This window comes from Triticum aestivum, chromosome 2B, assembly GCF_018294505.1.
Source record: "Triticum aestivum cultivar Chinese Spring chromosome 2B, IWGSC CS RefSeq v2.1, whole genome shotgun sequence".
NCBI classification, from domain to species: Eukaryota; Viridiplantae; Streptophyta; class Magnoliopsida; order Poales; family Poaceae; genus Triticum; species Triticum aestivum.
The window spans coordinates 160,059,246-160,131,334 of NC_057798.1; positions in this window are offsets into that span (position 1 = coordinate 160,059,246).

A 72,089-nucleotide genomic window follows, 5' to 3' on the forward strand; every position below is an offset into this window, starting at 1 on the left:
CCACATAGTATTGATACTCAATATTATCTAGTCACTATGTGGTATGTCAAGCTCATTTGAAATTCAGTTTCTCAAAGTATCCATTAGTTATCTCTTTTAGGTGGTTATTTGCCTCTGTTGTATGCCTGCCGTGGTATCCAGAAAGTTGCACCAGAGAAGTTCTGGATACCCCGTGCGCACGGGGTCTTTTGACCCCCGTGCGCATGGGGTGTTGCGTAACTCTCTGGGTACCCCGTGCGCACGGGGTCTTTTGACCCACGTGTGCACGGGGTACTGCGTAACTCCTTGGATACCCCGTGTGCACGGGGTCTTTTGACCCCCGTGCGCACGGGGTGTTTGTTGATTATGATCTTGTGCTTCTTCGGATTCTACCACCGAGTGTTAATTCCAAATACCAATTGGTATTTCTTCTTGTGGTAGAATTTTATGATCATGTTCTTCTCGGCTTGTGCTTCAACTTGCCTTATCTCACTGCTTGTACTATCTATTATCTACTTGAGTGAGATAAGCATTTGAGCATGTGTGTAGTGTATATCCTTTATGCTCTTTGTTTTTTTGTTAGTTCATATGTTGTACTTTGTGTGCGGTCCTGTGTGGATTCGTCACTTTGATATAATTTGGACAACTTGAATGATGTATGTCATTATTGGAGTATTCATCTTTTAAGTGTTCTTTTGCCCAAATTATATCTCTTTGGATCTTGGTAGGCATGTGCATGCATATTTATTTATATACTTCTTCATGCCTTGCTTGCTCTCTTGATCCTCTATATAGGGTAAACTCCATAATATCATTAATGGTTAAAGGTGTGCATGAAATTCAAGTTCATATCCTTTTGCACATACTTATTGTGGAGTTTGCCCTATGTATTGTGGTTGTGCTTACTACTTCGGACCCAATAAGTTTGGGGACCAAATTGTAACTTAATGTGTTTTAGGTACATTGGAGAAGCATTGGATGATTGGCTTATTCATGAGGAAGGTGGAGACATCATGGAAAATTATTAGAGCCAAGCTTGATTGATTCTTTGATTCGGGGGAGAAAATAAATGAAAACCCGGTTTGGTCCTTCCATGCGGAGCAATTTGTTTCAAGTGTTGTAGGTGATGAGGCTCCTTCCCAAGCTACAAGTACAATGGGGATTGGTCATATTCTTCCACAAGAAACACCCCTTGTCCATGTAGAAGAAGAAGGAGTAAGAGCCCCTCTTGTGGATCGACCATAAGGGAAGTCATCACCCCCAACACAAGAGCAAGATGTTATGGGAGATCATATACCTATCCAAGAACAAGATCAAGTCCCTCATGTTCGTGTACTAGATCAAGGGCCTCTTGAACCAATGCTTTCTCTCTTGGTAACAAGTACTTACTTCATGAATTTATTCAAGTTAGAGTCAACATTGTGTGTGTTGCATCATGGCATGATTAGTACTTGTTGAGTGAGTGCTTGTATGTTTTGCACATATGTTTGCACTCATGAGTTGGTGGATATATTTTGGACCCATGCTTAGCATGATTATCATATTGGATATCTCCATTATCCCTTGTCCAAAATATGTTCTTTGGATCCTTTGAATGTTTGATTCTATTGTCATATCATTTTGGTGCATTCTATGGATGCTCAATATAGTGTGAATTTCTTCGTTTGTTCATAACTGGATATGTGCATTTGATTCCACTCATAATATGAGAAATGCACAAATTAAGGAGGAACTCATACTATATTGGCCGTCTAGATTTTTCTTCCATTTTGGCACTTGTTGCCAATGGGGGAGAAGTTTAGAGGGTTTACGTGAAGTGGGTTGGTTCCTGTCATTCATGCTTATCTACTTTTGTTGTGCTTGCTCATTGCATGGATGTGTATATAGAGGAAACTCCACCAAGTTATTTCCTTTGCATATATTGTGGGGGAGTTTGCTCTATATATTGTGGTTCTACTAGCATCAAATTCTTGTGTAGTATTTTGACACTAGTACAACTGGTTTGATAACATCAACTATCTTTGTGATGTTTGAGGCTATCAAAACCACCTCAAGTATACAATTTATTCTCGGATAGATTGCATACTTGTCTTAAATTCATTATATAAACCCTCTTCTTGAGATTGTCATCAATTACCAAAATGGGGGAGATTGAAAGGGCATGTAGCCCCTAAGTGTGGTTTTGGTAATTAAATGACAATCTCTATGGACTAATGTTTTCAGTGAGATATATTTGAAGGTTTTGTCCATAGATAGTGCCTCAAGGATATTGGACGGAATCAAGGATGAAGTCCATATATATTAAGATAGTGCCTCAAGGATATTGGACGGAATCAAGGATGAAGTCCATATATATATGAAGATAGTGCCTCAAGGATATTGGACGGAATCAAGGATGAAGTCCATATATATGAAGATATATTTGCCCTATGCTTTGGTATTAAATGACAATTCCTATGGAGCATCAAGTGCATTGAATCTTATATGAAGATATGTTCCATAGTGATGCTTGAAGTGCATTGGGTTGTTTTGTGAAGTCTGCCATCAAAGCATCCGAAGAAGTCCTCGTGGTATCCTTCTCTGGATACCCCGTGCACACGGGCTTGTACCTTGCGCACGGGGTCAAGTGTCAACTCTCTGGATACCCCGTGCTCACGAGGCCTAGGTGTTGGCTCTCGAGATCCCATATCCAGTGAGGTTTCAAGTTGGTTTTCGAGTACTTCTATTGAAGCCATCAAGATTGGTTTCAATGCCTAATCTAATTATGTTCATGATGGAGTGCATTGGAGGATCTCAAAGATTGATATATTTGGGATCCTGAGGATCAAGGCTTGAGAGAGTAATCAAAGATAAGAATTCAAGTTATGGTTTCAAGACAAGATCAGGGTGAGCTCATGTGTTGGGTTTAGGTTGATCAAGTCTTGAAGCAAACAACTAGAGTGAAGAATTCATTGTGCCTCTCAAGATATTATGATGGAGGGATTTTAAGGATCAAGGGCTTGAGAGAATAATCAAAGAGAAGAATTCAAATTATGGTCTCAAGACAAGATCATGGTGAGCTCATGTGTTGGGTTTCGGTTGATCGAGTCTTGAAGCAAGCAACTAGAGTGACGAATTCATTATGCCTCTCAAGAGATTGTGATGGACTTTTTAGAAGGGCAAGTGGTGACCAAGATGATATTCATAGTGGAACTTGATATGGTCATGGAAGAGTCTTTGGTGATATAGTCTTTAAGCAATGAAGGGAAATGAAGAGTTCATTGTGGCTTTCAATAAACCAAGATGGAGCTTCGAGTAAAGATGTTGGTTGACCAAGATGAAGCTCAAAGATTATATCTAAGTGGTCAACTCTCAAAGCACAAACATTGTACCACGTGAGATCAAGTGATCTAGTGGTATGGTAAGTAATTGTGAATTGTGCTTTGTTACCTAACCCATGCTATGTGTATGGTATGTCTATGTGGGTTAGGTGTTTCTCATGGGCTTGCATCAAAAGGAAAGATCTCAAGTAGCCTATGTGTGGATGACATCAAGTGGTGATGGTCATCGGGTTCGAGGAGTCCAAGTGCAAGATGAGAAGCCGGAGGTTATATGCTTCGAAGCTTGCGGTCCACATCATGATAATGCTCATGTGAAGATGGGCTTAAGTTAAGGCTTCCCTCATTGTAATATGAGGAATCAATTCAAGCATCTTCACCAAGTGGTTGTGGACAAGAAAGGGATTCCAACTTGAGACAAGAATTGGAGTCATCACCAAGATCAAGTTGAATATGCAAGGCAAAGGTATACCTTAGCTAGGTTTTCCTAGTTTTGCAGGTCTCATGGTGCTTGGAGGGAGACCGGATTATAGGTTTGATAGCCGTACTATCAAGAGGGACTCTCGGGCAAGTAGCTTGATCATGTCGCATGTAGAGAGCTCAAACCTTTGCATTACTTGCATCATTATTTATTGTTGATATTGGGTGGTTATCTATTTGAGGACCTTGGGCTTTTCCATAGCTTCAAAACGATCCCAAGATCATCGAATTCGGAGTCCGTATGCCAAAGTTATCACTGTTTAAGTGGGCTGCTGCAGGCTGTTCTGGGTACCCCGTGGACACGGGGTTTTTGACCCCCGTGGGCACGGGGCCCCATGCACATGGGCCTGTACCGTGCGCACGGGACCCCGTGGGCACGGGGTCTAAACCCCCGTGGGCACGGGGTGTCCAGGAAGTGCCCGTTGGAGCCCCAACGGCTAGTTTTGGAAGTTGGCTATAAAAGAGCCCTTCCTCCCCACCGGTTTGGGGTTTGTTCATTCACATTCTAAACATCATTTTGAGCCTCTTCTAAGTGAAGGGGGGGTTCATGGATGGATCTTGGAGTCATTTGTTGATTTCCTCCATTGCATCCCCTCTCTTCAATCTCCCACTTTCTTGAGTTGCATCTTGTGAGATTGAGAGAGTGAGTTGAGCATTTGTTGCTTGACCTTGCATTGCATTTGTTGCATTGGTTTGAGCTCCCCGCATTGATTTGTTCGTGTGAGAGCCCGTGAGTTTATTACTCTTGGAGGCTTCGCCTCCTAGACGGTTTGGTGATATATTGAGAAGATTGTGAAGAGGCCTATGTGGCCAAGGTTCTCCCGGAAGCTTCCTTTTGTGGTGTGCTCCGAGGAAGGGTGTTCAAGTGGCCTAGGTGGTCAAGTTCCTCCGGAAGCTTCCGTGGTTGTGGTGTGCTCCGGAGAGGTTTGTAAAGGTGTGGTGGTCGCCTTCAAGACCAACCCCGAGTGAATCGAGGCTCATCCGTTGGGGGTGACTCGAAAGGGAGAATACGGTGAGTCACTTGGTGACGCCCCGGAGCTTCGGCTACGGCACCGCTCTAATGGAGATTAGCACTCTCACGAGTGTGAACTTCGGGATAAATCCGCGTCCCCGACTCACTTGTGGTTATCTCATACCCACACCCTTTACTTTCCGCAATTCATACTTGCCCATATTGATATATCTTGTGATAGTTGAATTGCTCAGTTGTTCCTTCATTTCCATATCTTGTGATATAGTTTGTGCTTGCTAGTTTGCTTAATTGCCTATCTTGTTTAGCATAGGTTGTTGGTGCACTTAGTTGAGCCTAGCATTTTTGGGATTTGTGCTTGAAAAGTATCCGTTAGTTTAATTCCGCATTAGGATAAAGCCAAATCCGTAAAAGTTTTAAAACTCCTATTCACCCCCCCCCTCTAGTCGTCATCTAGATCATTTCAAGCTTCTTCCACAGCGCGACATGGGCCTCGATGCCCGAAAACAGCTCGCAAAGGGCTACGAAGCCCGCAATATGCAATATGGAGGCAGGCGTGAGGTTGTGCAACTGGAGGCCATAGAACTCCAGGAGCCCCCGGAGAAACGGATGAATTGGAAATCTGAGCCCTCTTATCAAATAAGGGAAAAGGCATACCCGCTCTCCTTTGGAGGGATTGGGGACGCTCTCCGCTTGCTCTCCGCCATTATAGGTGGCAAGCCCGGCTCGAACCGGGACCATGTAGGCTGGGGGGAGAAGCCCCTTGGCTTGGAGCGCCACTAGCTCGCTGTGCGGGACGGAACACCTCTCCCAATATCCACGCTGAGGGCTGGGGGCGAGAGGAGGAGCTGCATTGACCGGCCATGATGGAATGGATCTCTGTCGAATGCGCTTCGATGAATGCTCGCAGAGGGAAGATGGTGTGATTCGGATCTAAATCCCCGTCTCTTTTATAGGCGGCCCATTTGCGCAGCTAGGGGGTAAATGAAAAAACACCCTGGCTTTTCACATTCGTTTGACACATGGAAGATGGCCATTATTGGGGGCAGAAGCCAAGGAGCGCAACATTCACCAGAAGCCGGACACTATTCAACAGGTATATGGGATTTGGAGAAGAACCCGCCTTGCAATGCTCAAGACAAATCTGCGCGCTGGAATCATCGTCATTGAAGCCTGGTTCGGGGGCTACTCAGGGAGTCCCGGATTAGGGGGTGTTCGGATAGCCGGACTATAACCTTTGGCCGGACTCCTGGACTATGAAGATACAAGATTGAAGACTTCGTCCCGTGTCCGGACGGGACTTTCCTTGGCGTGGAAGGCAAGCTTGGCGATACGGATATGTAGATCTCCTCCCATTGTAACCGACTCTATTTAACCCTAGCCCTCTCCGTGTCTATATAAACCGGAGGGTTTTAGTCCGTAGGACGAACAACAATCATAGCAGAGGCTAGCTTCTAGGGTTTAGCCTCTCTGATCTCGTGGTAGATCTACTCTTGTACTACCCATATCATCAATATTAATCAAGCAGGAGTAGGGTTTTACCTCCATCGAGAGGGCCCGAACCTGGGTAAAAACATCGTGTCCCTTGTCTCCTGTTACCATCTGCCTAGACGCACAGTTTGGGACCCCCTACCCGAGATCCGCCGGTTTTGACACCGACACCCCCCTTTCCAGCTTTAGCAGTAAGCTGGACAGACAAAGCGGCAATATTTCACTGAGCCTGAATCCCCTTCTCCCCCGTCTGCTTGTTTAGAGAAAACCCCCTCTCCACGATTGCATAGGGTTTTCTCAGGGAGAACCAGGTACGAATTCTTCATCCATCCCCGATAAATCCAAGTCCCTTGGTCGCAGGTAATCCTAGGATGGCAGCCGCCGTCGTTGATGCATTTTTATTCCAACTGAATCTAGTGTGTTTCATTTGCAGTACCCAAAGTGCGAGGACCCTACAGGTTTCTGCGCCCTTGGCGAGACGCCACACTTGTTCCTTCTCATCCTAACACGGGATTTTAAAATGCGCATAGTATGTTCCTAGATCCTCTTTTCTATCCGGGAGGGTTGGGTTTTTTTGAACATGCTGTCAACTAATTTGGAAATTTGGATTGCTATATTTGGATAAAAGGTACTACTAGTACGATGGTCAACACTGACATGGAGGAAGTTATTTCTAGTTTTGGATGGGGAATACATTGTGTTCTCATATTATTTTTCCTACAGTGCATTATTTGCTCTACCAGAACACATGTACTCAAGATGCTTGGCCTTGCCATAACTGAATACACTAGTTTAATGGTCACAGTGAAGACAAGCCATGGATATAAGTTTCAAGTTGGGTTCATGAACCAAGAAGATTGCTGCTTTTTTATGGCTGAACTTGGATAAACTTTCCCAAGTGTTACGGACTGAAAGTTGGCGCACGAATGTTGATGGAAATAGCAGAACCTGGTCTCATCTTCATTGCGATCTTCCACCCCGACGTCGGTCCAATTGTTCATCCATGTTAGTTTTGTATCTGGTTCTTTGCTTGTTGCCTCGATTACTTCTTAATCCACCTATTCTGTCTAACTAATCAGAATTTAACTTTAGAAGTAGCAACGAATCTCTCACGAAGATGCTACTTCTAACTAATATTTTCTTATAATTGGTGGCACGCATAGGTTTTTTCAGAGTTAAGCAGGCTGCTCGTTTGTTATTCTTTAATAACTCGGCTGTTACTGATGGCACTGAAGTTGACTAGGACGACATCCACAAGTTCCTACACGTTATTGATCATCTTGAGGTCCTTGTGGGGCGTTTCAATGGTGGAAGGCCACGTGGGATATGTGTGCCACTGCTGCACTCGTTGAACATGTCCAACTATGTCGAGAAACTTATGGTACGAGTTGTTTTCTGTTATATATGTTGTTCATAAACTATTGCTTATACACAGTTTTACAGCTGCGATCTTCTTGAAATAGAAACTGCCCAGTTCTATTGTTCCTATACAAATGCCTGACCATGGTCGGGTCAGACTTGCGCTTGGTCACAACATGATGTTTATGTCGACCTACTCCATTCCCCTTGGAGGTGAAAAGATACTTATTCATGGGTGGTCTCAAATAATGAAGGCTCGTCCATCTTGGAGAATAGGACAGAAGATAGTGTTCATGCTTTTCCATGGCTCTAAAGAAAATATCCTGTTTATTGACCACATTGCGAGATGAAGCCACTTTCAGAAGGTTGTGGATGCGTGGGGTGGCGCCTGGGCCTTGTCCTGGGGCTTGGTGGCCTCACCCTTTGTTAACTGTAGGAAAAGTAGCACTGTTCGAGGCGTGCTTTGTACGGTTGAACCCGTATAAGTACTCATACTGCTTTCAGCTTTGGTTGTTAAGTGCCCCTGCTGGTTTCAGTTAAGGTTGTTAAGTACTCCTGCTGCTTTTACAGTCTGTCGTGTTTCTTCAGTCCTGTCTTCCTCCAGCCGCCAAAACCAAACTAGCGCCGGCGGGGCCGCCTGCTTCCGCCTCCCACGGCTGGCTGCGCCTCAGTGCACGCATCGTCGCCCCACCGTCTCCTAAATCGTTAACGCCGACGTCCTCCGTGCGCTTTGGTGCGCTCGCCGCGGCGCCGCCCTCTCGCGTTGTCAACATGGTCAACAAACAACAGGAATCGGCAGAAGTACATGGAGAGGATGACAGTAGGGGCCCACCATGTCAGCGTATGGAAAAAATAAAAATGCTTCCTCCTAGTGTTTTCCTGACATCTGGGACCCACGACATTGTGAGCGTATATAGTCAATAGATAAGAGAACAATACAAGATCGGCTGACACCTGGGACGTAGCTACTCGAGCAGTATTTTTTTGTTATTGTTGAGACGGAGCAGGGTTTGAACTGGGTTGTGGCCCATCTAGCCCAGGCTTATATTTTATGTTCACCATGTGACCAGCCCAGCTATTTTTTCTTTGTGAAAATGAGCCCAGTTTATTTTTCTGAAGAATACCCAATCCAGGCCTACTTATTTTTCTACGCCTGATGGGCTGCAACTCTTTCAAGACGCTTGCAAATCTTGAAAGTAATATGCAATGGGTTGTAAATATAAAAATAGATGACAAATTGGCAATTACTCTATAATTTCTGAATTTTTTCACATTTTCAGATTCCTATTTCACTGGGCATTAACCTAATTTAAATATATCTTCAAAGTACTTTAAATCTGGCTTGACATTTCGGTATTAAAAATAGTTTGGAACCCACAGAAATATGCGAAATTGGCCCTGGCCAACCAAAAAAATGACTGCAATAAATTGCATAAGAAGTCTCAATGAGCTATATATAAATTATTAAAAAGAAGAGGGAGTGGTCTGACTTGTGGGCATGTTAAGTTGACGCGTATGCTAGATTTTTTTAGTTATTATATACGTCAACAAATGATTCTAGTAGACGTAACCGTTGGATGTCAATCCAACGACCGTCGTGTTTCTTCAATCTCTGATCTTCTTGCTCCAGCCGCCAAAGCAGCGCCGGCGGGACCGCCTGCTCCCGCCTCTCATGGCCGGTTATGCTGCCGCGCAGGCCTCACCGCCCCCTACTACTCCCACCGCTGGCCAGGGCATCCCTCTACTCACCCACACCACCTGTTATTCTGCGGCTACGGTAGCCTTACACCGCAGCCGAACCAGTGAACCCTCGTACTCCTCTCCGCGCGGGCTTCCACTGCCGCGTCTTCCCCGGCTCCGTGTCGTCCCCTTCCTATGCCTCGCCGTCGTCCACCGCCATGGTGCTCTCGGTGCAGCGTGGTTAATGTGGTCAACGGCCGACTTCCATCAGAAGAGTACTATACATGGAGAGGCTGACAGCTGGGTCCACGACAGCCGCAAGGAAGTGCCTCCTTATTACGCGGAAAATAATTATTCCTCCACCTGACAGCAGGGACCCACCAGACGGGCCACCAGTATTTCACGAAAAAAATGTTTCCCCCTGACTACTGGGACCTGATACGTCCATTTTGCATCATGCTTTTATATCAATATTAATAGCATTATGGGCTGTTATTACACATTATATCTCATTACTTATGGCTATTCTCTCTTATTTTACAAGGTTTACCATGAAGAGGGGGAATGCCAGCAGCTGGAATTCTGGCTGGAAAAAGGAGCAAACAACTCCGAAAGTCCTGAAACTCCATGAAACAACTTTTTGGGATTTATAAGAATTTCTAAGTGAAAGAAATAGGTCAGGGGGCCCACACCCTGTCCAGAAGACATGGGGGCGCCCCCCCCCTATAGGGCGTGCCCCTATCCCCAGGGCCCCCCTGGTGGTCCTCCGGCGTCCATCTTATGCTATATCATCACTTTTACCCTGGAAAAAATCATGGGCAAGCTTACGGGACGAAACTCCGCCGCCACGAGGCGGAACCTTGGCGGAACCAATCTAGGGCTCTGGTAGAGCTGTTCTGCCGGGGACACTTCCCTCCGGGAGGGGGAAATCATCACCAACGATCCTCTCATCGGGAGGGGTCAATCTCCATCAACATCATCACCAACACCATCTCCTCTCAAAACCCTAGTTCATCTATTGTATCCAATCTTGTATCAAAACCACAAATTGGTACCTGTGGGTTGCTAGTAGCGTTGATTACTCCTTGTAGTTGATACTTATTGGTTTACTTGGTGGAAGATCGTATGTTCAGATCCTTTATGCATATTATTACTCCTCTGATTATGAACATGAATATGCTTTGTGAGTAGTTATGTTTGTTCCTGAGGACATGGGTGAAGTCTTGCTATTAGTAGTCATGTGAATTTAGCATTCGTTCGATATTTTGATGAGATGTATGTTGTCTTCTCCTCTAGTGGTGTCATGTGAACGTCGACTACATGACACTTCACCATTATTGGGCCTAGAGGAGGGCATAGGGAAGTAATAAGTAGATGATGGGTTGCTAGAGTGACAGAAGCTTAAACCCTAGTTTATGCATTGCTTCGTTAGGGGCTGATTTGGATCTACATGTTTCATGCTATGGTTAGGTTTACCTTAATACTTTTGTTGTACTTGCGGATGCTTGCAATAGGGGTTAATCATGAGTGGGATGCTTGTCCAAGTAAGGGCAGTACCCAAGTACCGGTCCACCCACATATCAAATTATCAAAGTACCAAACGCGAATCATATGAACGTGATGAAAACTAGATTGACGATAATTCCCAATGTGTCATCGGGAGCTCCTTTCTCATTATTAGAAATTGTCTAGGCTTATCCTTTGCTACATTAAGGATTGGGACACCTTGCTGCACTTTACTTATTTTATTTACTTATTACTCCTTACTATTTATCTTATCACAAAACTATCTATCACCTACAATTTCAGTGCTTATAGAGAAAACCTTACTGAAAACCGCTTATCATTTCCTTCTGTTCCTCGTTGGGTTTGACACTCTTACTTATCGAAAGGACTACGATTGATCCCCTACACTTGTGGGTCATCAAGACTCTTTTCTGGCGCCGTTGCCGGGGAGTATAGCGCTTTTGGTGAGTGGAACTTGGTAAGGAAACATTTATGTAGTGTGCTGAAATTTTCTGTTACTTGTCACTATGGAAACTAATCCTTTGAGGGGCTTGTTTGGGATATCTTCACCCCAACCAAAAGAGCAAATAGTTGCTCCTCAACCTACTGAACTTTATGAAAATATTCACTTTGAGATTCTTTCAGGTATGATAGAGAAACTGCTAGCTAATCCATTTGCAGGAGATGGAACATTGCATCCCGATTTACACCTTATCTTTGTGGATGAAGTTTGTGGATTATTTAAGCTTGCAGGTATTCCCGATGATGTTGTCAAAAGGAAGGTCTTCCCTTTATCTTTGAAGGGAGATGCATCGACATGGTATAGGCTATGTGATGATACGAGATCTTGGAATTATAAGCGATTGAAGTTGGAATTTCACCAGAAGTTCTATCCTATGCATCTTGTTCATCGTGATCATAATTACATATATAATTTCTGGCCTCGCAAAGGAGAAAGCGTCGCTCAAGCTTGGGGGAGGCTTAAGTCAATGTTATATTCATGCCCCAATCGTGAGCTCTCTCGGGAAATGATCATTCAGAATTTTGATGCTCAACTTTCTCTTGATAATCGCAACCTGCTCGATACTTCCTGTGCTGGTTCTTATATGTTGAAGACTATTGATTTCAAATGGGACTTATTGGAAAGAATTAAGCGTAACTCTGAAGATTGGGGTTCCGACGATGGTAAGGAGTCAGGTATGACACCTAAGTTCGATTGTGTTAAATCTTTTATGGATACCGATGCTTTTCGTGGATTTAGCGCTAAGTATGGACTTGACTCTGAGATAGTAGCTACTTTTTGTGAATCTTTTGCTACTCACGTTGATCTCACTAAAGAGAAGTGGTTTAAATATAATCCTCCTGCCGAAGTGAAAGTAGTTGCCCCTATTACAGTCGAAGAAAATACTATTACCTATAGTGATCCTATTGTTCCTACTGCTTATGTTGAAAGACCTCCTTTTCCCGTTAGGATAAAGGATCATGCTAAAGCTTTGACTATTGTTTGTAAGAGTAATATTAGGACTTATACACCTCCTGAGAAAATTAATGTTGAACCTAGTATTGCTATGGTTAAAGATCTCTTGGATGAGGACTTAGATGTGCATGTTATTTCTTTCTGTGGTGAGACTGCTAATCTTGCTAGGCCAGATACTAAGACACGTAGACCTGTCGTAGGCACGTCTGTTATTTCTGTTAAAATAGGAGATCATTGTTATCATGGTGTATGTGATATGGGCGCTAGTGCTAGCGCTATCCATTATGATTTATATAAAGAAATTATGCACGACATTGCACCTGTTGAATTAGAAGACATTGATGTTACTATTAAGCTTGCTAATAGGGATACCATTAAACCTGTTGGGATTGTTAGAGATGTTGAAGTTTTGTGTGGGAAGGTTAAATACCCTGCTGATTTTCTTGTTCTTGCTTCCCCACAAGATGCCTTTTGTCCAATTATTTTTGGTAGACCCTTCTTGAATACTGCTAGTGCTAAGATTAATTGTGAAAATAATATTGTCACTGTTGGCATAGATGGTATGTCTCATGAGTTTAATTTTGCTAAGTTTAGTAGACAACCTCATGAAAGGGAACCACCTAGTAAGGATGAGATTATTGGTCTTGCTTCCATTGTTGTTCCTCCAACTGATCCGTTAGAACAATATTTACTAGACCATGAAAACGATATGTTTATGAAGGAAAGGGAAGAAATAGATGAAGTGTTCCTTAAACAGGAACCTATGTTGAAACATAACCTTCCCGTTGAAATTCTTGGGGATCCCCCTCCACCCAAGGGTGATCCCGTGTTTGAACTCAAACCATTACCTGATAATCTTAAGTATGCTTATCTGGTGAAAAAGAAATATATCTTGTTATTATTAGTGCTAACCTTTCAGAGAAAGAAGAAGAAAGATTATTGAAAACTCTGAAGAAGCACCGAGCAACTATTGGATATACTCTGGATGATCTTAAGGGCATTAGTCCCACATTATGTCAACACAAGATTTCAGTGCAGAAAGATGCCAAACCAGTTAGGGATCCTCAAAGACGATTAAATCCCAAGATGAAGGAAGTCGTAAGAAAGGAGATACTAAAGCTCCTTAAGGCAGGTATTATTTATCCCGTTACTGATAGTGAATGGGTAAGCCCTGTCCGTTGTGTCCCTAAAAAGGGAGGTATTACCGTCGTTCCTAATGATAACGATGAATTGATCCCGCAAAGAATTATTACATGTTATAGGATGGTAATTGATTTCCGTAAGTTAAATAAAGCTACTAAGAAAGATCATTACCCTTTACCTTTTATTGATCAAATGCTAGAAAGGCTATCCAAACACACACATTTTTGCTTTCTAGATGGTTATTCTGGTTTCTCTCAGATACCTGTGTCAGCGAAGGATCAATCTAAAACTACTTTTACTTGCCCTTTTGGTACTTTTGCTTATAGACGTATGCCTTTTGGTTTAAGTAATGCTCCTGCTACCTTTCAAAGATGCATGATGGCTATATTCTCTGATTTTTGTGAAAATATTTGTGAGGTATTCATGGATGACTTCTCCGTCTATGGATCCTCTTTTGATGATTGCTTGAGCAACCTTGATCGAGTTTTGCAGAGATGTGAAGACACCAGTCTCATCCTGAATTGGGAAAAGTGTCACTTTATGGTTAATGAAGGCATTGTCTTGGGGCACAAGATCTCCGAGAGAGGTATTGAAGGGGATAAAGCCAAAGTTGATGCTATTGAAAAGATGCCATGTCCCAAGGACATAAAAGGTATAAGAAGTTTCCTTGGTCATGCCGACTTTTATAGGAGGTTCATTAAGGACTTTTCTAAAATCTCTAGGCCTCTGACTGATTTATTGCAAAAAGATATTCCTTTTGTCTTTGGTGATGATTGTGTAGAAGCGTTTGAAGTACTTAAGAAAGCTTTGATCACTGCACCTATTGTTCAGCCACCTGATTGGAATTTACCTTTTGAAATTATGTGCGATGCTAGTGATTATGCTGTAGGTGCTGTTTTAGGGAAAAGAGTTGATAAGAAATTGAATGTTATCCAATATGCTAGTAAGACTCTTGATACTGCCCAGAGACATTATGCTACTACTGAAAAAGAGTTCTTAGCAGTTGTTTTTGCATGTGATAAGTTCAGACCTTATATTGTTGATTCCAAAGTTACTATTCACACTGATCATGCTGCTATTAAATATCTTATGGAAAAGAAAGATGCTAAGCCTAGACTCATTAGATGGGTTATCTTTCTCCAAGAATTTGACTTGCATATTATTGATAGAAAGGGAGCTGAGAACCCCGTTGCAGATAACTTGTCTAGGTTAGAGAAGAGTTCTTGATGACCCACTAACTATTAATGATAGCTTTCCTGATGAACAATTAGCGGTCGTCAATGCTTCTCGTACTGATCCTTGGTATGTTGATTATGCTAATTACATTGTTGCTAAATATTTAGCGGCTAGTTTCACATACCAGCAAAAGAAAAAGTTCTTTTATGATTTAAGACATTACTTCTGGGATGATCCACATCTTTATAAAGAAGGAGTAGATGGTGTTATTAGACGTTGTGTGCCTGAGCATGAACAGGAACAGAGCCTACGCAAGTGTCAGTCTGAATCATATGGAGGACACCACGCTGGAGATAGAACTGCACACAAGGTACTACAATCTGGTTTTTATTGGCCTACTCTCTTCAAAGATGCTCGTAAGTTTGTCTTATCTTGTGATGAATGTCAAAGAATAGGTAACATTAGTAGATGTCAAGAAATGCCTATGAATTATTCTCTTGTTATTGAACCGTTTGATGTTTGGGGCTTTGACTATATGGGACCTTTTCCTGCCTCTAATGGTTATACACATATTTTAGTTGCTGTTGATTACGTTACTAAGTGGGTAGAAGCTATTCCAACTAGTAGTGCTGATCATAACACTTCTATTAAAATTCTTAAAGAAGTTATTTTTTCGAGGTTTGGAGTCCCTAGATATCTTATGACTGATGGTGGTTCACATTTCATTCATGGTGCTTTCCGTAAGATGCTCGCTAAGTATGATGTCAATCATAGAATAGCATCTCCTTATCATCCGCATCTAGTGGTCAAGTAGAGTTGAGCAATAGAGAGCTCAAATTAATTTTGCAAAAGACTGTGAATAGATCTAGAAAGAATTGGTCCAAAAAACTTGATGATGCATTATGGGCCTATAGAACTGCATACAAAAATCCTATGGGTATGTCTCCTTATAAGATGGTTTATGGAAAAGCGTGTCATTTACCTCTTGAACTTGAACATAAAGCATATTGGGCTATTAAAGAGCTCAATTATGACTTCAAACTTGCCGGTGAGAATAGGTTATTTGATATTAGCTCACTTGATGAATGGAGAACCCAAGCCTATGAGAATGCCAAGCTTTTCAAAGAAAAAGTCAAATGCTCGCCTGATAAGAGGATACAAAAGTGTGAGTTTAACGTAGGAGATTATGTGCTATTATTCAACTCTCGTTTAAGATTTTTTGCAGGAAAACTTCTCTCAAAATGGGAAGGTCCCTACGTTATCGAGGAGGTCTACCGTTCTGGTGCCATAAAAATCAACAACTTCGAAGGCACAAATCTGAGGGTTGTAAGCGGTCAAAGAATTAAACATTATATTTTAGGTAATCCTATCAATGTTGAAACTAATATTATTGAAACCGTAACCCCTGAGGAATACATAAGGGACACTTTCCAGAATGTTCCAGACTCCGAAAAGGCATAGGTATGTGGTATGGTAAGTAAACCGACTCCAAAACAACTCCAATGGCAATTTTTATCGGTTTCGAATATTTAAGAATTTTAGGAAGAAAGAAGTAGTACGAAAGGGACACGAGGCTCCCACGAGAGTGGAGCCCCCCCCCCCTAGGGCGTGCCCCCTGTCTCGTGAGCACCTCGTGTGCTTCCCGGACTCCGTTTTCTTGTATGTTACGTATTTTGGTCGGTAAAAATTCATTATATATACTCCCAAAGGTTTTGACCACCGTATCACACAAATTTCCTCTGTTTTCGTTTTGAGCTGTTCCTATTGCAGAATTAAGCAAGATGTCTTCTCAGGAGTCAGTGGGGAGAGCCGGGTGTCTCAACCAACGCCAGGTCCAAGAGCGAATAGCGATGCCTACCACTTTGGACCATCAACGGAGGATGAGATGGAGGCTGATTTGAAAAGGATAGATGCCATGGAAGAAGATCAAGAAGTCACCTCTCGTCTCCGACCAGAATTCATGATAGGGGAACTGCCGAGCGTGGCTGTTCCAACTTCAGTCATCCCTGCCAATTCTAAATTTCTTTCTTATGAAAATATGAAAAAGAGCTTCACTTGTTCTCCAGAAGCTATGCAACATCCTTGGGTAAAAGGAGCTTTGGCTATTACAGGTAAGCCCCATAAAGAAATTATGGATCTCAAACAACAAGTCAATAAGCTCGAGGAGGAGAACCACATCCTGAAGGGCATCATTGCCAAGAAGATCATAACACCAACCGTGAAGAAGGAGAAATAATCACATGGGTATGGGCACTCCCCTTGGCAACTTCCAAGCTTGGGGGAGGTGCCCCGGTATCGTATCACCATCACGCTCCTATCTTTACCGCTTTATTTAGTTCGATCCTTTTAGTAGTATCTTGATCTAGTAGATTGAAGTTTTGATATCAAGTAGTTTGAGTTTTGCTTTGTGATCTCTTTTTGTATTCGAGTCTGCGAGCTATCTATAATAAAGATTAGTGTTGAGTCAAGGGCTTTGCTATGTGTTATGATCTTGAGAAAGTAGAAAGAATGAAAGAATTCATATTGATCTAATGGATAGTGATAACTTCACATATAGAAAGTATGAGGCATAAAGATTGTTGAGAGTTGATAAACGTAGTTTTGGTCATCGTTGCAATTAATAGGAAGTGATAAGGAAAGAGGGGTCCACATATAAATATACTATCTTGGACATCTTTTATGATTGTGAGCACTCATTAAGTATGACATGCTAAAAGAGTTGACGTTGGACAAGGAAGACAACGTAGTGGTTTATGTTTTCTCACATCTTAGTTAAAGTATATTGTCATTAACCTTCCAAACATGTTGAGCTTGCCTTTCCCCCTCATGCTAGCCAAATTCCTAGCACCAAGTAGAGATACTACTTGTGCTTCCAAATACCCTTAAACCCAGTCTTGCCATGAGAGTCCACCATATCTACCTATGGATTGAGTAAGATCCTTCAAGTAAGTTGTCATCGGTGCAAGCAATAAAAATTGATCTTTAATTATGTATGACTTATTAGTGCGGAGAAAATAAGCTTTGTATGAACTTGTTGTGGAAGTAATAAAAGTGACGGACTGCATGATAAAGGTCCACACACAAGGGGCAATATAAACTGACGTTCTTTTGCATTAAGATTTTATGCATCAACCCTAAACGCGCATGACAACCTCTGCTTCCCTCTACGAAGGGCCTATCTTTTACTTTAAGTTTTTACTTTATGCTTGAGTCAAGGTGATCCTCACCTTTCCCTTTTTCATTTTATCCTTTGGCAAGCTCCTCGTGTTTGAAAGATCGTGATATATATATCCAATTGGATGTTCGTTAGCATGGGCTATTATTGTTGACATCACCTAAAGGTGAATACGTTGGGAGGCAACACAATAAGCCCCTATCTTTCTCAGTGTCCGGCTGAAACTCTATAACCACAAGTATTGCGTGAGTGTTAGCAATTGTAGAAGACTATGAGATAGTTGAGTATGTGAGCTTGCTGAAAAGCTCTTTTATTGACTCTTTCTGATGTTATGATAAATTGCAATTGCTTCAATGACTGACATTATAGTTTGTTAGTTCCCAATGAAGCTTTTGAACCATACTTGACATTGTGAATTGCTTGTTACTTGATCATAGGAAATCATATGACAAAATCTATATATGTTGTTGTTATTAGAATGATCATGATGCCCTCATGTCCGTATTTTATTTTTATCGACACCTCTATCTCTAAACATGTGGACATATTTTTAGATTTTCGCTTCCGCTTGAGGACAAGCGAGGTCCAAGCTTGGGGGAGTTGATACGTCCATTTTGCATCATGCTTTTATATCAATATTTATAGCATTGTGGGCTGTTATTACACATTATATCTCATTACATATGGCTACTCTCTCTTATTTTACAAGGTTTATTATGAAGAGGGGGAATGCCGGCAGCTAGAATTCTGGCTGGAAAAGGAGCAAACGTTGGAAACCTATTCTGCATAGCTCCAAAAGTCCTGAAACTCCATGAAATAACTTTTTGGGATTTATAAGAATTTCTGCATGAAAGAAATAGGCCAGGGGGCCCACACCCTGTCCAGGAGACAGGGGGCGCGCCCCCCTATAGGGCGCACCCCCTATCTCCTGGGCCCCCTGGTGGGCCTCCGGCGTCCATCTTCTGCTATATCATCACTTCTACCCTGGAAAAAATCGTGGGCAAGCTTACGGGACGAAACTCCGCCGCCACGAGGCGGAACCTTGGCGGACCCAATCTAGGGCTCTGGCAGAGTTGTTCTGCCGGGGACACTTCCCTCCGGGAGGGGGAAATCATCACCAACGTCATCACCAACGATCCTCTCATCGGGAGGGGGTCAATCTCCATCAACATATTCACCAGCACCATCTCCTCTCAAACCCCTAGTTCATCTCTTGTATCCAATCTTGTATCAAAACCACAAATTGGTACCTGTGGGTTGCTAGTAGTGTTGATTACTCCTTGTAGTTGATACTTATTGGTTTACTTGGTGGAAGATCGTATGTTCAGATCCTTTATGCATATTATTACTCCTCTGATTATGAACATGAATATGCTTTGTGAGTAGTTACGTTTGTTCCTGAGGACATGGGTGAAGTCTTGCTATTAGTAGTCATGTGAATTTGGTATTCGTTCGATATTTTGATGAGATGTTTGTTGTCTTCTCCTCTAGTGGTGTCATGTGAACATCGACTACATGACACTTCACCATTATTGGTCCTAGAGGAGGGCATAGGTAATTAATAAGTAGATGATGGGTTGCTAGAGTGATAGAAGCTTAAACCCTAGTTTATGCGTTGCTTCGTTAGGGGCTGATTTGGATGCACATGTTTCATGCTATGGTTAGGTTTACCTTAATATTTTTGTTGTAGTTGCGGATGCTTGCAATAGGGGTTAATCATAAGTGGGATGCTTGTCCAAGTAAGGGCAGTACCCAAGTACCGGTCCACCCACATATCAAATTATCAAAGTACCAAACACGAATCATATGAACGTGATGAAAACTAGCTTGACGATAATTCCCAATGTGTCCTCGGGAGCTCCTTTCTCATTATTAGAAACTTTCCAGGCTTATCCTTTGCTATATAAAGGATTGGGTCACCTTTCTGCACTTTACTTATTTTATTTACTTATTACTCGTTACTATTTATCTTATCACAAAACTATCTATCACCTACAATTTCAGTGCTTGCAGAGAAAACCTTACTGAAAACCGCTTATCATTTCCTTTTGCTCCTCGTTGGGTTCGACACTCTTACTTATCAAAAAATGTTCTACACTTGTGGGTCATCAGGACCCACCGGACGGGCCACCGTATTTCGCTAAAAAAATGTTCCCCTCGCTGTCAGCTCGGACCCACCGGAAGTTCCTCCTTATTACGCACAAAAAAAATGAATACCCCCTGCTAGCTGGGACCTACCTTGGTGGGAGGCTGACTTGTAGGCCTACTAAGTTGACTGGGACGGAGGCCTTTGTCAACTTTATTCAATGTGAACGATTCTAGCTCCAGTGACCGTACGATGTCCATCCAACGGCCGTAGTGCTTCTTCAACCTCTGTTCTTCTTGCTCCAGCCGCCCAAAGCAGTGTCGGTCGTGCCGCATGCTCCTGCCTCTCGTGGCCGGTTGTGATGCCGTGGAGGCCTCACCTCCCCCTACTACTCCCACCGTTGGCCAGGCCATCCCTCTACTCACCCACACCCCGTGTTATTCTGTGGTGACGGCAGCCTCACACCGCAGCCGAACCAGTGAACCCTCATACTCCTCTATGCGTGGGCATCCACTGTCGCGTCTTCCCCGGCTTCACGTTGTCCCCTTCCTAGGCCTCGCCGCCGTCCATCGCCCTGGTGCTCTCGGCGCGGCGTGGTCAACATGGTCAAGGAACGACTTCCATTAGACGTGGACTGTAGGTAGAGAGGCTGACAGCTGGGTCCACGGCCGCAACAAGGATGTGCCTCCTTATTACGCGGAAAATAATGATTCCTCCACCTGACAGCAGGGGCCCACCAGACGGGCCACCGCATTTCGCGAAAAAAACGTTTCCCCCGTGACTGCTGGGACCCACCAGCTACATCTTCGCACGCAAGGAAGTGCGTCCGGACAAAAAAACGATTCGCCCCCTGACTGCTGGGACCCACTAGCTACATATTCGCACGCAAGGAAGTGCCTGACACTTGGGACCCACCTGGTCGAAGTGTACGCAGCGTTGTCATTCTGGTCGCGAACATGTACATACATATATACTGGTCGATGTAGAGGCGCTTACGTGTCGTAGTAGAGGCGCGCACATGTCGTAGTAGAGGCGCGCACATGTCGTAGTAGAGGCGTGCACGTAGCATGTACACGTACGTACAACGGCCAGGGTGGAAGAAAGAAAATACGGCCACGTACATACATATGGGCGGGGTCTCGAACGCCTACTCGCGCATACGTACGGCCAGGGCTCATGTACATGGCTGGGTCGGAACGGTGAAACAGCGTCGTCGTCGTGTTCATGGGGAGCAACCGGCTGGGTCGGAACGAAATGCGTCGTCGTGTTCATCAGGAGGGCTTGGACGGAACAGGCGATGGAAATGAGGCCTGGCGTACCACAGAACGGAGGAAACGGCCTTGTGTTCGACCGACCATGTTCGAAACGGGATCCTGTTCATCGGGAGGGGTCTGGCGTACCGCAAAGTAGAGGAAACGGACTTGTGTTGGACCTCCTATGGTCGAAACTGGGTCCTGTTGATCGGGAGGGGTGTGGCATACCGCAAAACGGAGGAAACAGACTTGTGTTGGAGCGCTACGGTCGAAACCAGGGTCCTGTTCATTGGGAGGGGTGTGGCGTACCGCAAAACGGGACTCCACAGGATAATGTTCATCTCCACCGTCGACCTCCTCCAGCCTCCACGGGCTACTGTTCATCCACCGTCGACCTCCTTCGGCCTCCACCTGCGACTGTTCATCCAAGGGCTCCTTTTCATCCAACCTCCACCGTGCGCTACTCCACCGGCTACTGTTCAACCACCCCTCTCCATGGGCTCCTGTTCGACCAACCCTCCACGGGCTATTGTTCATCCACCCCTCTACCGTCTACTGTTCATCCAGCCCTCCACGTGGTCGTCCTGTTCATCCAGGCCTCCATGGGGTCCTGTTCATCCATCCCCAACCGGCTCGATCGATCGGGGTCCTGTTCATCCAGAGGCAACGCCATGGGGTCCTGTTCATCCACCCCCACCGCTCACTGTTCATCCAAACCCCCCCTCCCCACAATGCTCACTGTTCATCCAGAGGCAGCATCGATCGGCTTCAGTTAGCAGCAGTAGCAAAGGAATCGCTCGATCAGGTTCAGTTAACAGCCATCGATCGATCGCTCGGGTTCAGTAATGCGTAGCCTGCAGTGCTATCGCTCGAGTTCAGTTAGAGCCCAACGCCTTGCTCGGGTTCAGTTAGAGCCAACGTCTCGCACACACGCGCGTACGTGTACGAGAGAAATGCGCATCACTCGGCCCCCGACCACCCACCGTAACCGGGAACTCGCCGAAATTTTCCTCGCCCTCGCTTCTACCATGGTTTTTTCCGTCATGGACGGCCCAAAGAATGTCATGCAGCTGCGTCTCCGGTCCGCCCAGGACAAAAAGCCCATTTTTGTCATGATTTTTTGTCATAGAAGTAGGAGCCCACCACATCTATGATGATACCGGGTTTTGTCGCAATTATCGTCATAGAAGTGTCATAAGTATGACCATTTTTTTGTTCGGCCCAAAATGTCACGGATGTGTCTTTTTTTGTAGTGATAGCCTCTATGATATTTATGTTCATGGTGTTCATATGCTACTCATGCTAGTATCCAATGTTACTTATGCATAATGCATGTTCATGACCGTTGTTGCTTTCTAGCTGACCGCTTCTCAACCTATTTGCTAGCCTTTGCCTGTACTAAGTGGGAATTCTGCTTATGCATCAAAAACCTGAAACCCAAGTTATTCCAGATGAGTCCACCATACCTACCTACGTGCGGTATTGCCCTACCGTCCTAAGTAAATTTGCATGTGCCACCTCTAAAAACTTCAAATAAATGTCCTTTTTGTGTGCCTGGATTATTCATAGAGTGACAGGAGGTAGTTGGTAACTTCCATGCTTAGCGGATTATTCTCAGGATGGGTGTTTATTCACTCACCATTGCATGAGAAAGGGGCGGTAACAGGGATTCCCGGTCCCAAATTGCAAAAAGAACTTATCAATAATCAAACAAAAACTCCTATGGAGCAATAACCTTTACTTTATCGCTTGGGAACCGCTACTAATGTGTTTAGCATGGAGGATTTTTATAACTGATGGTCGCGAAGTAAACAAGAAGGGTGCATGTCTCAAAATTTCATTTACCTCTGTTTTAAAAACTGGAGCTCTGGCACCTCTGCAAATCACTGCTTCCCTCTATGAAGGGACTATCTATTTACTTTCATGTTGTGTCATCACCTTCTCAAATAAGCGCCAGAACCAAAGAGCACTGCTGTCATGCTAATGCATTATGTGTAGCTAATGTTGGGTGCATCATGACTGGATCTTTTCTACCATGAATTACAATGTTTAGTCGTTGCTTGAACTTTGGAGGTGCTCTGCATTTATGTTTTGCAGCCTCTGAAAGGGCTAGCGAGATACCACTATTGTCATATTGTATCATGGTTGTTTTGATAGTGTGTTGCTGTTTGAGATGTCTTATTATTGCTCACTAGTTGATTATGTCACTGATATGAGTTAATATAATTTTTAAGAGTTATTGTCGACATGGTTAGTTATAATCTTTGTTGAAAACCTGGGTACTGTTTAAGCTTATTTATGGAAACAAGAGCAAAAGAGTTCGTAAAAGTTTTTGTTTTTCACTTTCAGTTTATCAACTGAATTGCTTGAGGACAAGCAAAGGTTTAAGCTAGGGGGAGTTGATATGTCTCCGTCGTATCTACTTTTCCTAACACTTTTCCTCTTGTTTTGGACTCTAATTTGCCTGATTTGAATGAAACTAACCCGGACTGACGCTGTTTTCAGCAGAACTACCATGGTGTTGTTTTTGTGCAGAAATAAAAGTTCTCGGAATGGAACAAAGCTTTGCAAGGATTTTTTATACAATAAAAGAGAATTTCTAGAGCCAAGAACCACCGGAGGGGGAACTTGGGTGGGCACAACCCACCAGGGCACGCCACCCCCTCCAGGCACGCCCAGGTGGGTTGTCCCCACCTGGTGGCCCCGCAGACCCTAAAACCGACGCTATAAAATCCTATTTTTCAGAAAAAAAAGAGGGAGAAAGAATTATCGTGTTCCATGAGACGGAGCCGCCGTCGTCTCCTGTTCTTCATCGGGAGGCCAGATCTGGAGTCTGTTTCGGGCTCCGGAGAGGGGGATCTTCGATCTTCGTCATCACCATCCCTTCTCCATTGCCAATTCCATGATGCTCCCCTCCGGGCATGAGTATTTCCTTTGTAGGCTCGCTGGTTGGTGAGGAGTTGGATGAGATTCATCAGGTAATCGAGTTAGTTTTGTTAGGGTCTGATCCCTAGTATCCATTATGTTCTGAGCTTGATGTTGCTATAATTTTGCCATGCTTAATGCTTGTCACTTTGGGCCCGGGTGCCATGATTTCAGATCTGAACCATTTATATTATCACCATTATATCCATGTTCTGGATCCAATCTTGCAAGTTATAGTCACCTACTATGTGTTATGATCCGGCAACCCCGGAGTGACATAGTTGGGACCACTCCCGGTGATGACCGTAGTTTGAGGGTTCATGTATTCACCATGTGTTAATGTTTTGTTCCGGTTCTCTATTAAAAGGAGGCCTTAATATCCCTTAGTTTCCAATAGGACCCCGCTGCCACAGGAGGGTAGGACAAAAGATGTCATCCAAGTTCTTTCCATAAGCATGTATGCCTATTTATGGAATACATGCCTACATTATATTTATGACCTGGAGCTAGTGTCGTATCGCCCTAGGTTATGATTGTCTCATGATGAATATCATCCAAACATTCATCGATCCAATGCCCACGATTTTCCTACATATTGTTCTTGCTAAGTTACTACTGTTGTTGTCACTATTGCACTTGCTACAAAATCACTGCCATCACTATTATCGTTACTATTGTTGCTACCACTATTATCAAAACTATCATATTACTTTGCTACTGATCACTTTGCTGCAGATAATTAATCTCCAGGTGTGGTTGAATTGACAACTCAGCTGCTAATACTTGAAAATATTCTTTGGCTCCCCTTGTGTCGAATCTATAAATTTGGTTTGAATACTCTACCCTCGAAAACTGTTGCGATCCCCTATACTTGTGGGTTATCAATGTGCTTTAGAAAAAAATGTTAAAGTTTTGATAATGCTAGTCCTACAACGAATCTACAAATATTTTATTTAACTTTCCAAACTAGTTCTCTCTCCCCACTGAATTCAACTGGGTAGGCCTCTTCATCCCCCTATTACCAATCATAATCCTCCACATTAGCTTGCCTTGATCTTGAACTTTTTGTAAAGCAAGGAATGTTAAAACTTTTGTTATAGAGCTCCCATATCTTGTTAGTTTTATATATTGGCTATGGAAATATTTTTTACAAAGTAGCTTATAAATATTCAAATGCCATTTGTGATTTTACTACGTGTGCCCTTGCCATTGCATTAGTTGCATCGGTTTCAGTTCTCCACGGTGATACGTGAAAGTTACAAGTTGAGAAGCTTATTACTATTGGGTGCTTCACTACAAAAAGAAGACACATCCATGACATTTTGGGCCGAACGAAAATTTTTCTATCATACTTATGACACTTCTATGATGATAATTGTGACAAAACCCGGTATCATCATAGATGTGGTGGGCTCCTACTTCTATGACAAAATATCATGACAGAAATGGGCTTTTCCTCCTAGGCGGGACGGAGACGCAGCTGAATGACATTCTTTGGGCTGTCCATGACGGAAAAAACCATGGTAGAAGCAAGGGCGAGGAAAATTTCGGGGAGTTCCCGGTTACGGTGGGTGGTCAGGGGCCGAGTGATGTGCGTTTCTCTCGTACACGTACGCGCATGTGTGCGAGGCGTTGGGCTCTAACTGAACTTGAGTGAGGCATTGGACTCTAACTGACCCGAGCGATTGCACTAGCTACGTTACTGAACCCGAGTGATTCCTTCACTACTGCTGCTAACTGAAGCCGATCGAAACCTGCTGCCTCCTTCCCTTGATGAACACTAAGCGTTGTTGGGGGGGGGTTGGATGAACAATTCCGGGTGGGGGTGGATGAACAGTACCCCGGGGTGTTGCCTCTGGATGAACAGGACCCTGATCGAGCCGGTTGGGGCTGGATGAATGATGTCTACTACACAACCTTCTTCTTGTAGACGTTGTTGGGCCTGCAAGTGCACATGTTTGTAGGACAGTAGCAAATTTCCCTCAAGTGGATGACCTAAGGTTTATCAATCCGTAGGAGGCGTAGGATGAAGATGGTCTCTCTCAAACAACCCTGCAACCAAATAACAAAAAGTCTCTTGTGTCCCCAACACACCCAATACAATGGTAAATTGTATAGGTGCACTAGTTCGGCGAAGAGATTATGATACAAGTGCAATATGGATGGTAGATAAAGGTTTTTGTAATCTGAAATTATAAAACCAGCAAGGTAGCAAGCGATAAAAGTGAGCATAAATGGTATTGCAATGATAGGAAACAAGGCAAAGGGTTCATACTTTCACTAGTGCAAGTTCTCTCAACAATAATAACATAGATAGATCATATAACAATCCCTCAACATGCAACAAAGAGTCACTCCAAAGCCACTAATAGCGGAGAACAAACAAAGAGATTATGGTAGGGTACGAAACCACCTCAAAGTTATTCTTTCGAACCGATCTATTAAAGAGTTCGTACTAGAATAACACCTTAAAACACAAATCAACCAAAACCCTAATGTCACCTAGATACTCCATTGTCACCTCAAGTATCCGTGGGCATGATTATACGATATGCATCACACAATCTCAGATTCATCCAACCAACACAAAGTACTTCAAAGAGTGCCCCAAAGTTTCTACCGGAGAGTCAAGAAAACGTGTGCCAACCCCTATGCATAGGTTCATGGGCGGAACCCGCAAGTTGGTCACCAAAACATACATCAAGTGTCACGTGATATCCCATTGTCACCACAGATAAACACGGCAAGACATACATCAAGTGTTCTCAAATCAAAGACTCAATCCGATAAGATAACTTCAAGAGGGAAACTCAATTCATCACAAGAGAGTAGAGGGGGGGGGAGAAACATCATAAGATCCAACTATAATAGTAAAGCTCGCGATACATCAAGATCGTGCCATAGAGAGAACACGAGAGAGAGAGAGAGATCAAACACATAGGTACTGGTACATACCCTCAGCCTCGAGGGTGAACTACTCCCTCCTCGTCATGGATAGCGTCGGGATGATGAAGATGGCCACCGGTGATGGGTTCCCCCTCCGGCAGGGTGCCGGAACGGGCTCCCGAGAGGTTTTTGGTGGCTACAGAGGCTTGCAGCGGCGGAACTCCCGATCTATCTTCATATTCGATGTTTTTAGGGTATGTAGGCTTATATAGGCGAAAGAAGTTGGTCGGGAGGTGCTTGAGGGGCCCACGAGACAGGGGGCGCGCCCAGTAGGGGGGGCTATCTACTGGCCTCCTCGAGGATCTTCTGACATAAAATCCAAGTCTCCAGGATGATATTCTTCCCAAAAATAACGCTGCCGAAGGTTTCATTCCATTTGGACTTCGTTTGATATTCCTTTTCTTCGAAATACTGAAATAGGCAATAAAACAGCAATATGGGCTGGGCCTCCGGTTAATAGGTTAGTCCCAAAAGTAATATAAAAGTGTATAATAAAGCCCATAATCATTCAAAACAGATAATAAAATATCATGAATGCTTCATAAATTATAGATACGTTGGAGACGTATCAGCATCCCCAAGATTAATTCCTGGTCGTCCTCGAGTAGGTAAATGATAAAGAAAGAATTTATGAAGTGTGAATGCTAGAGGTGCACAAGTTTGATCAATGATAATTTCAATCACCTTTACTAGCATCATTATATGTCATAACAGTAGTTCATCTCATAGAACTTTTCATAATCAAGTAATAAGCTATTCACATGTTAGAGCATAGACCATAAACTTTCTTGAAAACTAGCAAACTTCATTCTTAGTCATCAAACAATTGCAATTCATCCTATTTTCAGGAAGGGTCTATGTCAGAGCTTTGATTTAGAAAACTTCACATACTCAACTATCATATAGTCTTCCAAAATTGCTAACACTCACGCAATACTTGTGGTTATGAAGTTTTAATCAGACACAGAGAAAGATAGGGGCTTATAATGTTGCCTCCAAACGTATTCACCTGTGGGTGATGTCAACAATAATAGTTCATGCTAACGTACATCCAATTGGATATATATATATCAGGATCACCCCAACACAAAGTGCTTGCCAAAGGATAAAATAAAAAAGGGAAAGGTGAAGATCACCTTGACTCTTGCATAAAGTAAAAGACATAAAGTAAAAGATAGGCCCTTCGCAGAGGGAAGCAGAGGTTGTCATGCGCTTTTAGGGTTGGATACACAAAATCTTAATGCGAAAGAATGTCACTTTGTATTGCCCCTTGTATATGGACCTTTATTATGCAGTCCGTCGCTTTTATTGCTTCCATAACAAGATCGTACAAAGCTTATTTTCTCCACACTAATAAGTCATGCATATTTAGAGAGCAATTTTTATTGCTTGCACCGATGACAACTTACTTGAAGGATCTTACTCAATCCATAGGTAGGTATGGTGGACTCTCATGGCAAAACTGGGTTTAAGGATATTTGGAAGCACAAGTAGTATCACTACTTGGTGCTAGGAATTTGGCTAGCATGAGGGGAAAGGCAAGCTTAACATGTTTGAATGATCCATGACAATATACTTTAACTGAGATGTGAGAAAACATAACCCATTACGTCGTCTTCCTTGTCCAACATCAACTCTTTAGCATGTCATACTTAATGAGTGCTCACAATTATAAAAGATGTCTATGATAATATATTTATATGTGAAATCTCCCTTCCTTCAATATTCTTTCATGAATTGTTCAAATGACCAATACAATGCTTGCTAACCTTCAATAAATTTACAACCTTTACTTCTTAGATGTGAAGTCATTACTCCCCATGGGATAAGCAAACGAGACATAGATAATTTCAGATTTATGACAATCAACTCATTCAACCATTTACTCATAGTATATAAGTGAAGCACACGAGTAAATGAAAAACTACTCCAAAAAGATATAAGTGAAGATCAATGAGTAGCTAAATAATTATGTAACTATGTGAAGACTCTCTCTCATTAAAGAATTTCAGATCTTGGTATTGTATTCAAACAGCAAGCAAAGCAAAACAAAATGACATTGCAAGGATAGCACAACTCAAGTGAAGAAGCAAAAACTTAGGCTCAACCGATACTAACTGATAGTTGTTGAAGAAGAAAGGTGGGATGCCTACCGGGGCATCCCCAAGCTTAGATGCTTGAGACTTCTTGAAATATTATCTTGGGGTGCCTTGGGCATCCCCAAGCTTGAACTTTTGTGTCTCCTTAATTCCTTTTATATCTCGGTTTCTCTTTTTATCAAAAGCTTCATCCACACCAAACTCAACAAGAACCCGTGAGATAGGTTAGTATAAACCAATGCAAAACCTTATCATTTTCTACTGTAACAAATCACTAAAATTATTATTCAACATTTCATACTAAATGCCTCTGCATATTTAACACCACTATCCTCAAATATAATCATTAAACAAACAAACATATGCAAACAATGCAACCATAACAGCAATCTGCCAAAACAGTACAGTCTGTAAAGAGTGCAAGAGTATCAATACTTCCCTAACTCCAAAAATTATGATAGAAAATTCCAACTGTATTAAATTTATCAGAGCTCAATATACAAAAAGATTCAACATTATACCATTCTCTAACTTTTCTAGGGAATTTTTGCAACAGCGGTAAACTTTCTGTTTTCAAACAGCAACATGTATACTAGCAAAATAAGCATGGTAAAGGCTATCCTTGACCTTTTTTTATTGAAACTAAAGATGCAAAACATTATTATAAATAACAACAAGCAAATACTAACAAAATAAAATGATTCTCCAAGCAAAACACATATCATGTGGTGAATAAAAATATAGCTCCAAGTAAGGTTTACCGATGAATGAAGACGAAAGAGGGGATGCCTTCCGGGGAATCCCCAAGCTTAGGCTCTTGGTTGTCCTTGAATATTACCTTGGGGTGCCTTGGTCATCCCCAATATTAGGCTCTTTCCACTCCTTATTCCATAGTCCATCGAATCTCTACCCAAAACTTGAAAACTTCAACCACACAAAACTCAAACAAAACTTGTAAGCTCCGTTAGTATAAGAAAATAAAACCACCACTTAGGTACTGTAATGAACTCATTCTTTATTCATATTGGAGTTAAACCTACTATATTCCAACTTGTCTATGGTTCATACCCTTACATACTAGCCAAAGATTCATCAAAATAAGCAAACAACACAATGAAAACAGAATCTGTCAAAAACAGAACAGTCTGTAGTAATCTGTATCAAACGTATAATTCTGTAACTCTATAAATTCTGAAATAAATTGGTGAACTTGATGAATTTGTCTATTGATCATATGCAAAAAGAATCAACCTAAAATCACTCTTCATTAAAAAGTGGAAGCTAATCTCGTGAGCGCAAAAGTTTCTGTTTGTTTTTTACAGCAAGATCAAATAAACTTCACCCAAGTCTTCCCAAAGGATCTACTTGGCACTTTATTGAAACAAAAGCTATAAAACAAGATTACTATAGTAGCATAATCATGTGGACACACAAAAACAGTAAGGATAAATATTGGGTTGTCTCCCAACAAGCGCTTTTCTTTAATGTCTTTCTAGCTAGGCATGCCGATGGCAATGATGCTAAAATAAAAGGTAAGAATTGAAACATAACGGGAGCATCATGAAGCATATGACTAGCACATTTAAGTCTAACCCACTTCCTATGCATAGAGATTTTTTGATCAAACAACTTATGGGAACGATAATCAACTAGCATAGGAAGGCAAAGCAAGCATAGCTTCAAAAATTTAAGCACATAGAGAGGAAACTTGATAATATTGCAATTCCTACAAGCATATGTTCCTCCCTCATAATAATTTTCAGTAGCATCATGAATGAATACAACAATATAACCAACACCTAAAGTATTCTTTTCATGATCTACAAGCATAGAAAATTTACTACTCTCCACATAAGCAAAATTCTTCTTATCAATAATAGTGGGAGCAAACTCAACAAAATAATTATCACGTGAGGCATAATCCAATTGAAAACAAAAATCATGATGACAAGTTTCATGGTTATCATTATTCTTAATAGCATACAAGTCATCACAATAATCATCATAGATAGCAACTTTGTTCTCATAATCAATTGGAACCTCTTCCAAAATAGTGGAATCATCACTAAATAAAGTTGACACTCTTCCAAATCCACTTTCATGTTCATCACAATAATATTCAACATCCTCCAAAATAGTGGGATCACTACTTCCTAAAGTTGACACTCTTCCAAACCCACTTTTATCAATATAATCATCATAAATAGGAGGCATGCTTTCATCATAATAAATTTGCTCATCAAAACTTGGGGGACAAAAAATATCATATTCATCAAACATAGCTTCCCCAAGCTTGTTGCTTTGCATATCATTAGCATCATGGATATTCAAAGAATTCATACTAACAACATTGCAATCATGCTCATCATTCAAAGATTTAGTGTCAAACATTCTATAGATTTCTTCTTCTAGCACTTGAGCACAATTTTCCTTTTCATCATACTCACGAAAGATATTAAAAAGATGAAGCGTATGAGACAAACTCAATTCCATTTTTTTGGTAGTTTTCTTTTATAAACTAAACTAGTGATAAAACAAGAAACAAAAAGATTCGATTGCAAGATCTAAAGATATACCTTCAAGCACCCACCTCCCCGGCAACGGCGCCAGAAAAGAGCTTAGTTGACGGGGTGTGAGTGTCGCTTACCTAGCCTCCCCGGCAATGGCGCCAGAAAAGAGCTTGATGTCTACTACACAACCTTCTTCTTGTAGACGTTGTTGGGCCTGCAAGTGCACAGGTTTGTAGGACAGTAGCAAATTTCCCTTAAGTGGATGACCTAAGGTTTATCAATCCGTAGGAGGTGTAGGATGAAGATGGTCTCTCTCAAACAACCCTGCAACCAAATAACAAAAAGTCTCTTGTGTCCCCAACACACCCAATACAATGGTAAATTGTATAGGTGCACTAGTTTGGCGAAGAGATTATGATACAAGTGCAATATGGATGGTAGATAAAGGTTTTTGTAATCTGAAATTATAAAAACAGCAAGGTATCAAGCGATAAAAGTGAGCATAAACGGTATTGCAATGATAGGAAACAAGGCAAAGGGTTCATACTTTCACTAGTGCAAGTTCTCTCAACAATAATAACATAGATAGATCATATAACAATCCCTCAACATGCAACAAAGAGTCACTCCAAAGCCACTAATAGCGGAGAACAAACGAAGAGATTATGGTAGGGTACGAAACCACCTCAAAGTTATTCTTTCGAACCGATCTATTAAAGAGTTCGTACTAGAATAACACCTTAAAACACAAATCAACCAAAACCCTAATGTCACCTAGATACTCCATTGTCACCTCAAGTATCCGTGGGCATGATTATATGATATGCATCACACAATCTCAGATTCATCCAACCAACACGAAGTACATCAAAGAGTGCCCCAAAGTTTCTATCAGAGAGTCAAGAAAACATGTGCCAACCCCTATGCATAGGTTCATGAACGGAACCCGCAAGTTGGTCACCAAAACATATATCAAGTGGCACGTGATATCCCATTGTCACCACAGATAAACACAGCAAGACATACATCAAGTGTTCTCAAATCAAAGACTCAATCCGATAAGATAACTTCAAGAAGGGAAACTCAATTCATCACAAGAGATTAGAGGGGGGAGAAACATCATAAGATCCAACTATAATAGCAAAGCTCGTGATACGTCAAGATCGTGCCATAGAGAGAACACGAGAGAGAGAGAGAGAGAGAGAGAGAGAGAGATCAAACACATAGCTACTGGTACATACCCTCAGCCTCGAGGGTGAACTACTCCCTCCTCGTCATGGATAGCACTGGGATGATGAATATAGCCACCGGTGATGGGTTCCCCCTCCGGCAGGGTGCTGGAACGGGCTCCCGAGAGGTTTTTGGTGGCTACAGAGGCCTGCGGCGGCGGAACTCCCGATGTATCTTCATATTCGATGTTTTTAGGGTACGTAGGCTTATATAGGCAAAAGAAGTCGGCCGGGAGGTGCTCGAGGGACCCATGAGACAGGGGGGCGCGCCCAGTAGGGGGCACCCCCTATCTCCTGGCCTCCTCGAGGATCTTCTGACATAAACTCCAAGTCTCTAGGAAGATATTCTTCCCAAAAATAACGCTGCCGAAGGTTTCATTCCGTTTGGACTCCGTTTGATATTCCTTTTCTTCGAAATACTGAAACAGGCAATAAAACATCAATATGGGTTGGGCCTCCGGTTAATAGGTTAGTCCCAAAAGTAATATAAAAGTGTATAATAAAGCCCATAATCATTCAAAACAGATAATAAAATAGCATGAATGCTTCATAAATTATAGATACGTTGGAGACGTATCAATGAACAGGACCCCATGGAGGGATGGATGAACAGGACCCCGTGGAGGGCTGGTTAAATAGTAGCCGGTGGAGGGCTGGATGAACAGTAGCCCGTGGAGGGGTGGTTGAACAGGACTCTGTGGAGAGGGCTGGTTGAACAATAGTCGGTGGAGTAGCACGCTGTGGAGGCTAGATGAACAGGAGCCCGTGGATGAACAGTCGCAGGTGGAGGTTGGAGGAGGTCGGTGGTGGATGAACAGTAGCCCGTGGAGGCTGGAGGAGGTCGACGGTGGAGATGAACAGTATCCCGTGGAGTCCCATTTTGCGGTATGCCACACCCCTCCCGATGAACAGGACCCCCGTTTCGACTGTAGAGCTCCAACACAAGTCCGTTTCCTCTGTTTTGTGGTACGCCACACCCCTCCAGATCAAAAGGACCCCGTTTCGACCGTAGGAGATCCAACAAAAGTCTGTTTCCTCTGTTTTGCGATACGCCAGACCCCTCCCGATGAACAGGATCCCGTTTCGAACGTGGCCGGTCGAACACAAGGTTGTTTCCTCCGTTCTGCGGTACGCCAGGCCTTGTTTCCATCGGCTATTCCGTTCGAGCCCTCTCGATGAACACGGCGACGCATTCCGTTCCAACCCAGCCTGTTGGCTCACCATGAACACGACGACGACGCAGTTTCTCCATTCCGACCCAGCCATGTACACGAGCCATGGCCATACATATGCGTGAGTAGGCGTTTGAGACCCCGCTCATATGTATGTACTTGGTCGTATTTACTTTCTTGCACCCTGGCCGTTGTATGTACGTGTATATGCCACGTGCGTGCCTGTACTACGACACGTGCACGCCTCTATTACGACACATGCGCGCCTCTACATCGACCAGTATGTACGTACACGTTTGCAACCAGAATGACAATGCCACGTACGCTTCGACCAGGTGGGTCCCGACTGTCAGGCACTTCCTTGCATGCAAAGATATAGCTGGTGGGTCCCAGCAGTCAGGGGTGAATCGTTTTTTTTTTGCCCAGACGCACTTCCTTGCGTGTGAAGATGTAGCCGGTGGGTCCCAGCAGTCAGGGGGAAACGTTTTTTTCCGTGAAATACGGTGGCCCGTCCGGTGGGTCCCTACTGTGAAGTGGATGAATAATTATTTTGCACGTAATAAGGAGGCACTTCCTTGCGGCCGTCGTGGACCCAGCTGTCAGCCTCTCCACGTAAATACTTTTTCGATGGAAGTCGTTCCTTGACCACGTTGACTAGCTGCACCGAGAGCACCAGGGCGGTGGACAACGGCGAGGCGTGGGAAGGGGACGACGCGGAGCCGGCGAAGACGCGGAAGTGGAAGCACGCGCGGAGAGGAGTACGAGGGTTCACTGGTTCGGCTACGGTGTGAGGTTGTCATCACCGCAGAATAACAAGGGTTGTGGGTGAGTAGAGGGATGGCCGGGCCAGCGATTGGAGTAGTAGGGGGCGCTGATGCCTCCACGACATCACAGCCAGCCACGGGAGGTAGGAGCACGCAGCACGACCGGCACTGGTTTGGGCGGCTGGAGTAAGAAGACCAGAGGTTGAAGAAGCACTATGGTTGTTGGATGAACATCATACGGTAACTAGAGCTAGAATCGTTCATATTGACTAAGTTGAAAAAGCCCTCCGTCCCTGTCAACTTGGTAGGCCCACAAGTCAGCCTCCCACTATGTTGGGTTCCAGCTAGCAGGGGTATTCATTTTTTTGTGCGTAATAAGGAGGCACTTCCTTGCGTGCGAAGATAGCTGGTGGGTCCGACCTGTCAACGGAGGGCACGTTTTTTTTGCGAAATACAGAGGCCCTTCTGATGGGTCCCAGATGTTAGGTGGAGGAATCATTATTTTGCACGTAATAAGGAGGCATTTCCTTGTGTGCGGCCGTGGACCGAGCTATCAGCCTCTCCATGTGCAGTCCACGTCCGATGGATGTGCTCGTTGACCACGTTGACCAGGCTGCGCCGAGAGCACCATGGCGGTGGACGACGGCGAGGCCTAGGAAGGGAATGACACGGAGTCGGGGAAGACTCGACAATGGTTGCCCACGCGGTGGGGAGTATGAGGGTTTACTGGTCCGGCTGCCGTCACCGGAAAATTACAGGAGGTGTGGGTGAGTAGAGGAATGGCCTGGCCAGCAATGGAGTAGGGTGGGGTGGTGCGGCTTGTGCGGCAGCACAGCCGGCCACGAGAAGCGAGAGCAGGCAGTCCCACTGGTGCTGGTTTGGGCTGCTGGAGCAAGAAGATCAAATATTGAAGAAGCAGCATGGCCGTTGGATTAACATCCAACGGTCATTTCTGTTAGAATCGTTTGTGGACTAAGTTGACAAAGCCTTTCATATACGTCAACCTAGTAGACCCACAAGTCAGCCTCCAAATCTGTCCCAAACAGCAAAATTTCTAGCCATATTCAAATTAATTTTAAAACTAAATATACCTTAATTTAAATTCAATGAAATTTTACCCGCACAAAAACAATGAAATTTAAAATATCAAAATCCGAAAGAAAAAAGTATTTTGGAAATAATTGTCTGTTTGCTGTATTTTTCATTTTACAACCCATTTATTATTACTTATAGCCCAGTTCTTATTACTTATAGCCCATTTTCTAGGAAAAATGCATCCCTCCTCGTCTTGAAAGATTTTCGGCTCAGCGGGGCGTAGAAAAGCTAGTAGGCCTACGTTGGTTATTCTGTAAAAAATAAAATAGCTGGTTAGCCATTTTCAGAAAGGAAAAAAATAAATTGGGTTGGTCATGTGCTAAACATATGAAATAAAAGCCTGGGCTAGACGGTCCACAACTCCCGCACAACCCAGTTGATACCCTTCTCCGTCCCGAAAAAACAAAATTACTGCGCGCGCTGCTGGGTCCCTACTGTCATCCTCACCATCTACAGTCATCTCCTTATTCCTCTCGGTTGTTGACCATGTTGACAACACCGGAGGGCGGTGCCACGGCGAGCGAACCAAGGCAGAGGACGATGATGAGGCCTTGGACGGGAACAAACAGGAGCCAGGAACTCTCAATTTTGTCCTCCTTCCTTCCTCGCAAAAAAGAAAGAAAATCAAAGACTTGAGAAGGCGTACAGAACAAGCTAGTGTACCAGTAAAGAGACATTACTGAGTTTTAGAAAAAAGAGAGACGTGCTCCTGTAGCTGGTTCGAATCCAAACCTAGACTAAGACTATATATGGTGCTATGCTACTCTGCAAGTATGAAACTGACATATCCAACGTTCACTTCTCCTCTTCTCTACTTACTCTGCCTAGCATCAGAAGCTCTGGCCACAGCAACCATGTCCGCTGGCTGCTTGTCCACCTGCTCTTCAGCAGGCAACAACCAGATATGCGCTAAGTTGCCACCCATACCATCGCTTGTGGATCTCATCACACCCCCACTGGCACACGCACCGCAGTGGGTTGCTCATCGCAACCCGCTGCCGTTGGTGTGGTGCCACTACTGCAAATCACACAGAGTCGTCCGTCGCGTCTCAACCACAATCCTCAACCCTGGACGAGTCTTCTACAAATGCCCAAATCATGGGGTAATAATATGTTTAAGTGTTGTTCTGCTACTTTCAGTTGCTGATTTTTTTAATAGTTTGGTTGATGGTCTTCCAATTTGATTCATGCAGAAAAGTGAAGATTTGTGTGATTTGTATTTCTGGGAAGTTGTTGATGTGCGGGAATGCAACTACGCTGATTATTTGGTTAGCCAAGGAATCCCAATACCAGCAGGTTGGTGTGCTGGACAAGTAACTGAAGGAACGACAGAAGAGGAAGATGTACAGCAAAAGGTTAAAGATGCAGTTCCTCTGATCATGGCCAAGCAACAGCTCCTGAACGGCCTTGACAACAATGAGGAGATGAAAGAGCTTGTGAAGATAATGGGAAAAATCGACGTGCTCTATAGGATGATTGTCTCTTTATTTGCAGTGTATGTAGCACTCGTGATGTATTCAGTGGCTATGACATGAGCACTTTGCTGAAACTAGTAATGAATGAAACCTGTGTAGCAGGTTCGGCGTAGTGTTGTGAACATCTAATGTTTTCTATTAACGGAAATCATGGGGTATCCCCTTTTGCTCATAAATAAATAAATAGCAGAGGCCCTTTTGGTAATAAATAAATAAATTAGTAGAGGCCCTGTCGGGTCAGATTTGTTCTCATTCAAAGACGTCGAGCAAATTGCAGTCCAACAACAAACTATGTCATCAAATTCAAGTTTCATAGCCAAATATGAGTACAACTAAACAACATTGTCATCATGTTTTAGTCATCATACAATCACCAAACACAAATCAGCATACATAACAAGTGATGTTCTCACAGAAAAATACTAAACAACACGTTCATCAGGTTTCAGTTGTCATAGCAAACACAATTTCACGTAGTAGATAAAAAACGTCTTCTGACAGGAAAATACAACAAAAGCAATCTAATCATCATCCGCAGCAGCAGCGTCAACATCTTCACCATGTGTATCGGTCTGAATCGTAATTCCCCACAGTGTCATCTTCTTCTTCATCCTCAACATACTCGAACGTTGGCTTCTTCTTGATCAACTCTTGTATGTCCACAGCACGACAGGCAATCTTTTCGCCGACGTCATTGACATGATGGTTCTCAAAGATATTAGGAACATCTGTGTTATCTTGTACATCAAGAGCAGTGTAAGCATCATCTTGTTGTGTAACTTCATTAAACGAATTCCTCTGCTCAAACCTTTGCAATACTCTCCAATCATCGCTACGTGCAAATGTGTCTTCCATGAAAAATATCTATGTTGCTTGATTTGCCAAAATAAAAGGCTCGTTGGTCTGGTATGCCGCCTTGACATTGATGGATTTGAAATAATCACTAGCTCTGGGTTTTGCGATCCTGGAAAACAGGTTATACCAACGACAGCACAATAGAACCACACGCCAATGATCCTCGAAACTAGAGATATACTGCAAATGAACAATGTCAGTTATGTTAGCACACATTTCAGTTGTCTCTTTGTCGTACATATCCGTGCTCATGATGGCACTGTTTTGTGTCTTCTTGCCTTCGTCGCGTGCAAGGGTGTTGTAGCGCACATCTCCAACAACGGAAGATTCATAATGTCTTACCCGAGTATCATGACCCATTGCTAGTGAGTAAAGGGCATCATCAACTGCCTGCCCATCCTCCCACATCTTCTTAACCTATGGTTAGAAAATAGACAAGTTGATCATCTTATGTACCCAATATATTAAAAAAACAGATAGTGCAATTCAAAAGCTTACATGGCTCTTGAACCATTTCGCAAATCCTGCCATAACCAGTTTGTCAATGTTTCTTGGATTTTGTGGCAGTAACTCCTTTTTATAGATGTTGCACAACATAGTGATCGCGTCAAACATCTAAATATATAAGAATGTGCTGCAAGTTTAGTAGATTATGATGTATAAGCTGCAGTACTTAGCACTTACTTGATATAAGGTAGTATCTCAGGACAGTTATTCAACACATACCAAACCATTTTGTCCAAATCTTTAGGTTTGTCCTCTTGTCGACTCTTCCCTGTAACTCGAACAGAATAATCGAAAACATTGAGCCCGGGATTGTCTTCACCCACCTCTTTGCTAAGCTGGTCAGCTGTTTCAATGTATTTTGAGCAGAATGCCAACGCTTCTGTAGCAATGTAGGCCTCTGCAATGGAACCCTCGGGTCTAGCTCTATTCCTAACATAGCCCTTGAAAGTGCCTAGCCGCCTTTCAATAGGGTACATCCAACCATACTATACTGGACCTCTAAGTAGTGCCTCATCAGGTAGATGAACAACCAAATGCACCATCACATCAAAGAAGGCTGGAGGATATATCTTCTCAAGGTCGCATAGGATAGTTGGTATCTTGTCTCTAAGACGCTCCAAAGCATCTATCCTGGTATTTCTACTGCGGAGTTCCCTGAAGAATTGTCCCAACTCTGCAACTGCTCTGTATAAGTCAGGGCGGCCCAATCCTCTAAGGATAACAGGTAAAACCCTTTGAAGTAGGACGTGGCAGTCATGAGTTTTCAATCCTTGTACCTTGTTTCCATCTGCACTGACTCTCCTTTCAGGGTTGGAAGCAAATCCATGTTAGAATTTCACACGTCACAGGACCTCACAAAATTCTATTCTTTTTACCTTGTCCAAGACGTACACAGCCGGTGCCATAACCCATGGTTTGCCTTCATCTTGCACCTGCAAATCCAGTCTGATACCCAGGTGTGTCAAATCAATCATAGATTTTAAGGTATCTTTCGTCTTGCCTTCAATATTAAGAAGTGTGTCGATAATGCTGTCACATATATTTTTCTCGATGTGCATCACATCAAGATTATGCCGCAGATCCAAATCTTTCCAATACTCCAAGTCCCACAAAGTGGACCTGCGGGTAAACAATAATCTCTCTTCTACCCTGCCACACTTCCTTTTCCCGCTACCATTATGAGGATGGTTTCCTGGTGTAATATGCCTGACCTTCTCTAATTCCACTTCCAACCCATCGGTGGTGAGCCTCTTTGGCAAATCATGGTTTTCATGCTTTGCATTGAACACATGTCTTTGGTATTTTCTAGGATGCGGCTTGTCCTTGCTAAGGAAACAATGGTGTCGAATGTAACAGATCTTGCTAAGTATTGCGTATGACAGCGGATTCCTGTCACAGCGAACACATGCATTGTAACCATGTGTCGTTCGCCCTGACATAGTGCCCAAAGCCGGATAATCATGGATGCACCAAACTATAATAGCACGCAAAAAGAAATCAGCTGGTGGGCTGCTATATAGGTCTCGAGTGAGAACGCCCCTCCATAGTTGTTGAAGTTCCTCCACAAGAGGCTCCATGAATAAATCTGATACATCTCCAACGTATCTATAATTTTTTATTGTTCCATGCTATTATATTACCCGTTTTGGATGTTTATGGGCTTTACTAAGGACTTTTATATTATTTTTGGGACTAACCTATTAACCAGAGGCCCAGCCCAAATTGTTGTTTTTTTGCCTATTTCAGTGTTTCGAAGGAAAGGAGTATAAAACGGAGTCCAAACGGAATGAAACCTTCGGGAGCGATCTTTTTGGAACAAACGCAATCCAGGAGACTTGGAGTGGACGTCAAGAAGTAAACGAGGCGGCCATGAGGGTGCCCGGCGCGCCCCCCACCCTCGTGGGCCCCTCGTGGCTCCCCTGACCGACCTATTTCGCCTATATATGTCCATATACCCTAAAAACATTGAGGAGCACAATAGATCAGGAGTTACGTTGCAGCAAGACTCTGTAGCCACCAAAACCCAATCGGGACCCTGTTCCGGCACCCTGCCGGAGGGGGGATCCATCACCGGTGGCCATCTTCATCATCCCGGCGCTCTCCATGTCGAGGAGGGAGTAGTTCACCCTCCGGGATGAGGGTATGTACCAGTAGCTATGTGTTTGATCTCTCTCTCTCGTGTTCTTGATTTGGCACGATCTTGATGTATCGCGAGCTTTGCTATTATAGTTGGATCTTATGATGTTACTCCCTCTCTACTCTCTTGTAATGGATTGAGTTTTCCCTTTGAAGTTATCTTATCGGATTGAGTCTTCAAGGATTTGAGAACACTTGATGTATGTCTTGCATGTGCTTATCTGTGGTGACAATGGGATACTCACGTGATCTACTTGATGTATGTTTTGTGATGAACTTGCGGGTTCGGTGACCTTGTGAACTTATGAATAGGTGTTGGCACACATTTTCGTCTTGCCTCTTCGGTAGAAACTTTGGGGCACTCTTTGAAGTACTTTGTGTTGGTTGAATAGATGAATCTGAGATTGTGTGATGCATATCGTATAATCATGCCCACAGATACTTGAGGTGACATTTGAATATCTAGGTGACATTAGGGTTTTGGTTGATTTGTGTCTTAAGGTGTTATTCTAGTATGAACTCTATGATAGATCGAATGGAAAGAATAGCTTCATGTTATTTTACTATGAACTCTTGAATAGATCGATCAGAAAGGATAACTTTGAGGTGGTTTCGTACCCTACCATAATCTTTTCGTTTGTTCTCTGCTATTAGTGACTTTGGAGTGAGTCTTTGTTGCATGTTGAGGGATAGTTATATGATCCAGTTATGTTATTATTGTTGAGAGAACTTGCACTAGTGAAAGTATGAACCCTAGGCCTTGTTTCCTAGCATTGCAATACCGTTTACGCTCACTTTTACCACTTGTTACCTTGCTGTTTTTATATTTTCATATTACAAATACCTATATCTACCATCCATATTGCACTTGTATCACCATCTCTTCACCGAATTAGTGCACCTATACAAGCTACCATTGTATTGGGTGTGTTGGGGACACAAGAGACTCTTTGTTATTTGGTTGCAGGGTTGTTTGAGAGAGACCATCTTCATCCTACGCCTCCCACGGATAGATAAACCTTAGGTCATCCACTTGAGGGCAATTTGCCACTATCCTACAAACCTCTGCACTTGGAGGCTCAACAACGTCTACAAGAAGAAGGTTGTGTAGTAGACATCAAAATTAAAATCCTTTCCAGGACTTTTTGGACCTGGGATGAGCAAGGCCATCATGTAGTTTGATTCTTTGGTGCAGACATTTGGAGGCATGTTGTAAGGGATAACAAGCACTGGACACATGATATATGTGGCGCTCTGGTGGCCAAATGGGTTAAATCCATCTGAATATAAGCCAAGTCTAATGTTTCTCGGGTCAGCAGCAAACCTTTTGTGTTTATGATTGAAGCTTTTCCACTCACTACCATGAGATGGATGGCTCATTACATTCTGATCTCCATACTCCTGGTTCCTAGAATGCCACATTACATCCTCTCTTGTTTCAGCATCATGAAACAACCTCTGCAATCTTGGTATAATTGGAAAATGTTTCAGAACATTATGAGGAATCCTCTTCACAACATCGCCATCTTTCCATCTTGATGATTTGCCTTTCTGGCATTCACTTAAGTTGGCATAATCCTTCCGAAACAAAACACGATTATTCTTACAAACATGGATCATATCATATCCAATTCTAACTGCATGAAATAAATTCTTCATTCTACTGTAGGTGTGTGGCAGCTCAGACGCATCTGGGAAAGATTTGCAGAAAGCAGCCAACATCACATCAAATGATTTGTTGGTCATCCGCTCAGATGTCTTCACCTGAAGAAAGGTGACCATAGTTGAGAATACCGACAGCTTATTTCCTGGGGTGACAGCCACGTTGCATTGTTCCAACATGTGGGCCCACCGCTTTTCTTCTGCAGGTGAAAGTTCATGAAATGCACGAGCATTTCGTAGCATTGTTTCAATGTTGGTCAAACTCACTAGCTCCGCCACCACCACCTCCTCCTCCTCTTCCACCTGAGCACCAGGTAGATCAAGATGGTGATCTGCTGCTTCCACGTAGTCAATAACATTGACGTTCATAGCTTCACCACGATGAACCCACCTAGTATATGTGACCAACATCCCATACAAGTGTAGATGATTTTGCGCAGTTGACTGGGGTCTTGTAACTGAATTCATACAACTGCTACGCGGGCAGAGCACATCTGATTTCGGACCACCATACTCAGCTCTGATAAAGTTCATGAAGTTTTCAACCCCCTCGACATATGCAGCGGAGAATCTTCAAGCAGAAGTTATCCAAGTCATGTCCATCTGTTAGACATAAAAATTAGTTCTTCTACTATATATTACAAGAAAAGCATATGTGCTTTTTTATGAAGTCCAAAAAAACACCTTGGTCGATGTCTAAATCTATGGCAAGATATTTGGACGAGCAAACCTAAGTAACAAAATATATGTAAAGCTAATTCAGCAAACAAATTTGAGTGCTAAATTATGGCAGGCTATTTCAGTAGTCAATGAGGCCGAGCACACAACCATCAAACTATCGAAGGCCATCGCAGCAACAAAGATCGAGTATAAAATGGTGTAGAGCTATTTCACCTAACAGATTGGCTACTAGACCATGGCAATCTACGTCACAATAAATATATGGCAGGATATTTCAGCAACTACTCGGCCTTGGCATGCCATCTCAGCTAAGAAGATTGAGTGTAGAACAGGGCAAGGAAGCTTCTTAAGCAGAGAATATTGACTGTAAATTACTTTGGCAAACAGTGAGATTAACAGCGTCTATCAGCTAACATTCAGCGCTACACCAACATGCACGGGGCCTTAGTCTAGAATGCGCTTACCGTGGGAGAAGCTGACCGTCGTGCGTCTCCACATGAATGTCGCTAGCGGTGGTGGCGCTGACCGTCGTGCGCCTCCACAAGAACATCGCCAGTGGTGGCGACGCGGCTAGAGGATGGCAGTCTACGAGAGCGTATTGTGGGAGCGAGAGGATTGCCGTGCGTCCCCTCGACGAACCACGGCGCCAACGTATCGGCGCAGTGGGATGGCAGAGCGAATGGAGTGGAGGGGGGCGGGGGGAGGGGGGTTTGGGGAATATCATTGGCTAATTGGTCCAAGGGTGGTCGAATTTAGGATTTGGGGGGAATATTTGGGGGGGGGGGATTTTTGCACGGTGGGCTGGGGGAGTTTGGCGCATGGTCGGTTTCTCCAAGTGCAGTCCCACGTGTCAGTGAAGAGGCAAGCCGAAGTGCGTTCCGTTTGCGTGAGTCGTGTGCAGGACCGAACGTGTGTGGGGTGCAATACGACCGCGACACAGGTGCTGTGAGTGTACTGCCTTTTTTCCTTTTAAACTAGGTGCTTCGCCCCCTCAAAAAAAACTTGGTGCTTCGCGCGATCCATCGATACTACTACTAGTAATCTGGCAATCCCAACTAAAATGGCATGGCCGGGTCTTTTCCCGCGCGATATGCTGGGAGGTTGGCTTGGTTGGGTTTTTTAGGACAAGTAATGCTACACCTATGTAATCCCAGTTACGTAATTAACGTAATGTGAAACGTGTGAGCTGTTGATTGTAGATTGTGGGGAGGGAGGGGCCCACCACCATGAAAATCATGGGAGGAGAGAGAGAGAGAGAGAGAGGCAATTTACGTTAACTCTTTCATAGGTTCCCATAGATGTAGAAAGATGTGAAATGCGTGAATGTGTAGTGGACGTACTATTGGAGTGCCTAAGATAAATTGTGTATGTATAGACCCTATGTGTTTATTTACTTCGCATGTTAGCTTTTTCTCGGTTAAATAAAAAGCAGAGTTGGTGATGATGGTGTGCCTGTCATCCTGCAATATAGGTCATCCGATCTATATCTAATGGATAGGAAGGAAACTATGACAATTTACCCGCACTCCTCTCTACATTTGTAGATAAGGCCTTCCCTCGTTCATCATTTTCTCCCACAAGATCTTGATGTTCCGTGCAACACACGAGCATCTTGCTAGTACTCCTACAATATACTATATTATTGTGAAAGTTCATATACATCGGTCGAGATTAATGCAAACACGACAGATTTTCATTACATTTCGAACTTTTATAGGATAGAAAAATAAAAGAAACCCGACCCTAAACCTATTCTACGGCGGCGACCAACGTCCTCCATCTGCGATCTCTACGGGGGCGGGGTTCAAGACCCGTGAAGTGAAGGTGCAGTCTCCGGCAAGGAAGAGTAGAACACGGGATACTGACCGGCCAGTTGGCACACCATGCCCTGCCGCCTCCCATGCCCTACTCATCCTCGGAGGAGTCCTCGACCTCGGCGGTGTCGTACGTTGGACGGCGGCAAGTAGGATGCGTGGCTGACGGTGCTCCCATCGTCGGCCGCCAGCGTGGCCACCGCTTGTGCGGCCGCCTCCGCGTCCGGCTACGCCGCTATTGCTTCGCCAGAGGCGACTTGAGCGAGGGCAGCGACCTCGAGCTTCATCCCCGAAGACAAGCTCTCCCACAGAGCATTCGCGGTTGCGATCATGGCGGATGTGGTGCCAGGTAGGAGGACGATGCGCTATGGTGTGGTGGTTAGCTGGGTGTTGCCGCTTTAAGTAGCACATTCCGGTGAGGCCAAGCATCCGGGTGCGTCATTAAGTCGCCGGAGTTGGTTCCTCGGGCACCGAGCCTCTTAACGACGGCATATAGACGGACGACATGAATGCGGGCAGCTGGCGCCGGCTGAGAATGCATCGTGCGACGGTGCGAGGGACGAGGGTTTTTGGTGTGTCAGGGTAGTCAGCTGCAGTCGTGGCAACGTTGGAGATGCCCTTTGCTCACATGCGATCCCCGCATGTCATTGGAAAGGCAAGACGACCCGACATGGTCTTAGGTCCTAGGGATGCAGTTGGCCGCGCTACACCACTCCGTGGACGCGTCGCAGCGCCCCGTGCATCCTCGACGAGCCGGGTGTTGGGGTGTGTTTGGATTGTGGCCAAAGTGCATCTTACGAAAATTTTGGTCATGACCCAAAGATTGGTCTTTGTTTGGATGGTTGCCATTTTTTGGCATGCCAATGAACTCTAGCCAACTCTAGTTCATTTTTCTTGCCAATGTCGGCCAAATCATGGGCAACCAAAACCTGAACCAAATTTTTGGCTAGCCAATGCTTTGATGGGGCAACCTTGGGCACAAACCAAACATACTGCTGGTCGTGCCACAGCGCTAACGCCACCCTCGGCACACTGAAACAGACCGTGTCCAGTGACGATGAGTGTGTCGCTCACCGTGGTTGCCGTGTCCAAAGGCAGTGCTGGAGTTGCACCATGTTGCTGGCCCCCACGACCCACATGAACGGTTGCTGGTGGCGAGGAGGTCATGGGCCAGCTCCTCCATTGGACTAGTCTGCGCTACATCATCTCGATAGGTGTGCCCCACATGTCGGTTTCCCTATTTTCACGGCCATATTCGAGCATCAGTGCTCCGCATTGTGCATTAGTCCTTTCACTATGTAGGCCAAGCGAGACAACTTATTGTTTATTTGAGCCGTTCAAGTATAATCATGTGGCGTTTGCTGATACGTCTCCAATGTATCTATAATTTTTGATTGTTCCATGCTATTATATTACCCGTTTTGGATGTTTATGGGCTTTACTTTACACTTTCATATAAATTTTTGGGACTAACCTACTAACTGGAGGCCCAACCCAAATTGCTATTTTTTGCCTATTTCAGTGTTTCGAAGAAAAGGAATATCAAACAGAGTCCAAACGGAATGAAACCTTCGGGATCGATCTTTTTGGAACAAACGGAATCCAGGAGACTTGGAGTGGACGTCAAGAAGCACCTGAGGCGGCCAGGAGGTCAGAGGGCGCGCCCTAGTGGGGTGGGCGCGCCCCCCCACCCTCGTGGGCCCCTCATGGCTCCCATGACCTACCTCCTTCGCCTATATATATCCACGTACCCTAAAAACATCCAGGAGCACCACGAAAATCTATTTCCACTGCCGCAACCTTCTGTATCCGCGAGATCCCATCTTGGAGCCTTCACCAGTGCTCCGCCGGAGGGGGAATCGATCACGGAGGGCCTCTACATCATCTCCAAGCCTCTCCGAAGAGTTGTGAGTAGTTTACCACAGACCTTCGGGTCCATAGTTATTAACTAGATGGCTTCTTCTCTCTCTTTGAATCTCAATACAAAGTTCTCCTCGATCTTCTTGGAGATCTATTCGATGTAACTCTTTTTGCGGTGTGTTTGTCGAGATCCGATGAATTGTGGATTTCTGATCAAGTTTATCTATGAGAAATACTTGAATCTCCTCTGAATTCTTTTATGTGTGATTGGTTATCTTTGCAGGTCTCTTCGGATTATCTGTTTGGTTTGGCCTACTAGATTGATCTTTCTTGCAATGGGAGAAGTTCTTAGCTTTGGGTTCAATCTTGTAGTGTCCTTTTCCAGTGACAGTAGGGGCAGCAAGGCACATATTGTATTATTGCCATTGGGGATAAAAAGATGGGGTTTATATCATATTGCATGAATTTATCCCTCTACATCATGTCATCTTTCTTAATGCGTTACTCTGTTCTTCATGAACTTAATACTCTAGATGCAGGCAGGAGTCGGTCGATGTGTGGAGTAATAGTAGTAGATGCAGAATTGTTTCGATCTACTTGTCACAGACGTGATGCCTATATACATGATCATGCCTAGATAATCTCATAACTATGTACTTTTCTATCAATTGCTCGGCAGTAATTTGTCCACCCATCGTAATACTTATGCTATCGTGAGAGAAGCCACTAGTGAAACCTATGGCCCCCGGGTCTATCTTTTATCATATAAGTTTCCCATCTACTTTTATTTGCATCTTTACTTTCCAATCTATATCATAAAAATACGAAAAATATTTATCTTATCTTATTATCTCTATCAGATCTCACTTTCGCGAGTTATCGTGAAGGGATTGACAACCCCTTTATCGCGTTGGTTGTGAGGTTCTTGTTTGTTTGTGTAGGTACGAGGGACTTTGGAGGAGCCTCCTACTGGATTGATACCTTGGTTCTCAAAAACTGAGGGAAAGCAGTGCTCAAGTGGTAGAAAGAAGGATTTTTGGCGCTGTTGCCGGGGAGGTTTTCGCTCAAGTCAAGACATACCAAGTACCTATCACAAACTCATCTCCCTCACATTACATTATTTGCCATTTGCCTCTCATTTTCCTCTCCCCCACTTCACCCTTGTTGTTTTATTCGCCCTTTCTTTTCCGTTTGCCTCTTTTTTGCTTGCTCCTCATATTTATTGCCGCTATGTATGAAACCGGGGAGGTTATCGTTGATAAGAACATTAGTAATAACATGGAAGATTTTGATGCTTTTGTTGATCCTGTTGAAGAACCACCCATCTTACATACTAAAAAGTTTCGTATCGGTAGTGGTAATATTATTGGAAAAGGGGTTATTCAAGATTTCTTTACTTGTGCCGGTGCTTTACCCTCTATGGGTGGATCTATTCTTCATAGAGCTAGTAGTCTTACAGATGCTATCGCCATGCTTATAGTTGAACTTGAAAGACAATTTATGCATATGCATCCTTGCATTCAAAGGATTTTCCTAGAATTTTCCAATATTGAGCATTCTCCTGTTAAGCATGCAGCTACTATCTTTTTGGCTCATGTGTTTATATTTATAATAAAAGAAGCCAAAGAAATTTTTGCGCACTATAGGGTGGACGCTTGCCGTCCTCCCATAGAGGCAATCATCTTCGATCAAGAGGAAATAAGGCGTTTTCAATCCTTAGATTAAGTTGCTTTTATTGAAAACCTTAGAAAAAAGGTTCCTACCAATGTTCTAGTTGATAGAATTTCCAAAGTTAATAGGGATTGTGCTATTCGAAACAATGAGTTAGGATATTCCCTTGAGTATAGGCTCATGACTTTCTGCCAAAAGAATGCTTATAATGTGAATTAGTTGTGCAATACGAAGGGCCAAAGGAGGAACCCGTACCTTCCGAGGTTGATCTTGGGGACTTTTGTCCAATTAAATTTAGCCCTTTTGATTAATTTTGCTTGCCACAAAGAAAACTTGCTGTTGAACGTAGAAAATATGAGATGAGTTTTCCTGATCTATCTTATTATTATGGCAATACTTAGATCTATTCTCGCTTTTATGCCTAGCTAGGGGCGTTAAATGATGGCGCTTGTTGGGAGGCAACCCAATTTTATTTTTGTTTATTGCTTTTTGCTTCTGTTTAGGAATAAATATTTCATCTAGCCTCTGTTTAGATGTGGTTTTATGTTTTATTTAGTGTTTGTGCCAAGTAGAACCTATAGGATAACCTACGGTGATAGTTAATTTGATTCTGCTGAAAAACAGAAACTTTTGCGCGCACGAGAATAATTTTAATAAATCACAAAAACGTGATTTTTAGTTGATTCTTTCTGCAGTAGATCAATAGAAAAATTTCCCAGAACTTCCTATTTTTTTAGGATTTTTAGAGTTACATAAGTATTCAGAAGTTACAGATTGCTACAGACTGTTCTGTTTTTGACAGATTCTGTTTTTCGTGTGTTGTTTGCTTATTTTGATGCATCTATGGCTAGTATCGGGGGTATGAACCATAGAGAAGTTGGAATACAGTAGGTTTAACACCAATATAAATAAAGAATTAGTTCATTACAGTACCTTATGTGGTGGTTTTTCTTTCTTGCACTAACGGAGCTCATGAGATTTCCTGTTGAGTTTTGTGTTGTGAAGTTTTCAAGTTTTGGGTAAAGATTTGATGGACTATGGAATAAGGAGTGGCAAGAGCCTAAGCTTGGGGATGCCCATGGCACCCCAAGATATTCAAGGACAACCAAAAGCCTAAGCTTGGGGATGCCCCGGAAGGCATCCCCTCTTTCGTCTTCGTCTATCGGTAACTTTACTTGGAGCTATATTTTTATTCGCCAAATGATATGTGTTTTGCTTGGAGCGTATTGTATGATATGAGTCTTTGCTTTTTAGTTTAACACAATCATCATTGCTGTACACACCTTTTGGGAGAGACACACATGATTTGGAATTTATTAGAATACTCTATGTGCTTCACTTATATCTTTTGAGCTAGACAATTTTTGCTCTAGTGCTTCACTTATATCTTTTTAGAGCACAGCGGTGGCTTAATTTTGTGGAAATTATTGATCTCTCATGCTGCACTTATATTATTTTGAGAGTCTTTTAGAACAACATGGTATTTGCTATGGTTATAAAATTGGTCCTAGAATGATGGGCATCCAAGTTGGGTATAATAAAAACTATCATAGAAAGTGCATTAAACACTATGATCAATTTGATGCTTGATGATTGTTTTGAGATATAAAGGTGGTAATGTTAGAGTCATGTTAGTTGGGTAGTTATGAAATTGAGAAATACTTGTGTTGAAGTTGGCAAGTCCCGTAGCATGCACGTAAGGTAAAAGTTGTGTGACAAATTTGTTGCATGGGGTGCTCTTTTAATTGTCTTCCTTATGTGTGGAGGTCGGGATCGCGCGATGGTTAACTCCTACCAACCCTTCCCCTAGGAGCATGCATAGTAGTACTTTGCTTCGAGGGAAAGTAAACTTTTGCAATAAGTATATGAGTTCTTTATGACTAATGTGAGTCCATGGGTTATACGCACTCTCACCCTTCCACCATTGCTAGCCTCTATTATGCCCCGCAACTTTCGCCGGTATCATGCACCCATTATTTACCTTCCTCAAAACAGCCACCATACCTGCCTATTATGGCATTTCCATAGTCATTCCGAGATATATTGCCATGCAACTTTCCACCTTTCCGTTTATTATGACATGCCCCATCATTGTCATATTGCTCTTTGCATGATCATGTAGTTGACATTGTTTTTGTGGCAAGGCCACCTCCATATTTTTTCATACATGTCACTCTTGGTTCATTGCATATCCCGGTACACCGCCGGAGGCATTCACATAGAGTCATATTTTGTTCTAAGTATTGAGTTGTAATTCTTGAGTTGTAAATCAATAAAAGTGTGATGATCTTCATTATTAGAACATTATACCAAGTGAGTAAAGGATGATGAAGACTATGATTCCCCCACAAGTCGGGATGAGACTTCGAACTTTATAAAAAAAGAGGCCAAAGAAGCCCATATAAAAAAGGAGGCCAAAGAAGCCCACCAAATAAAAAGAAAAAAAGGAAGAAAAAAAGAAAAAAAAAGAGAGAAAAGAGAGAAGGGACAATGCTACTAACTTTTTTCCACACTTGTGCTTCAAAGTAGCACCATGATCTTCATGATAGAGAGTCTCCTATGTTATCACTTTCATATACTAGTTGGAATTTTTCATTATAGAACTTGGCTTGTATATTCCAATGATGTGCTTCCTTAAAATGCCCTAGGTCTTCGTGAGCAAGCAAGTTGGATGCACACCCACTTAGTTTATTTTGTTGAGCTTTCATATATTTATAGCTCTAGTGCATCCGTTGCATGGCAATCCCTACTCACTCACATTGATATCTATTAATGGGCATCTCCATAGCCCGTTGATACGCCTGGTTGATGTGAGACTATCTTCTCCCTTTTTGTCTTCACAACCACCACCCTATTCCACATATAGTGCTATGTCCATGGCTTGCGCTCATGTATTGCGTAAGAGTTGAAAAAGCTGAAGCGCGTATAAAAGTATGAACCAATTTCTTGGCTGAAACCGGGGTTGTGCATGATGGGAGTATTTTGTGTGATGAAAATGAAGCATGGCCTAACTATATGATTTTGTAGGGATGAGCTTTCTTTGGCTATGCTATTTTGATAAGACATGATTACTTGTTAGTATGCTTGAAGTATTACTATTGTTTATGTTTTATGAGCTTTTATCTTGAATCATTTGGATCTGAACATTCATGCCACAATAAAGAAAATTACATTAAGAATTATGCTAGGTAGAATTCCACATCAAAAATTCTATTTTTATCATTTACCTACTCGAGGACGAGGAGGAACTAAGCTTGGGGATGCTTGATACGTATCCAACGTATCTATGATTTTTAATTGTTCCATGCTATTATATTACCCGTTTTGGATGTTTATGGGCTTTACTTTCCACTTTTATATCATTTTTGGGACTAACCTACTAACTGGAGGCCCAGCCCGAATTGCTGTTTTTTTGCCTATTTCAGTGTTTCAAAGAAAATGAGTATCAAACGGAGTCCAAATGGAATGAAACCTTCGGGAGCGATCTTTTTGGAACAAACGCAACCCAGGAGACTTGGAGTGGACGTCAAGAAGCAGCCCAGGCGGCCACGAGGCGGGAGGGCGCGCCTCCCACCCTCATGGGCCCCTCATGGCTCCCCTGACCTACCTCCTTCGCCTATATATATCCACGTACCATGAAAACATCCAGGAGCACCACGAAAAACTATTTCCACCGCCGCAACCTTCTATATTCGCGAGATCCCATCTTGGAGCCTTCGCCGGCGCTCCGCCGGAGGGGGAATCGATCATGGAGGGCCTCTACATCATCTCCAAGGCCTCTCCGATGAGTTGTGAGTAGTTTACCACAGACCTTCGGGTCCATAGTTATTAGCTACATGGCTTCTTCTCTCTCTTTGAATCTCAATACAAAGTTCTCCTCGATCTTCTTGGAGATCTATTCGATGTAACTCTTTTTGCGGTGTGTTCGTCGAGATCCGATGAATTTTGGGTTTATGATCAAGTTTATCTATGAGAAATATTTGAATCTCCTCTGAATTCTTTTATGTGTGATTGGTTATCTTTGCAAGTCTCTTCGAATTATCAGTTTGGTTTGGCCTACTAGATTGACCTTTTTCTTGCAATGGGATAAGTGCTTAGCTTTGGGTTCAATCTTGTGGTGTCCTTTCCCAGTGACAGCAGGGGCAGCAAGGCACGTATTGTATTGTTGCCATCGGGGATAAAAAGATGGGGTTTATATCATATTGCATGAATTTATCCCTCTACATCATGTCATCCTTCTTAATGCGTTACTATGTTCTTCATGAACTTGATACTCTAGATGCAGGCAGGAGTCGATCGATGTGTGGAGTAATAGTAGTAGATGCAGAATCGTTTCGATCTACTTGTCACGGACGTGATGCCTATATACATGATCATGCCTAGATAATCTCATAACTATGCACTTTTCTATCAATTGCTCGGCAGTAATTTGTTCACCCATCATAATACTTATGCTATCTTGAGAGAAGCCACTAGTGAAACCTATGGCCCCTGGGTCTATCTTTTATTATATAAGTTTCCCATCGTAAATGGTGATGGTTTTCCTTTGAAGAGGAAATGGTGATGCAGCAAAGTAGCGTAAGTATTTCCCTCAGTTTTGAGAACCAAGGTATCAATCCAGTAGGAGGCTACACACAAGTCCCTCGTACCTACACAAACAAACAAGAACCTTGCAACCAACGCGAAAAAGGGGTTGTCAATCCCTTCACGGTAACTTGCGAGAGTGAGATCTGATAGAGATAATAAGATAAAATAAATATTTTTGGTATTTTTATGATATAGATTGGAAAGTAGAAGATGCAAATTAAAGTAGATGGGAAACTTATATGATAAAAGATAGAGCCGGGGGCCATAGGTTTCACTAGTGGCTTCGCTCAAGATAGCATAAGTATTACGGTGGGTGAACAAATTACTGTCAAGCAATTGATAGAGAAGTGCATAGTTATGAGAATATCTAGGCATGATCATGTATATAGGCATCACGTCTGCAACAAGTAGATCGAAACGATTCTGCATCTACTACTATTACTCCACACATTGACCGACTCCTGCCTGCATCTAGAGTATTAAGTTCATAAGAACAGAGTAACGCGTTAAGAAAGATGACATGATGTAGAGGGATAAACTCATGCAATATGATATAAACCCCATCTTTTTATCCTTGATGGCAACAATACAATACGTGCCTTGCTGCCCCTGCTGTCACTGGGAAAGGACACTACAAGATTGAACCCAAAGTTAAGCACTTCTCCCATTGTAAGAAAGATCAATCTAGTAGGCCGAACCAAACTGATAATTCGAAGAGACTTGCAAAGATAACCAATCACACATAAAAGAATTCATAAGAGATTCAAATATTTCTCATAGATAAACTTGATCGTAAACCCACAATTCATCGGATCTCGACAAACACACCGCTAAAAGAGTTACATCGAATAGATCTCCAAGAAGATCAAGGAGAACTTTGCATTGAGATTCAAAGAGAGAGAAGAAGCCATCTAGCTAATAACTATGGACCCGAAGGTCTATGGTACTCACAACTCGTCGGAGAGGCCTTGGAGATGATGTACAGGCCCTCTGTGGTTGATTCCCCCTCTGGCGGAGCACCGGCGAAGGCTCCAAGATGGGATCTCGCGGATACAGAAGGTTGCGGTGGTGGAAATAGTTTTTCGTGGTGCTCCTGGATGTTTTCGGGGTACGTAGATATATATAGGCGAAGGAGGTAGGTCAGGGGAGCCACGAGGGGGCCACGAGGGTTGGGGGCGCGCCGGGCACCCTCGTGGCCGCCTCGTTTACTTCTTTACGTCCACTCCAAGTCTCCTGGATTACGTTTTTTCCAAAAAGATCTCTCCCGAAGGTTTCATTCCGTTTGGACTCTGTCGTGGAATTGTCACGTCAGATGTCCTAGTGAAAGGACTTAATCGTGGAGCCATCGCAACTAGGAAGCTTGAAGGGGTTAATTGGGACAAGAGACACGAGAGGTTATACTAGTTCGGCCCCTTACGATGAAGGTAAGGCCTACGTCTAGTTGGGTTGGTATTGCTTGATGTTTCGATGACCAGGGAGCGAGATACGCTATGCCCGGTTCTCGATGAGTTGTTTCTTACCCTTAACCACCAGCGGGTCACCCCCTTATATACACGGGTTGGCGCCCTACGGCTTACAGAGTCCCGGCCGACTTATAATAGTGTCTGGCTCGGTGACTAGTTAAATCTACCTTACAATACAAGTCATGCCATTGTGGCGGTTTACTACAACGGGCCTCCAGTCGCCGGTGGGCTTTAGGCCCTCCATTGAACCGCCATCTTCATGTTGGGTCTTGGGCTTCTTTCTGGTAAGTCCTCCTTTGCGTAACCCGGCCCCTCCTGGGCGTCTTACACAAATAGTTATATCCCCAACATTGGGCCCCAGATTGATTTGAAACGCCATCTTGATCAAACTTGACATGCTTCCTTCCAGGTTAAATTTAAACCGGAACCTCTTTTTTTTGTCATAGGCTTCAATTTACGTAATGGCACCCAAAGCTCCTAAAGCTCCCGTGACCTGCAACTGGGTTAAGTCCACTATTACAGAGAGCATCTTGGTTGATTTCATGAAATCCGGCCATCTGCCCAAGAAGGAGATCATGTCTTATCGCGCTCCTAACCCATCAGAGGAGAAGCCTCTCCCCAAAAAAGGGGAGGTAATCGTGTTTACCAATCACATGAACCGGGGCTTTGCTCCGCCCGGTTCAAAATTCTTCAGGGATGTTTTGCATTTCTTTGATCTCAAACCCCAAGATATCGGACCCAATTCCGTGTCAAATATCTGCAACTTCCAAGTCTTCTGCGAAGTGTATCTTGGAGAAGAGCCCAATATACTTTTATTCAGAGAGTTGTTTTACTTAAACCGGCAGAACGAACATGCCAACGGGCCCAGTCTTGAACTCGGTGGCATCTCAATTCAGCGGCGAAGAGACTGCCTTTTCCCTTATGCTGAACTGATGAGTCATCCAAAAGATTGGAACCATACATGGTTCTACTGCCAGGATACCTCTCCGGCTGAGGAAAACCCTCTGCCCGGCTTCCGCGCTCTGCGCCTTGAGTCCAACCACCCGATGCCGGATAAATTAACTGCTGTTGAACGTCTACCACTCGCTCCCACCATTAGAAGAATCAAGGCTCTTCTGGGAAATGGCTTGGACGGCATCGACTTAGTCCGAGTCTGGATTACCTGGCGAGTGCTTCCATTAAGCTGCCGACCCAGCTTAATGTGCACGTACTACGGTGAAAAGGATGACCCAATGCGTCATAGCCCCGATGACTTACCAGAAGACGTGGTGGAAGCCATGGCCCAATCGTTGTTGAAAGAAGGCACGGTGATAAGTAATGTCTTTGGCTTACTATCCTTCTGCAAGAAGAACCAGGCCCCTGCTGTGAGTCACCAACCTCTGATGAATACTCTTTAATATATTATGTCTTGCCTTTACTCATAATCTCTTATTATTTTTCACAGGCCAATGATAACTTCTAGAAGGTCAAATATAACCATGAAGCAGCCAAACAAGCCAGAGCGGCCAAAAGAGCTGAAAGGAAAGCCGCCAAAGCAGGAACTTCAAGAAAAAAGAAACCAAGCGCTTTAGATTTACTCAAATTGGATGACACTTCTGATGATGAAGAAGAGGTAATCCTTTAACTCTCCTGACTCCTTTGTCATTATTTTATTAACACTCTATCTTTTCAGGAGGATACAGGAAACAACCAAGCAGTGGACGAAGAGGTAACTATAATCTCCTCCGACTCAGAGCCCTTGCCAAAGCAAAAACTCCAAAGGGTGACCCGGAAAGTAAGATTTTCACATCCTCTTGCTTATCAAGATCCTCAATTTCTTTTGAAGCAACAACAGTTTGAAAGCGGGAGGCAGACCCGGAATAGCAAGGATGTAGAACTTTCCTCCAGTTTACCTGACGTAACCAGGAAGCGTCGGACTGAGGTTATCTCCGATTTACGTTGTCATTTTCCTTTGGCGGGTTTATTTCGCCAACCTCTCAATTCATCTGACTCCAATTATCAGGATACCTCTCCTTCCTCCAGCAAGTCTATGCAATCTAACATGTCGGCTTTCAAAACTGCCCCCGGGTAATATATTTTTGCTTACCTTATGTTATTTCTCTTACTCATGCTTTTGTACTCATCCTTCTATTTTTGTTTATAGCATGCAAGCGAAACCCAGTAAGAAGGCAAGAAAAAGTAAGCCGTCCTGAGACCCGGTCGTGACTGAACCGGAGCTCGGCGCGACTGCTCCTGATAGTTCTACCCACCAGCCGCCGCCTAAACCGACCCATGACATTCCAGCACCAACCTGTGATCCGCCCATCGAAGATACTCTCAACAGTTCTAATAACCCGGAAGCTCCTAGCCCGGTCAAGACAACTGACCCAGACGTTGAGATTCTGAAGACTCACTTTGTTGAGCCGGGGCGACCCATTGTTCTTGCCAAGTGCTCTGCTAAGGAGGAACTTCTGGAACGCCAAAAGGCCAAGCTAGATATTGCTGATTATACCCATTTAAGTATTGGAGATATACTCTCTGGCTATCTCAATCAAGTACATAGTAGTCGTGACCTGGAAATTGGCATGGTGAAGCAAATACAGCAAAAATCTGAGGTACAACTTATGCCTCTCTTCTGAATCATAATCACTGTATCAGCCCCCAAGTCTATTGCTTATGAATCAATATGTTGTAGACTTTAGAAAATTGCTTAACACTGATTCATCCGTCTTTTGAAAAAAAATCTAACCCGGTTATTACATGATACTTTAAACTTGCAATACACATTAGCCCCCAAGTGTCAAGTATCTTTGCTTGCAAAGTGCTTGAGACTTAATTTCCATGAGCCGGCAAAATAAAAAATTCTTCAGCACACATTAGTCCCCAAGTGTCAAGTATCTTTGCTTGCAAAGTGCTTGAGACTTAATGTTATTTTATCATGATTCTAATCATAACCCGGTCTTAATGCAGGCCACCATAAGTCAATTTGAGTTGGAGATGACTGACCTGAAGAGCCGCCTGGCCGCCCAAGAACTTGAAATTCAAAAGGCCAACTCTAGGTTTGAATTTAGTATCTCTGAACAAGAAATATTGAAGCAGAATTTTGAGTCAGAGAAGAAAATCTGGGCTGATGAAAAGGCTTCCCTGGTAACCCAGGCTGAGACAGCAGAGGCATTACTTGCAGAAGCAACGTCGGAGCTATCCGGCTTAAAACACCAGATATCCCAAATGGTCTCAGCAATCTTTGGTAAGTTACCCACATAAACTTTAAACCTTGCAAGCCTCCTTTCAATGATTACTTCAAACGTCAGCTATGGCTCACCTTATGTTTTAATAATGCAGGCCCCAGGAGCACAAACCTCAAGCAGAACATGTTGATCAAGCTGAAGACAGTCTATACTCTTGTAGAACAGCTCTACACCGGGTCACAACATGCTTTGGCCGTTGTATCTTTATCAAATGACGTTCCTCACCTTCTGCAAGACGTGCTGAAACGGCTTGCTTTACTACCTCAACGGGTCCAAGAGCTAAGGCGGGCGTCCGCAAGAGCCGGGGCTATATCCGCGTTGAGCTGGGCAAAAGCATGGCTTCCAGAACTTGACCCGGCCAACCTCGCTCTTGGATACCCAAGTTTGAAGGAAGACGGAACTGAATTTGACGACCATAATTTCACCGCCTGTGTCAAAGACATACGCCCCGTGGCTACTCTTATCGGGAACGATACTGATCTCACCAAATGTCAACCGGGCTATGATAGCGAGAACTAAAGAATCCAAAACCCTTCTTATGATGAAGTCAGCCTGATCCCTCCAATTCGTAAGCATACCTTTGCCCCTGAAGTGGACCCAGTCGGTTTAATTGATGATGAAGCCGAGTTTGAAGCTTTGAGCGGCATTGACTGGGCCTCATCAACTTTCCAGGACAAAACAGTCGACGGAGGCACGGAGAAGGATAACTCGGAGCCTTCAAGCCCCCCAAAGGAGTGAGCCGCCGGGCGTCTTATGACTTGCAAAACAATGCTTCATTATTCAAACTCGGGGAGTCTTGTAATAGAGTAGAAAAAACCTCTCAATTTTGTCATGCCTTCGCGCATGTTTATGACGCTTTAATACTTTCGTAAGCCACCATCGTTATATACTTCTAGCTTATATTGATCTTTTATTTCCTTGACATGAAATTTACCTATCTTATCCTGCATATAAAATAAATAAGAATTCCTTTGGCGATTTATCGCATCAGGGGTCACATAAAATTTGACAACCCAGAATACGAACCAAAACATCATATAAAGGCCAGGTTAGGATTATATTTGTTTAAACATAATCATAATGATATACCTGCGGTCTCTTTGATGATCTCTCCTGCTTATGCGAGTAAGTCTGACTTCTGAAGGTTGGCACATATAATACTCACCTGGTACTTAACAACCTAGGGTGATTTATACTAAGCCGGAAAAGCAAAAAACAACCATCTCACAGTGTTGCCAAGAAAGTCTCGAGATAATCAAATAACTATGCTTATCAAAGATGATAGATAATATAAAGGCCTCTGATTTAAATACGATTAGTAAACCGTTCCAAAGGGGTTAAGCTAAGATTCGAATTCGATTATATAGCCCCAAATGGCCTTGGCGATGCCAATCAAGTGGGTATCGATAGCTATGTCCTCTTTGGTTCGAATACGACTATGTTTGAACAGGAAGCCCCCAAGTGAGCATAAAAGTTGTTTAATGACGCTGATTCGAATACGATCCATGTCAGACCCAAAGGGGTTAAGCTATGATTCAAATATGATCAAGAAGCCCCCAAGTGGGTTTGGTAGTATGCCAATCAGGTGGGTATCGATAGCTATGTTCTCTTTGGTTCGAATATGACCTATGTTTGAATAGGAAGCCCCCAAGTGACCATGGCTAGATTCAGATATGATCATAAGCGGACTAAAGGTAAAGCCGGATTCAGATATAATCCGCTCCATGTTGGTTGTTTCCACCATCTGATAAAAAAGACATATAAACTTTTAAGGGTGAAAAAAGGATAGAGGTCCTGCTTTATTGCTTTATATAATATGTACATCATCAAAATATATACATCTTGAGAGTCGGTGGCTTAAGTATAGTAAGGCCGAAGATGGGTTATATTCCACGACCGGTGGGTTTCCTCCTCCGACTTACGTGAGTCCTTATGCTCTCGAATGTCAATGAGGTAGTATGACCCGTTGTTCAGATTCTTGCTGACCACAAAGGGTCCTTCCCAAGGAGGGGATAGCTTGTGCATATCAGACTGATCCTAGATGAGCCGGAGCACTAAGTCACCTTCCTGAAAGGTTCTGCTTCTGACCCGGCGGCTGTGATAGCGACGAAGGTCTTGCTGGTAAATTGCTGAGCGGGCTATTGCCAAGTCTCGCTCCTCATCCAACAAGTCAAGTGCCTCCTGACGAGCTTTTTCATTATCAGCTTCAACGTAAGCCGCCACACAGGGTGAATCGTGCCGGATGTCACTTGGCAGGACTGCCTCTGCTCCATAGACCATGAAGAAAGGTGTATAACCTGTGGATCTATTAGGCGTAGTGTTGATGCTCCACGGGACAGAAGGTAACTCCTCCACCCAACAACCCGGAGTCCGCTGTAAGGGGACCAAGAGCTGTGGTTTGTTACCCCTCGGGGTCTCCTGATTAGCTCTTTCTGCTTGACCATTGGATTGAGGATGAGCAACAGCCAAAACGTCAAGCCGGATATGTTCTCGTTGACAGAACTCTTCCATGGCACCTTTGGAGAGATTAGTGCCATTATCAGTTATGATGTTGTGTGGAAAACCAAAACAAAATATCACCTTTTTGATGAACTGAACTACTGTGGCTGCATCACACTGACTGACCGGCTCTGCCTCAACCCACTTTGTGAATTTGTCCACTGCCACCAGGAGGTGTGTCTTTTTATCCTTAGACCTCTCGAAAGGTCCTACCATGTCAAGCCCCCAGACTGCAAACGGACAAGTAATTGGAATCATCCTCAACTCTTGAGGTGGCACATGAGCTCGTCGTGAGAATTTTTGACATCTGTCACATTTGCTGACAAGATCCTCTGCATCAGCATGGGCCGTTAGCCAATAAAAACCATGATGGAAAGCCTTGGACACAAGGGATTTTGAGCCAGCATGATGACCACAATCTCCTTCATGGATCTCTCGAAGTATCTCTTGACCCTCCGTAGGCGACACACAACGTTGGAATGCCCCTGGGACACTGAGGTGATGTAACTCGCCATTAACAATTGTCATGGATTTGGACCGCCTGACGATTTGTCTTGCCAAAGTCTCATCCTCAGGCAACTCTCCCCGGGTCATATAAGCCAAGTATGGCAATGTCCAATCCGGGATGACGTGAAGCGCGGCCACCAACTGTGCCTCCGAGTCCGGCACTGCCAGTTCTTCCTCTGTAGGTATTTTGATAGAAGGGTTATGCAAAACATCGAGAAAGGTGTTAGGCGGCACCGGCTTACGTTGAGATCCCAATCAGCTTAAGGCATCAGCCGCCTCATTCTTTCTTCGATCAACGTGCTCCACTTGATACCCTTTGAAGTGCCCAGCCACAGCATCTACTTCACAATGGTAAGCTGCCATAAGGGGATCCTTAGAGTCCCACTTGCCTGACACCTGTTGAGCCACGAGATCGAAGTCGCCCAAGCATCTTACCTGGCTCAAATTCATCTCTTTGGCCATCCAGAGACCATGGAGCAAGGCCTCGTACTCAGCTGCATTGTTAGTACAGGGGAACATAAGCCGGAGCACATAATGAAATTTTTCACCTCGAGGAGAGGTTAAAACAACTCCAGCCCCTGAGCCTTCTAACTGCCTAGACCCATCGAAGTGGATTGTCCAATATGTATTATCTGGCTTCTCCTTAGGTGCCTGCAACTCTGTCCAATCATTGATAAAGTCCACCAAGGCTTGAGACTTAATGGCAGTACATGGCATATACTTCAAACCATAAGGCCCAAGCTCAATAGCCCATTTGGCGATTCTTCCTGTGGCCTCCCTGTTCTGAATGATGTCTCCCAAAGGGGCAGAACTTACCACCGTTATAGGATGACTTTGGAAGTACTGCTTCAGCTTCCGGTTTGCCATGAACACGCCATAAACAAGTTTCTGCCAATGTGGATATCTTTGTTTAGACTCAATGAGCACCTTGCTGATGTAGTAAACCAGCCATTGAACCGGATGCTCCTTGCCTGCCTCCTTACGCTCCACCATGATGGCAACATTGACAGCTCGTGAGTTAGCAGCCACATACAATAGCAGCGGTTCTCTATCAATGGGAGCCGCAAGGATCGGTGGCTCAGACAACTGCCTCTTTAAATCTTCAAAGGCAGTGTTAGCAGTATCACTCCAGACAAAGGTGTCTGTCTTCTTCATCATTTGATACAGCGGCAGGGCCTTCTCACCTAACCGGCTTATGAACCGGCTCAAAGAAGCAACACGACCCGCCAGTCACTGAACATCATTGATGCACGTCGGTTTAGCCAGAGAGGTAATTGCCTTGATCTCCTCCAGATTAGCTTCAATGCCCCTGTTTGAAACCAAGAAACCCAAAAGTTTGCCTGCGGATACACCAAATACACACTTCTCTGGGTTAAGCATCATTTTATAAACCCGGAGATTATCAAAGGTCTCCTTTAGATCAGATATTAAGGTTTCTTTCTCCTTGGACTTCACCACTATATCATCCACATAAGCATGAACGTTGCGCCCAATTTGATCATGGAGACAGTTCTGCACACATCGCTGATAAGTCGCCTGAGCACTCTTTAGCCCAAACGGCATAGATACATAACAGAAGGCTCCAAATGGAGTGATAAAAGATGTCTTCTCTTGGTCCTTAACTGCCATCTTGATCTGATGATAACTAGAGTAAGCATCCAAAAAGCTTAAACGCTCACAACCCGCCGTAGCATCAATGATCTGATCAATACGGGGGAGAGCAAAGAGATCAGTCGGACAAGCTTTATTTAAGTCTGTGTAATCCACACACATCCGCCAGGTGCGGTTCTTCTTGAGCACGAGCACCGGGTTAGCCAACCACTCTGGGTGAAAAACTTCAACAATAAACCCGGCGGCCAAGAGTCGGGCGACTTCATCTCCAATAGTGTGTCGCCTCTCTTCGTTGAATCATCGAAGAAACTGCCTGACTGGCTTATACTTTGGATCATTAAGGGTGTGCTCAGCGAGTTCTCTTGTTACACCTGGCATGTCAGAAGGTTTCCATGCAAAGATGTCCCGGTTCTCATGGATGAACTCGATGAGCGCGCCTTCCTATTTCGGATCCAAATTAGCACTGATACTGAACTACTTAGACGAATCACCCGGGTTGAAATCCACAAGCTTGGTTTCAGCAGCCGATTTAAACTTCATCGCCGGGTCATACTCGGTGGTTGGCTTTTTCAGAGAGGTCATATCTGCAGGGTCAACGTTGTTTTGATAAAACTTCAGTTCCTCCGCTGCGCAAACAGACTCAGCATAAGCCGTGTCGCCCTCCTCACATTCTAGAGCTACCTTCCGACTTCCATGCACGATGATGGTACCTTTGTGACCCGGCATCTTAAGCTGTAAGTAAACATAGAACGGTTGTGCCATGAACTTGGCATAAGCCGGCCGCCCAAACAGAGCATGATATGGACTCCTGATTTTGACCACTTCAAAGGTTAATTTTTCAGCTCTGGAGTCATACTCGTCTCCAAAGGCCACTTCCAGTTCGATCTTACCAACTGGGTACACCGACTTGCCAGGGACCACTCCATGAAAAACGGTGTTGGACGTCTTCAAATTCTTATCAGTTAACCCCATGCGTTGGAAGGTCTCGTAATAGAGGATATCGATGCTGCTACCTCCATCCATGAGTACCTTACTGAATTTATAGCCACCAACCTGAGGTGCTACTACCAAGGCTAACTGACCCGGATTATCAACCTGGATGGGGTGATCCTCCCTGCTCCACACAATGGGTTGTTCTGACCATCTTAAATAACGAGGAACCGCCGGCTCAATAGAATTTACAGCCCTCTTATGAACCTTCTGGTCATGTTTGCACAAGCTAGTGGTAAACACATGATACTGCCCACCATTCAGCTGCTTCGGATGGCTTTGATAACCCGATTGATGCTGCTATTGTTCCCCTTGACCAGATTGTTGTTGATTATGACCACCCTGATGTCCCTGAAAGCCGGAACTGGAACCGCCACCCGGGCCATGAGAACCGCCAGCTCCTGAGCCTCCGCTCGACCCATGATTTCCACCAAATGTGTTAGAATTCTTAAAAGCCTTCATGATCGCACAGTCTTTCCATAAGTGGGTGGTGGGTCGTTCCCAGGTGCTGTGTTTTGGGCATGGCTCATTGAGTAACTTCTCAAGAGATGGGCTGACCCGCCATATCGGGCGGCTTGCCCTTACGCCTCCGTGCATTGGCATTGGCTACAAACTCCGGGTTACCCTCGGCCTTACGCTTGTTGCCGCTTTGATTCGTCGAGTTATGATGCTGTCCTTTTCCCTTACCATTCTTCGTTCCCTCCCCTGTCTTTTCCTCATTAGACGTGGGGTCCTTGGTACTATCAGAATCGGCATATTTAACTAAAGCGGCCATCAGCATACCCATATTGTTGCAATCACGCTTAAGATGCCCCAGCTTCTGTCTCAGCGGCTCAAAGTGACAATTCTTTTCCAACATAAGGACTGCAGAGCCAGCATCCATCTTGTCAGATGAATGTATTATCTCCTTAACCCGGCGCACCCAGTGAGTCGTGGACTCACCCTCCTCCTGCTTACAATTCGTCAAATCCACAATCAACATGGATTGCTTGCAAGTGTCCTTGAAGTTCTGGATGAAGCAGGCTTTTAGCTCTGCCCGCGAATCAATGGAATTGGGGGGCAGGCCCTTTAACCAGGATCGGGCCATTCCATCTAACATCATTGTAAAATACTGAGCCATTGCTGCATCACTGACCTCCAACAACTCCATGGCCATCTCATAGCTCTCGATCCGCGCTCCTGGCTGTAAGTCGGCCATGTAATTCGACACCTTTCGAGGCCCCTTGAAGTCCTTCGGAAGGCGTACATTGCGTAGAGCTGGCATCAAACAAGGGACGCCACCGGTTCTAGTGGCCACCCCCGTCTCAACGGAAGCCATTGGATACTCCGGGTAATCTTGATGAGTCGTCTGTTGAGCCGCCTGCTGAGCCGCCCGCTCGTCCTCCTGACGTACCCGATCTTGCACCGGGTTATAGCCACCAGGCGGATTCCGACGCTGGGCATTGCTCGACAAAGCTTCTGACTCCATGTGCCTACTGTAACTCGAGCTCCGATTTTGACGAAGTGGTGCTGACCAAGGCGGAGGCGTTGAGTGAATCATGTCCCGACTATAAGAATAAGTCTCTTGCTGAGCCAGGGCCGTTTGGACAAGTTCCCTGATCCTTCGGGTCTCCACCACTGTTGGATCATCACCGTCCACTCGAAGAGCCGCCAGACGCGCTGATGCTGCAATTAAATTCTCCATGGGGTTGGAAAAGTGACCCAGCGGTACCGGCACATAATGAGGCGGCGCCATGTTTCCACGAGGAGTTACCATCTCCCGAGGTTGAACCGGTCCTCCTGTTCCGGCTGTCATAAACTTATTTGCATCTGGCGGGTTACTTGGACCGGCTCCGGGTGTAGCAAACAGAACCCGAGGGTCGTAAGTCGGAGGCAAACGGGACTGAGTTTTCTGGTGCCTCCTTCTCATCACCTCATTAGATGCGTTCAGGCTCATCATAAGCTAGAAAGCCTCTGACTGGAGCTGCTGCGCCCGTGCATCCAAAGCCGCCCATTCCTTGGCTAACCTGGTATCCTCAGCCGCTAAGGTCTCCTTGGCCCTAGCTATTTGTTCACGCACCCACACCACCTCTGCATCATGCTCATCTTTATTCGCGGGAATAACCGTGGTGGTTAACAGGGACATAAGCTTATCCATGAGATCTATCAGCACTTGAGCCGGCGGGTGCACAGGGCCTCCTGCCACGGCTGCCCCTATCCTGGACGTAATTGCTGTAGCGGCTGTAGAATTTTGGCCGGGCTGAGTCCCAGCCATGAAAACTCCTGCCCAATTTGGCGACTCACAGGGGTCCAGAATACCGGAGCCATCAGAACAGCCCCCAAGCACGCCATCTTGCACTTGATACAGCGAATCTGTTGAGCTGGCGGACGAATCACCGTCAGAGAGAACAGCCGTCTCACCACCACCTTCAGATCCTTCAGAAAGTTCTTCTGCGTGGATGCAACCCACAAAAACACGCTTCGCGCCGGGTTGAGCTTGGGCGGGTTTCGCATGCTGAGCCGTCTTGACGAGGTCGGTGCAGTTGTCCGGCTCAAGGCCCGGCTCACCAATCCGGCCGATGAAGATGTGGATTCCGCCGAAGGGGACCCGGTATCCATACTCAATTGAGCCGGCGTCGGGGCCCCAGCCTTCGTCGTCGATGTAGATTTTGCCGCGGCGACTCTTGGTCATCCGGCCTACTATGTATCCCTTGAGCCCCTCGAAGTTGCCCTTCAAGAACTCAAATCCACCGTGGGCTGGCCCCACGGTGGGCGCCAACTGTCGTGGAATTGTCACGTCAGATGTCCTAGTGAAAGGACTTAATCGTGGAGCCATTGCAACTAGGAAGCTTGAAGGGGTTAATTGGGACAAGAGACACGAGAGGTTTATACTAGTTCGGCCCCTTACGATGAAGGTAAGGCCTACATCTAGTTGGGTTGGTATTGCTTGATGTTTCAATGACCAGGGAGCGAGATACGCTATGCCCGGTTCTCGATGAGTTGTTTCTTACCCTTAACCACCAGCGGGTCACCCCCTTATATACACGGGTTGGCGCCCTGCAGCTTACAAAGTCCTGGCCGACTTATAGCAGTGTCCGGCTCGGTGACTAGTTAAATCTACCTTACAATACAAGTCATGCCATTGTGTTGGTTTACTACAACGGGTCTCCAGTCGCCGGTGGGCTTTAGGCCCTCCATTGAACCGCCATCTTCATGCTGGGTCTTGGGCTTCTTTCTGGTAAGTCCTCCTTTGCGTAACCCGGCCACTCCTGGGCGGCTTACACAAATAGTTATATCCCCAACAGACTCCGTTTGATATTCCTTTCCTTCGAAACACTGAAATAGGCAAAAAAACAGCAATTCGGGCTGGGCCTCCGGTTAGTACGTTAGTCCCAAAAATGATATAAAAGTGTAGAGTAAAGCCCATAAACATCCAAAACGGGTAATATAATAGCATGGAACAATTAAAAATTATAGATACGTTGGAGACGTATCAAGCATCCCCAAGCTTAATTCCTGCTCGTCCTCGAGTAGGTAAATGATAAAAACAGAATTTTTGATGTGGAATGCTACCTAGCATAATTCTCAATGTAATTTTCTTTATTGTGGCATGATTGTTCAGATCCAAATGATTCGAGATAAAAGCTTATAAAACATAAAAATAGTAATACTTCAAGCATACTAACAAATAATCATGTCTTATCAAAATAGCCTAGCCAAAGAAAGCTCATCCCTACAAAATCATATAGTTAGGCCATGCTTCATTTTCATCACACAAAATACTCCCATCATGCACAACCCTGGTTTCAGCCAAGCAATTGGTTCATACTTTTTAACGCGCTTCAGCTTTTTCAACTCTTACACAATACATGAGCGCAAGCCATGGACATAGCACTATATGTGTAATAGGGTGGTGGTTGTGAAAACAAAAAGGGAGAAGAGAGTCTCACATAAACTAGGCATATCAACGGGCTATGGAGATGCTCATTAATAGATATCAATGTGAGTGAGTAGGGATTGCCATGCAACAGATGCACTAGAGCTATAAATACATGAAAGCTCAACAAAAGAAACTAAGTGGGTGTGCATCCAACTTGCTTGCTCATGAAGACCTAGGGCATTTTGAGGAAGCACATCATTGGAATATACAAGCCAAGTTCTATAATGAAAAATTCCCACTAGTATATGAAAGTGACAACATAGGAGACTCTCTATCATGAAGATCATGGTGCTACTTTGAAGCACAAGTGTGGAAAAAAGATAGTAGCATTGTCCCTTCTCTCTTTTCTCTCATTTATATTTTCCCCCCTTTTTTTCTTTCTTTTTTCTTTTTCCCCTTTTTTTATTTGGTGGGCTTCTTTGGCCTCTTTTTTTATATGGGTTTCTTTGGCCTCTTTAATTTTTATAAAGTCTGAAGTCTCATCCCGACTTGTGGGGGAATCATAGTATTCATCATCCTTTCCTCTCTTGGGACAATGTTCCAATAATTGAGATCATCACACTTTTATTGATTTACAACTCAAAAATTACAACTCAATACTTAGAACAAAATATGACTCAACATGAATGCCTCCGGCGTTGTACCGAGATATGCAATGAACCAAGAGTGACATGTATGAAAAGTTATGGAGGTGGCCTTGCAACAAATACGATGTCAACTACATGATCATGCAAAGAGCAATATGACAATGATGGGGCATGTCATAATAAACGGAACGGTGGAAAGTTGCATCGCATTATATCTCGGAATGGTATGGAAATGCCATAATAGGTAGGTATGGTGGCTGCTTTGAGCAAGGTAAATAATGGGTGCATGATACCGGCGAAAGTTGTGCGGTATAATAAAGGCTAGCAATGTGGAAGGGTGAGTGTGTGTATAATCCATGGACTGACATTAGTCATAAAGAACTCATATACTTATTGCAAAAATCTACTTGCCCTCAAAGCAAAGTACTACTATGCATGCTCCTAGGGGAAGGTCTGGTAGGAGTTAACCATCGCGTGATCCCGACCTCCACACATAAGGAAGACAATTAAAAGAGCACCCCATGCAACAAATTTGTCACATAACTTTTACCATATGTGCATGCTACGGGACTTGCCAACTTCAACACAAGTATATCTCAATTTCATAATTACCCAACTAGCATGACTCTAACATTACCACCTTTATATCTCAGAACAATCATCAAGCATCAAATTGATTATAGTGTTTAATGCACTTTTCTATGATAGTTTTTATTATACCCAATTTGGATGCTCATCATTCTAGGACAAAATTTATAACCATAGCAAATACCATGTTATTCTAAAAGACTCCAAAAATAATATAAGTGAAGCATGAGAGATCAACAATTTCTACAAAATCTAGCCACCGTCGTGCTCTAAAAGATATAAGTGAAGCACTTGAGCAAAACAATCTAACTCAAAAGATATAAGTGAAGCACATAGACTGTTCTAATAAATTCCAAATCATGTGTGTCTCTCTCAAAAGGTGTGTACAGCAAGGATGATTGTGGTAAAAAAATAAAGACTCATATCATACAAGACGCTCCAAGCAAAACACATATCATGTGGTGAATAAAAATATAGCTCCAAGTAAAGTTACCGATAGACGAAGACGAAAGAGGGGATGCCTTCCGGGGCATCCCCAAGCTTAGGCTTTTGGTTATCCTTGAATATCTTGGGGTGCCATTGGCATCCCCAAGCTTAGGCTCTTGCCACTCCTTATTCCATAGTCCATGAAATCTTTTACCCAAAACTTGAAAACTTCACAACACAAAACTCAACAGGAAATCTCATAAGCTCCATTAGTGCAAGAAAGAAAAACCACCACATAAGGTACTGTAATGAACTCATTATTTATTTATATTGGTGTTAAACCTACTGTATTCCAACTTCTCTATGGTTCATATCCCCCGATACTAGCCATAGATGCATCAAAATAAACAAACAACACACGAAAAACAGAATCTGTCAAAAACAGAATAGTCTGTAGCAATCTGTAACTTTAGAATACTTATGGAACTCCAAAACGCCTACCAAAATAGGAAGTCCTGGGAAATTTGTCTGTTGATCTACTTCAAAAAGAATAAATGCAAAATCACGTTTCTGTGATTTATTAAAATTATTCTCGTGCATGCAAAAGTTTCTGTTTTTCAGCAGAATCAAATTAACTATCACCGTAGGTTATCCTATAGGTTCTACTTGGCACAAACACTAACTAAAACATAAAACCACATCTAAACAGAATCTAGATGAAATATTTATTACTAAACAGAAGCAAAAATCAAGAAACAAAAATAAAATTGGGTTGCCTCCCAACAAGCGCTATCGTTTAACGCCCCTAGCTAGGCATAAAAGCGAGGGTAGATCTACGTATTGCCATCTTTGGTATTCAATTCATAAGTGGCTCGCATAATAGATTCATAAGGTAATTTGACTTTCTTTCTAGGGAAGTGTTCCATGCCTTTCCTTAATGGAAATTGTAATCTAATATTCCCTTCCTTCATATCAATAATTGCACCATCGTTCTAAGGAATGGTCTACCAAGAATAATAGGACATGAAAGATTGCAATCTATATCAAGAATGATAAAATCTACGGGCACATAATTCCTATTTGCAACAATAAGAACATCATTGATCCTTACCATAGGTTTCTTAATGGTGGAAACCGCAAGGTGCAAATTTAAAGAGCAGTCGTCAAATTCATGGAAACCTAGCACATCACATAAAGTTTTCGGAATCGTGGAAACACTAGCACCCAAATCTCACAAAGCATAGCATTCATGATATTTAATTTTAATTTTAATTGTAGGTTCCCACTCATCATAAAGTTTTCTAGGGATAGAAACTTCCAACTCAAGTTTTTCCTCATAAGATTGCACCAAAGCATCAACAATATGTTTGGTAAAAGCTTTATTTTGACTATAAGCATGAGGAGAATTCAACACGGATTGCAACAAGGAAATACAATCTATTAAAGAACAATTATCATAATTAAATTCCTTGAAATCCATAATAGTAGGTTCAATGCTATGTAAAGTTTTGACCTCTCCAATCCCACTTTTACCAAATTTAGCATCAAGATCTAAAAACTCTGAATCATTGGGACGCCTTTTAACTAAAGTTGACTCATCTCCAGTCCCATCATTATCAAGATTCATATTGCAAAACAAAGACTTAATAGGAGACACATCAATAAATTTTAGATCTTCATCATTATTTTCATGGAAACTAGAAGAACACGCTTTTATAAAGCAATCTTTCTTAGCACGCATCCTAGCGGTTCTTTCTTTGCACTCGTCAATGGAAATTCTCATGGATTTGAGAGACTCATTGATATCATGCTTAGGTGGGATAGATCTAAATTTCAATGAATCAACATCAAGAGAAAGTCTATCAACGTTCCTAGCCAATTCATCAACTTTAAGCAATTTTTCTTGAAGCAAAGCATTGCAATTCTTTTGAGAGATCATAAATTCTTTAACACTATTCTCAAAATCAGAGGGCATCTTATTAAAATTTCCATAAGAATTGTTGTAGGAATTACCATAATTATTAGAGGAATTACTAGGAAACGGCCTAGGATTAAAGTTTCCTCTATATGTGTTGTTACCAAAATTATTCCTACCAACAAAATTCACATCCATAGATCATTATTATTCTAAATCAAAGTATACAAAGGCATATCATTAGGATCAATAGGAGCACCCTTAGTAGCAAACAATTTCATAAGTTCATACATCTTTCCACTCAAAACATTAACTTCTTCTATCGCATGAACCTTTTTACTAGTAGATCTTTCGGTGTGCCATTGAGAATAATTAACCATAATGTTATCAAGGAGTTTAGTAGCTTCTCCTAAAGTGATTTCCATAAAAGTGCCTCCCGTGGCCGAATCTAAAAGATTTCTGGAAGCAAAATTCAATCCGGCATAAATTTTTTCTATGATCATCCATAAATTCAAACCATGAGTAGGGCAATTGTGAATCATTAATTTCATTCTTTCGCAAGATTGGCCAACATGCCCATGATCAAGTTGTTTAAAATTCATAATATCGTTTCTAAGGGAGATGATCTTAGCGGGAGGAAAATACTTAGAGATAAAACCATCTTTGCACTTATTCCATGAATCAATACTATTTTTAGGCAAAGATGAAAACCAAGTTTTAGCACGATCTCTAAGTGAAAACGGAAATAACTTCAATTTAACAATATCATTATCCGTATCTTTCTTCTTTTTCATATCACACAAATCAACAAAGTGGTTTAGATGAGTAGCGGCATCTTCACTAGGAAGGCCGGAGAATTGATCTTTCATAACAAGATTCAACAAAGCAACATTGATTTCACAAGATTCAGCCTCATTAAGAGGAGCAATCGGAGTGCTAAGGAAATCATTATTATTGGTATTGGAAAAGTCACACAATTTGGTATTATCTTGAGCCATCATGACAAGCAATCCAACACACAAGCACACAAAAGGCAAGAGAAAAAGAGAGGCAAATGGGAAAGAGAGGGCGAATAAAACGGCAAGGGTGAAGTGGGGGAGAGGAAAATGAGAGGCAAATGGCAAATAATGTAATGCGAGGGGGATGAGTTTGTGATGGGTAATTGGTATGTCTTGACTTGAGCGAAGACCTCCCCGGCAACGGCGCCAGAAATCCTTCTTGCTACCTCTTGAGCATTGCGTTGGTTTTCCCTTGAAGAGGAAAGGGTGATGCAGCAA